Genomic DNA, 70,639 nt, shown 5'->3' with positions numbered 1-70,639 from the left:
CTGTATTTGTTCACTCTGAGCACCAACGCCGTGATTGTCTCCACCATCGTGCTAGACCGAGCCCTTCATACGCCCATGTACTTCTTCCTTTCTGTCCTGTCCTGTTCTGAGACCTGCTACACCTTCGTCATTGTGCCCAAGATGCTGGTTGACTTGCTGGCTCGGAAGAAGAGCATCTCCTTCCTCGGCTGCGCCATCCAAATGTTCACCTTCCTCTTCCTCGGCTGTTCTCACTCCTTCCTGCTGGCAGCCATGGGCTATGATCGCTACGTGGCCATTTGCCACCCGCTGCGCTACACGGTGCTCATGGGACACAGGGCCTGTGTGGGGCTAGTAGCTGCCGCGTGTGTCTGCGGCTTCGCTGTGGCACAGATAATCACATCGCTGGTGTTTCGTCTACCCTTCCGCTCTTCCAATCAGCTCCACCACTTTTTCTGTGACATCTCTCCTGTTCTCCAGCTGGCATCTCACCACCCCCACGCCACTCAGATCACCATCTTCCTGCTTTGTGCGCTGGTCCTGGTTATCCCTCTCTTGTTGATCCTGGTATCATACATTCACATTATTTCTGCCATCCTCCAGTTCCCTTCCACGCTGGGCAGGTACAAAGCGTTTTCTACCTGTGCCTCTCACCTCATTGTTGTCATAGTGCACTACGGGTGTGCTTCTTTTATCTACCTAAGGCCCAAGTCCAGCTATTCTTCCAGCCAGGATGCGCTGATATCAGTGTCCTACACCATCCTAACTCCGTTATTCAATCCAGTCATCTACAGCTTAAGAAACAAAGAGTTCAAAACAGCTCTTCATAGGGTAATAGGAAGAACAGTTACCCTAAGACAATGTTGATCTGTGGAAGGCGTTATATTTCTCAAATATCTGAGAATAACGGTGGACTCAGAGGGAAATTCTCAACGTGGAAATAACCAAGCAATTGAGCATCATCGTCAGAAATAGAGAATTTTCCCCTCATTTCCACTATAAAATCCAGAAACGCATAATTTCTTGCCTTCATAACATGAATTATTGTGCACTAAAGACTATTACGTGAATCTATCCCTGCGCTAGAGAGCCAGTGTTGTGACTAATCTCAACTGTCAATTCAAATAGGATCCAGAAGCAGCTAAGATACAGGCTTCAGACAGATGCATGAAATCATCTCCAGAAGAGACTAGCTAAGGAGAGACTTTCCCTCAGAGTGAGCAGAGCCTTTCAACATGTAGCCTGGATGTGGACGTAAAGAGGTCTGAGGCAAAAGGCGTGGTTTGCTGCCCGCCTTCTCACACTCCATCTACGAATGCTGTTTTTGTTGTTATTGCGGCCACGGCCACCATCCTTTGATGACTTCTTTGGAATCCCAACACGGACAGAAGACAAGTGGATCTCCAGGAACCTTCCAGGCCTTTAGCACAAACTTTCTGAACGCTGAGAAATCAACTGCATGGAATGAGCATCTACAGGGCTCTCGGCACCTGCAGCGTGTGAACGGCCACCACTGACTACCCAGGCAGTCCCCGACCATGCGGGTCACACTACTGGTTCCGGTCCTCCAGACAACCCTGTCTAATGCACCTAGGAAGCTCTCTCTTCAAGGTCGTGCTCCTTCTGAATAATTTCTGAATTCTATTATTTCAATATAATTAAGTTACAATTTTACTGAACTAATTGGGCAACTACCGTTACAAAATTTGGTGTATATGATACAGCCAATTAATGCTCTCATGAAAAAGTCAGAAAACATCTACCTTAGTGTTGCTTTTTTAATTCTTTTTAAGTATTTATTCAGATATACTGTACACCTATCTTATTCAACATTCACTATGTAGAAAACTCTGTGCGAAGAGTCACCAGTGTCTGAACTTCATGGGACTCAGGAGTCTACATGTGTTTGGACCCGGAACTAGAGAGAGCTGTTTGTCTCTTTATGAAAGAAACAAACACTGCAATCCAGTTGCCTGTTCGTGGTTCTTCCTAGGATCTGCCTCTGAATGATGGTTTCTGAATTCATTTTTTCTTCCTGTTTTGCTTTTCTTCCACAAATCACTTCTTCAATGATAAAGACTGGCAACATAGCTCTTCCAGGAACTGAAAAAAGAGAAAAAGAAGAGAGCACTCCCATCCAGAAACCTGCCTGTTTTAGGGAGTAAAGCCTGCCCACTAAGAATACCAGCCCACTTCATTTCTTCCAAAGCTTTAAAGCTTACACATTATGGGGATAGGGCTTAAAGAAAAATAAATACTAAAGCAAACCCGACTTAGTTTATGTGGCAACTCAATTACTTTATTCATTTGTCTGGCAATTGCCTCGGTCTTCTGGCCTATCAAGTTGTCTCATGAAAAGGAAACGGACATATAAACTCTAATATGAATCATTTAATATGTCAATTGTTTATGCCTGTACTGCATGATCTTTCTTTAAAATGTTGCTCCATGAATACCCTAAAGCAGCCTTGGGAAGTATGCATCTTATAGATGATAAACTAATACTAAGAGAACTAAAATGATTTCCCTACTGACACATAGAACTGGTGTTGGATGTACACTTGATGCTAAACAGCACCCTCCTATGACCCTTCATCCCACTGACTGCTCTCATTAACAGAGGGCAGAACACATAAGTATTTGTCTTAGTCAGGGTTTCTATTCCTGCACAAACATCATGACCAAGAAGCAAGTTGGAGAGGAAAGTGTTTGTTCTGCTTACAATTCCACATAGCTGTTCATCACCAAAGAAAGTCAGGACAGGAACTCAAGCAGGTCAGGAAGCAGGAGCTGATGCAGAGGCCATGGAGGGATGTTTCTTACTGACTTGCTTCCCCTGGCTTGCTCAGCCTGCTCTCTTATAGAACCCAAGAATACCAGCCCAAAGGTGGTACCACCCACAAGGGGCCCTCCCCCCTTGATCACTAATTGAGAAAATGCCCCACAGCTGGATCTCATGGAGGCACTTCCCCAACTGAAGCTCCTTGCTCAGTGATCTCCAGCCTGTGTCAAGTTGACACATAAAACCAACCAGTACAATTGACCCCTTGTCAACTTGACACACAAACACATCACTATTAAACCTCAACTCTTACTTTCTTATTCATCCCCAAGATCTAAATAACTTGAAAAGTCCCACAGTCTTTACATATTAAAAGTTCAATCCCTTTAAAATGTCCAATATCTTTTAACATACAAAGTCTTTTAAAAATTCAAAGTCTCTTAACTGTGGGCTCCACCAAAATACTTTCTTACTTCAAGAGGGAAAAACATCAGGGCACAGTCACAATCAAAAGCAAGATCAAACTCTAACCTTCCAATGTCTGGGATCCAACTCATATTCTGGGCTCCTCCAAGGTCACTTCTCCAGCTCTGCCCTTTGTAGCACACACCTTGTCTTCTAGGCTCCAGGTGTCTGTACTCCACTGCTGCTGCTGTTTTTGGTGGTCATCGCATGGTACTGGCATTGCCAAAACACTGCTGTCATCCACCGTAACTAGGCTTCACCAATGGCCTCTCATAGGCACTTTTCACAGTGCCAAACCTCAACTCCTTTGCATGACCCTTCCAGCCATGGGTCATCAATTGCAACTGAGGCTGCACCTTCACCAATGGCCTTCTGCAGCCTCTCACAGTGCCAGGACTCAGCTGTTCTTCATGACTCCTTCATGCCCTCAAAACCAGTACCATCTGAGTGACTCTTACACATTACTAAGTCCAGCCACAGCACAATCCCTGGAACACAGCCTGTGCTCTCAGAAAACACTTCCCAGAAGATTTCACCTCAATGATGCTGGTCTCTTCTTAATCACCGTTAATTTCTTAGCTTCAGCTAACCAGCATCAATAGTACCAGTAACACAAAAGTTCGCTTTAGTGGTTCTGGCATCTTGTTAATCACAGCTAACCAAAACCACAGAATCTTCACAATCAAAACATGGCCCTGATAAGAGTCTTTAATCTTCCCTTTGAGATTTCTCAAGCCAGGTTTCCATCATCTACACTGGTCTCAACATGCCACAGAACTCAACACCAAATGGATCTTCTAGCCCAAAGTTCCAAAGTCCCTTCACAATCCTCCCCAAAACATGGTCAGGTTGTCACTGGAATACCCCACTCTTGGTACCAATTTGTCTTAGTCAGAGTTTCTTTCTTTCTTTTTTTGAGAGACAGGGTTTCTCTGTGTAGCCCTGGCTGTCCTGAAATTCACTCTGTAGACCAGGCTGGACTTGAACTCAGAAATACACCTGCCTCTGCCTCCCAGAGTGCTGGGATTACAGGCATGCACCACCACTTCCCAGCTTAGACAGGGTTTCTGTTCCTGCACAAACATCATGACCAAGAAGCAAGTTGGGGAGGAAAGGGTTTATTGAGCTTACACTTCCATATAGTTGTTCATCACCAAAGGAAGTCAGGACTGAAACTCAAGCAGGTCAGGAAGCAGGAGCTGATGCAGAAACTATGGAGGAATGTTCCTTACTGGCTTGCTTCCCCTGGTTTGCTCAGCCTGCTCTCTTATAGAACCCAAGACTACCAGCCCAGGGATGGCACCTCCCTCCCACCCTTGATCACTACACCTTTGATCACTAATTGAGAAAATGCCCCACAGCTGAATCTCATGGAGGCACTTCCCCAACTGAAGCTCCTTGCTCAGTGATAACTCCAGCCTGTGTCAAGTTGGCGCACAAAACCAGCCAGTACAGTATCCAACCTTAACTGTAAAAGACAAGTTCCCTGACATCTGTAGAAAATGCATCAGCCTTTGGTAAATATCTTTAAAATCTTGTTCTTTTCCAAGGATGGTGGACACTGCTGATTTGGAGTCAGATACAGAGGACTAACAAGCAGAAGGATTATTGTGTGTTGAAAAGTCATGAGTATAAGGATCAGCAAGGTGGCTCAGTGGGCAAAGGGGTAAGCGGCCAAGCCTGAACCCCTGAGCCTGATCCCTAGAAGAAGCATGGTAGAAGGGGAAATCATCATTTGACCTCCACATGCATGTGCACACCAACATACATGTACACACATACACACACAATTGATAAATAATATAAAATCTTAAAACAGAAAATGAACAGTGACACCTCAAACTCAAACAAAAAAGTCATGAACATTAGGTTGCATTTCCAGGCATTTGATTCTTCTTATGTTTTCATATGACTAAAGAGTTAATATACCTATGTCACTTAAATTAAAACTGAATGTCTCGGTCATTACACACACACACACACAAACACACACATACACATACACACACAAACACACACAAACACACACACACCACACACACACCTTGATAACTTTATCTCTAAATTGTAAATATGACTTGAAAAGTGAAACAACCCTGAGATTTGAAGTTTATTTTTGGAGAGACCAAAATCCTGCAGGCCCTCTGCCTAGGCTATAAATTCCCCTGAATTTACTGAGATACCAGCCTAAAGTTTCAGGCATAAACTCAACTAATAATAATAATGTGTGGAATTATGGTGACACAGAGAGAAGGGGACTAGGAAGGAAGGAAGCTATGCTCCCAACAGCTAATATGCTATCACTGCTGAAGAAGGCAGGACAACAGACTCCATGGAAAACAGCCTAATGGCCCACCAACACAGTACATGTTTCCTAAAAGACATTCTGGAAAAGACAATAATTAAACTGATGTCACACAATAACACATCCAAGAGATACCTACATCAATAATACCAAAGGCAATAGTCTGGGCTTACTTCAGGCAAAAATGTTACATGAACTACTTCAATTTTTTTTTTTACTTTAGCACTGAGTAGTGAGCACAAAATTCCAGTACCAGACCTGGTTTCCCTCTTGTTAAGCATAAGACCAATTGGAGAGCTGTTGGTTACTGCTAAGCTGTGTGTACCACTACCTCACCCTTGGGGTTATTGGGCCCTGTTGGTCATTGATGTGGTTCATAGTCACAGCTGGGGAGTACTGTTGTTTGTTTCCCTCCTTCGAACCATGAAAGCTGGTCCTCAGGGAGGAGGTATTCAGGTCAGCTCCAGCTCTGGGCCTGTTTGTAAGGACTAACCGTCCCTCTGTGGGAGGTAACCAGGGGCAGCAGCTATAGGCTGTGTGTTGTAGGGGTCTCTTGAGCAACCCTGGCCAACAATTCAAAACAGGGTTTCTCATGCCTGGTATTTGGGGGTGTTTGAATAGTTTTATGTCACCTTGACACAAGTTAAATCCATCTGAGAGAACTTCTATTAAGAGAGGGCCTCCACAAGAACAGGCTGTAGACAGGCCTATAAGGCATTTTCTTAGTTAGTGACTGATTGATTGATTGTGGAAAGCAATCAGTTGTGGAATGGTAGGTGGTGACAGCCCTGGTAGTCCTGGGTTCAATTAAAAAGACTGAGCAAGCCATAAAGAGCAAGCCAGTAAGCAGGACCAACTCCACGCTTCTGAACCAGCTCCTGAGACCAGGTTACTGCCATGCTTAAGTTCCTGTGCTGACTTCCTCAATGATGAGCAGTGATGTAGAAGCATAGGTCAAATAAACCCTTTCCTCCCCAACTCGCCTTTAAATCATGGTGTTTCATCACCCTAACTAATCACACACCTATAATCCTTCTGTCTGTAATACAGACACACCCTAGTAGATACCTTTAATCCCAAGCAATGAAGATAAAGTTAGGTTGTAGAAGCAAGCAGCCATATTTGAAAGTGACATCTAATTGAGGGGTAGACAAAGTGATGAATCAGGGAAAGATTTGACAGAATGAGTCAGAGATCGGACATGCCTGCTGCGTGTAGCTTTCACTACCCTTCCTTAACTCCAGGAACGGGCTGTGCCGCCAGCCTCCACCCAGTTCGCCTTGAATCCTGACACAATTGCTGGGCTCTGAAAAGGGAACCTTTGTCAATACTCTTATCTCCAACCTCCCACCTACCCTAACTTTAGTTGCTTAGTTGAATCTAGTCCCTGCTAAACATCCCTGACCACCTGCCGATAGGAGTGGTCTGTGTGGTTCCTCCATTTCAAGATCTCACATGGCTGGTCAACAGGTCTTCATCAGAAGCATGGCAAACTCTGTCTCTCTCTTCCTCACTGCCGCGGTGGCCCCAATGAGAGATGTAAAACAAAATTTTACAGACTGAGGCGAAAAATGTCTCTTGGGACTTTTCGGAACACCCCTATTTAGAAGCCAAACATCTCACTTGGCAATTTACTATACTTGTAAGCTTTCTTCCTTCCTAGTAGCCGGGACTAAGAAAAGCTGAGCAAAGTAAGATGTAAAAGAATCCATCTTGTAGCCAAAAAATTCTGCAACGCTTTGCTCCAATTGTTTATGTAATTACATTTACCTCCTAACAGGATATATATGTAGTATGGCTCCAAATATGGTAGAAAAGGCATTAATAGCAGTAGAATTTTCCAGGAATCCTAAAATCACAGGTTCCTTTTGTTATTCAACCCTCATACTATGTCCTTGCAGGAGTGGATTAGGGCATAGGCTTGGCTTAGAAGATATTTACATTCGAGGAACTTCATACAATGTCCTTGCCTAACAGGGGGGTGTTGGGCAAATTAGAAAGAATTTACATTTGAATTGGTGCATAGTTCAAAGCTACCTCCCCAACCCCAGAGGCCAGGCTTTCTGTCTTTTGAATAGCTAATTTGCAACTGAATTGGATACCTCAGGGTCATCTGCAGACAAGTTAATCCTGTTCTACCTTTAACTCTTGACCTTGTTTGTTAAACAGACAATCTGTCCCCACCCAGGCTCACCAGGATAGAAAGATCCTACATCTCTTAAAGACACTTGCAGACCCCACCTAGGGAGCCTTTGGCCAAAACAACCTTCTTAACTTATCCAGTTTATACTTACTACTCACAGAGACTCCCCGGTTAGTTCACCGGTCTGGGACTAGGGGCTGCAGTTGGGAGCTAATCGCCAGGCTCCTAGGGCGGCCCAGACTTGGCACAGAGAAGAATGCAGCAGGCGGACTAGGCAGAGGTGCTCTTGGGAGGACAGCGCAGGCCAGGCAGCTTTCCAAGCTCTGCAATGCTGCCATCCTCACCTGGGAGGCTAGGAGCAGGAGCTGTCCTTCCCTAGCTCCCAGGCTAGCGCGACAGTGGGGCCACGATGAAGAAGCAGTTTAACCGCATGCGCCAATTGGCCAACCAGACGATGGGCAAACAGCTTGTACTGCCCGAGAAAACTGAAGCTTGGACAGATGAATGTGATGCTTAATTTGAGATGTTAGCTTGATTGGACCAGGGGATACCCAAAATAACACACTCAGATCCAAAAACCACCTCAGCGTCTGTATGTCATTTCACCGAACCTGTGCCTTCCTGGACCAAAGAATCCTGGTTATCCCGCGGCTGAGTTTTGGTCTGTGGCACCTTGCTACACTTCTCCTCTTGCCCCTAGGGACCTGAAAGTTCTACCTATACCTTCGGCTCAGCAATTGGCCCATGGCATCTTTACTGCCACATAAAGAACGAATTGGGTAACAGGACCTTAGCATCAGAACCACTTCATCTCTCACAGAAGCAGACAGGAAAGAGCGGTAACTTAGGCACTGCCCAGAGAAAGAGGCAACAGTTTTACCAGGACTGTATTATAGATACAGGTTGCAGATGAAGACAGACCGAGTCAGAGCATGAGGAACTCAAACATAGGAACAGATTGCCAAAGTTAATTTGAGGCCAACCAGACCAATTCATGTCAGAGGCCAAGAGAAGCTAGTTTGAATGAATCGGTTTGGAGCAGAATTTTGGGCCAGGATAGCTGAGTGGTAATAGCCAGTCAGAATTCAGAAAGAACTAGAAATGGTGAGCTTATTCAGTAGTAAACCTCCAAGATGACAATTACATCCAGAAAGTAAATGTTACAGTTACAAAAGACAGTTTCCAAATGTCTGCTAATGAAATAATTTAAATATCTAAATCACTGGTAAATAAATGAAAAAAACAATGCCTCCAAAACTAGATTTTGTAATGGGTTTCCTCTTCCAGAAAACACCTCTGGCAGATGATGCTTGCAGCGGAGAGCTAGGAGGACCAGGACTAAGAGGTCACAGCAACTTCCACAGAGGATTTGGCAGCAGTCTCAGGAGCCTCAGTCAATGTCAAGGCTGTGGCCATGGTTGAAGTCACAGGGCTGGTGGAGGGAAAGCCAAAGACAGGTGTAACTTTAATTTTTCAAACCGTATTTTAATGATGAGTCTTAAAGGCTTTAACCTCCCTTTGTAGCCCACCACCCACCAGAGATAGTGGGAAAGAAAAGATATGGGGGAAAGTAGACCTGTTTAGAAAGGTTTTTTTGGAGCAATTCCAGTCTGGGTTGTCTGGAAATCAGGGGTTCCGTTCACAGGTTAGCAGGCAGCAGCTCGATCCACTCAATCCACTCACAAACACTTCACAGATACACAGCAATCCAGTTCAGTAGAGTCAGGTTAGCAATGGCAGTGACACAACCTAGCAGAGACAGCCAGGCATCGGCCTCAGCTGAGTCAGCAGGAGGGACCAACAGGAACACCAGTTCTCAGCTGTGACTCTCTCAGGGAAACAAAGACGTGAGACCCACCCACATTGTACCAGCAAGACAAGCTCTGTCTCCTTCACTCCATGGAGTCCTATTTACACTCTCCAAATATCATGCGTCCTCCACGTGCCTTACCACACCGCAGGTCTTACTTCAGCACGTGCATCCAATCAGCCCAAGTCCACGGAAGAGGCAAGAAGCTGCAGCACGCCACCAGAAGTTTTTGCTGTATTTCTCTCTATGGAGTCCCAACAAATGCAGCTCAGCTACACAGTGTAAGGCAGACCAATACATGCATGCTGTTAGCAAAGAATCCTTCATCATGTGTCCTTTCACGTGTTTGTTTAACAGAAAATTCTCTCTCCTGTGTCTGCTTCAGTGAAACATTCCTTCTCAAGTCTGCCTTAGCCTTTCACACCTGTGTCCACTTTTTTTTAAAGATTTATTTTATTTATATGTGTAACTGCCCACAGTTACATTGAACGGGTTACCTGGAAGGGAGGCTGAGGATGTATGGGAAGGCGTGGAGAGAAGAATGAGACCAAGACAACAGTTGGCTGATCAAGGTCCCAAGGTTTAATGGAGGACCCAGAATTTAAAGTTTCAGGTGAGAGTCCCCTCCCCAAAATTCCAAGGTTTGTTGAGGAGAACTGGTCTGAACGCACAGCGGGAGTTGGCTCCACTGCTCAGGCGGCTGGGTGGGTCACCTGCTTAATTCAGGGATTTGTAGATCTGGAGAAACAATAGACTTCACCTTGGTCCAAGCACTCCACTCTAGATGGGGAGAATTATGGCTAACACAGGTCTAGAATTCCTGCTCAAGGGCTTGGAGAGGAAGGCACAATTCCTCCCTTTTGATTTATTAAAAATTGACTGGACTGGGGCAAAAGATTTTCTTATGCTCCACATTCCTGTCTGAGAATTATGGTGGCTGGTGGCCCCGCCTGTCTTGGGTCAGAATTCTAGACTTTCTCTTACCCGTCTTTGGAAAAGCATGTGCAGCTTGTTTGTGTTTATTTGCACAAACACGGCCTTTGGCATTTATTATAAAGAAACACGGCCTATAGGCACAAGTTCCTGTCTTAGGTTGATAAAAGGTCATAGAATTTCATTCACCGGTCTCTGGTTTGCAGGCCTTCATAGCACACCTTTTTCTCAATATTAGACCAAAGCCACATGGACCTAAACAATCAGGAAAATTGTCATGGTGAGTCCCTGAGCCAGGTGAGCCTGGGTGAAAACACCCAGCTTGCTTAAAAAGGTCAGAAGTTAGAAGCAAAACAGGATTAACTTGTCCCAAGGTATCCAATTCAGTTGCAAATTAGCAACTACCAGACACAAAACCTGGGTCCCAGTGTGGGGGAAGTGGCTTTGAGAATCAACAGAGAGACTGCTTTTTGTTGTTGTTGTTGTTGTTGTTGTTTTGTTTCTTGTTTTTTTCATGTAAGCGCCAGATAAGCCGGCTGATAAAGTGTTTTAGCCATCCTTAGTGACTGAAATCATACTTACTAGAAGATCCAGGATCTGTGTCCACTTGACAAACCAATCTTTCTGGCAGCCATAGCGCTGTGTCTTCTTTTTGTGAAAACACACAAACAGAACCTCTCCCCATATTAAAACAGGGTCAGGACCATTCCATGTATTAGTTAAAGGGTCCTGGCATATGAGCTGGAAGTGACTGGATGACAGTGGTGATCCGCTGCAGACTGACCTTTAGCATCAGTTTGCAAAAAAATTCAAAACAAATAAGACAAAAGCAAGATGTGCCCTTGGTGATCTTGGAGGGTATAACTCCCCCTGTGTTGTCTTTTAAAGCTAATTTTTCAGAGTGCGATGTGCATGCTCAACAACTCCTTGGCGCATTGGGTTATAAGGAATTCCAGTTTTATTGTCAATCCCAAATTCTTTACAAAATGATATAAAGTTGTTGTCAGTATAAGCTGGGCCATTATCTGTCTTAATGACTTTAGGTAATCCCATAGTATTAAAGACTTGTAAACAATGATCAATTAAATTTCTAGAGGCCTCTCCTGTATGCAGAGAAGCAAAAAGGAATCCTGAACAAGTATCAATGCAAACATGGATATATTTTAATTTTCCAAATAAAGCATAGTGAGTTACATCCATTTGCCAAATACGATTAGGCAGAAAACCCCATGGGTTAACCTCTACATGAGGAACTAGAAATAATGTAAGACAGTTAGGCCATTGTTTCACAATCTTGCTTGCTTGCTCCTTAGTGACCTTATGTCCAAGCCTTAAGGTATGGCTAGAAAGATGAAACTTATTATGATCACTTCTAACCAACACAACAGGATCTGAAACTAAGGCCTCTCCTATTATTAATGCAATCATTGCCTGTAGCTAAAGATCCAGGAAGACCAGAATGAGCTCGTATATAGCCAATATAAAAGGGATGTTTTTTCTAGCAAGATTGATGTTTTGCAATTGTGGAAACAAAGATCCTGCTGGCATATTAAAATTAAATGTGCCACAAGTTTTCAACAGAGGAATAGATCTGGCAACATACAAACTACCAGTAAAAAAGATTAAAAGTATTAGCCGGGTGGTGGCGGTGCACACCTTTAATCCCAGCACTTGGGAGGCAGAGGGAGGCAGATTTCTGAGTTCGAGGCCAGCCTGGTCTACAGAGTGAGTTCCAGGACAGCCAGACCTACACAGAGAAAACCTGTCTCAAAAAAAGAAAAAAAAAAGTATTATCTACAGATTGAAAAACATTTAGTACTGTTGTCAGTTCTGCTAACCCGGCTGAGAGCCCAGAGGTCTCTATTAACACCTGTTGATTATTCATAAGATATCCAGCTATTCCTTTAGAGGAGCCATCCATGAAAATCAAAAGAGAATTATGCAGCAGCTGTAAAGAAGTCTTATTAGGAAATACAACCTTATGTACATTTAAACATTTTATCAGCCTATTTTGAGGATAATGATTGTCTATAGTTCTTTAAATTTTATTTGAGCAAGCAAGCAATCCGCACTATGCTGCTTCAGTCAAGCATCTTGACCTACGTTAAAAGGCTGAATAATGATATCTGGTTCTTTGCCAAAATAAGTCAGCGCCTGCTTCTTTCCATGTATAATCATCTGGGCTACTGCCTCATAATATGGCAGGATATTACGTTTAGGAGACACCCTCGAATGAATCCACATAAGAGGAGCCCTTTGCCATAATAATCTTATAGGTATATGAGTCATATTAAAATCAATAAAAGGCAAAGAATAATCTATATAGGCAACAAATTGTTTTTCAGTAGCTCTTTCTACTTGCTGTAAAACCAGCAGCCCTTCTGAGGTTAAAGATCTAGGGAAGGTAGGATCAGCACTCCGTTTTAGAATATCAAATGAAGGTCATAATTTTCCCGTAGTAAGCTTTAAATAGGGGCAAAGTCAATTAATGTCACCTAACAACTTTTGAAAATCACTTAAGCTTTTAAACTGTCTCTGAGAATAGTTATCTTATGGGGGGAAATGGCTGGATCTGTAAGTCTGAAGCCCAAATAATTATAAGGATCCTGAGTTTGCACCTTTTCTGGAGCTATTTGCAGTCCTTTATCAGCTAATTCCTGTTGTAAATCTCTATAACATAAAAGCAAGTCCTGAGGATCTTTTCCTGCTATTAAGACATTATCTGTGTAATGAAAAAGGTATATCTCTAGCCATTGCTGTCTTTCAGACTGAATGGCCTGTGCCACAAACTTTTGACATAAGGTGGGACTGTCAGCCATGCCCTGAGGAAGAACTGTCCATTGGTATCTTTTCATAGGTTCCATGAAGTTAACAGAAGGAACACTGAAAGTGAATCTTTCACAATCCTCAGGGTGCAAAGGAATAGTAAAGAAACAATTTTTCAATCTACCACTGTTTTATAATATCCTCTAGGAATAGCCACTGGAGATGGAGGCCCAGGTTGTAAAGCTCCCATAGGTACCATGGTTTCATTAACCTTTTTTAGATCTTGTAACAATCTCCATTTACCAGATTGCTTTCTTGATAACAAATATTGGAGTATCCCATGGTGATTGAGATTATCTTAGGTGTCCTGCCTCTAGTTGCTCCTGCACTAACAAAGAGGAGGCTTCTATTTTTTCTTTAGATAAAGACCACTGATCAACCCATACTGAATTATCATTAAGCACTGAATTTTATCAGCATGGAATGTGGGCAAGAGAGTGGCCATTATGGAAAATGCCCCAAACCTCTAGTGTCAGAGTGAGCTTAGGACTTTGAAACCTTTTAATGTCTTGTCCTTCTTTTCCTAGCCCCTGACCAGGCAAAAAATCCTTGATCTAGCATTTGCTTAGCCACTACCTCATTAGGACTACACATTATAAGACCCATCTGTGACAAGAGATCTCTTCCCCAAAGAGTAACAGGCAAATTTGACATAACATAAGGCTGAATTTGTCCTGAATTGCCTTCTTTATCTTTCTAGGTTAGATGTTTAGTGCTTTGCTTGTGGTTATTGGCAAAAACAATCCCTTGGAGTTGAGTGAGCATTTCTGACAAGGGCCAAGTTGAAGGCCAATCTTGTCCTCTAATAATTGTCACATCAGCTCCAGTATCTATCAGTCTTTCAAAGTTTTTCCCTCAATTGTTAATTTAAGGTTAGGTCTCCTACTGGTAATAGATTGAACCCAATGCACATCAGAGGAACCAAAGCCACTCTGTCCTCTTTTACTCTTAACGAATCTGGAAGGTAGCAGATGCAAGGGAACTAAGATAAGTTGAGCAATTCTTTGGTTAGCAGGCACAGTTATAATACCATGAGGGGAAGTAGCCATAATTTTAATTTCTCCCTCATAATCATTATCTATGACACCTGGATAAATCTGTAGTCTTTTAACAATGGTACTGCTTTGTCCTAGAAGCAATTCCCAAGTTTTTGCAGGCAAAGGTCCAAAAACCCCTGTAGGCAAGGTCTGAACTCCCATTTCTGGAGTTAATACTGCATAGGAGGTGGAACAGATGTCCAACTCTGCACTTCCTGGGTTTGCCCTGATAAGTTCAACAATGTATTTCCCTGGCCTGGCAGCAGCTTCATGGCCCCATAAGGTGCTTGCTGTGGGTGCCTGGGGGCCTGAGGCTGCCCCTCTGCCCGTTTCCCGACAGAGGACAGCCCTGAATATCTGTCTTAGATTTGCAGTCCCTGGCCCAGTGATTACCTTTCCTGCATTGAGGACAAACTCCTGGGGCATAACCTGATTGCCCACTTAGGGCACTTCTGTTCCTAGGACAAACATTTTTATAATGACCCAAACCTCCACATTTAAAACATGCTTTATTTCCTTGTCTCTGTGAGAGTATCGCTTGCACAGTGGTTCCTTGCAAAGCTGCAGTCATGGCTAGACCTTGATTTACGAAGGCCCAAACTCTGCAAAAAGATGAATATACCCAGCTACTTCTGTCTGTCGTTTGTAACATGTAATGGTGGCACGACAAGCTGCATTAGCAATCTCATAAGCCAATTGTGTGACAAACAGATATCCTGCTTGAGAATCTCCAAAAATTCTATTAGCTGATTTCAGTAGCCTATCCACAAAATCCTGAAAAAGTTCATCAGGTGCCTGTGTAATGCTAGCTAAACTTCCACTGAGATCCCCTTTAGTCAGTAATTGATTCCAAGTGCGGAGGGCAGCCATTGCAACCTGCGCATACACTCCCACAGGAAACCCAATCTGATTAGCATTGCCTTCATATTGACCTTCTCCTAGTAGCACGTTAGTATCCCAATCTAGATTACCTGCCTGAGCATTCATCACAGCAGTTCCCTTACTAACTTCACGCCATTCAGAACTCCAAAGCAAAAAATCTCCTGACAAAGTAGCCTTGTGTAGAGTCTTCCAATCTAGTGGGGTTAAATTTGACTCCATCGCAGTATCCAACAAAGTTTGTGTAAACGGAGTCATAGGGCCATACTGTGCCACAGCTGTTTTATTTCTTTTATCTTTATCTTTATCTTTCTTTACTTTGAACTCAAGGGTCTGATATTGTCTAACTCTATCGTTCTGCTGGTCCATGATCTCAGTGGCAGGGAAGGCCAGTGCGTCAGATATATCCTGTCCTTTCCAGTGAGCCTGACTCACCGCTCTTTCTAGCGGTGATTGGTGTATCTCAGAATCACTGCTCCTTCCTGCACTTGATTCCCTTTTTAGCTCCTGTAGCTCATTAGTCAATTTCTGCAACTTCATTTCAAACTCCAATTTACATAGTTTCATATCCATCTGGGTATCATCTCCTACAGCAGAGGCCATGGGCACAGCAGACGATGCAGTAGGAGGCCAATTCTCACCATAATATTTGGCAGCTCCTTTGAATGAGCTTCCTCCTCTAATGTTAACTCATCAGTGTATCTCTGTATATTTCTAATTTAGGGTTGAGAGGACGCTTTTCTGAGAAAGTCCTCTCTGGCAGGCTTCCTTCTTGAGATTCCTCAAGGTCTCCCTGGGTGCCTGTGAGGTCTCTTCATCAATAGCATCTTTTATAAGTGTATATAGGCAGAGGGTAGTATTATCTGCCTGGGTGGCTCTTAGCGCTTTTCCATTTTTTTCCCAGATTCTCTTACCTAAAGTTCTTTTTTGCAACAAGAATCTATCTGATATAAAAGGTCTTCTAACATTTTTTTTTTGTTTGTTTTTTTGAGACAGGGTTTCTCTGTGTAGTCCTGGCTGTTCTGGAACTCACTCTGTAGACCAGGCTGGCCTCGAACTCAGAAATCTGCCTGCCTCTGCCTCCCAAGTGCTGGGATTACAGGCATGAGCCACCACACCTGGCAGATCTTCTATTGTTCTTCAAACCTTACTCCCCTTGCCTGAAGCAGCTCTTGAAGGCTGCAGACAAATGCCTGTTTAGAAGTTTCCTGTCCCATTGTCCACTGTTAACCCCTCAGTGAGCTCAGTATGGGGTCCATGCTGTCCCACCTAGCCCATATGCCTCTGCACCTACAACAGCAGCTTCAGAAAGATGAAATTTAAGACTAGCACTAGTATTTAGTGCTGTGGTTGCTCACCGTGCAGAATACCTTCTTTTTCCTTTTTCTGCGAAGCTCCAAAGACAGGGGAACCTCAGGAGTCCTTCCCGTGTCCAGCCCCAAGTCCGGGCACAGTTACATGGAAGGGAAGCTGGGGATGTATGGGAAGGTGGTAGGAGAAGAATGAGACCAAGACAACAGTTGCTGATCAAGGTCCCAAGGTTTAATGGAGGACTCAGAATTTAAAGTTTCCGGTGAGAACTCCACCCCCAAATTCCAAGGTCTGTTCAGGAGAACTGATATGACTGTTCAACAGTCGTTGGCTCCACTGCTCAGGCGGCTGGATGGGTCACCTGCTTAATTCAGGGATTTGTAGATCTGGGGAAACAATGAACTTCACCTGGTGTGAGCACTCCACCCTGGGGGGAGGGGAATATGGCTAACGCAGATCTGGAATTCCCACTCAAGGGCTGGAAGGGGAAGGCACATATATGAGTACACTGTAGTTGTTTCCAGGTACACCAGAAGAGGGAATCAGATACCTTTACAGATGGTTGTGAGCCACCATGTAGTTGCTGGAACTTGAACTCAGGACCTGTGGAAGAGCAGTCAGTGCTCTTAGCCACTGAGCCATCTCTCCACTTTAATAAAACATTCTTTCACATGTTTCTCCCAGCAAAACACTATCTGCCTGACTTTCCAAAGAACCCTTAAGTTTTCACTTCAGACAAGGAGTGTGTGTTCATTGCTTATGGTTAAAAGTGTGGAAGACAAGGTAATTGATTCCCATCACTAAGCTGGGCCGCCTGCTTAAGGACGTGAAGATCAAGTCCCTGCAGATCTACCTGTTCCCATTAATTTCCTGGGCACATCTCTAAAAGATGAGGTTCTGAAGACCCTGCCAGTGCAGAAGCAAACTCAGGCTGGACAGAAGACCAGATTCAAGTCTTTTGTCACTACTGGGGACTACAATGGCCATGCTGACCTTGGTGTTAAATGTTCCAAGCAGGCAACCACTGCCATCGAGGGGCCATGTGGGCCCAGCTCTCCATCGTCCCCGTGCAGACAGACGACCAGGGGAGCAAGACTGACACGCCCACACTGTTCCAGGCAAGGTGACAGGTCTGTGGCTCGGAGCTGGTGCGTCTCATCCCTGCCCCCCAGAGGCACTGTCATTCTCTGCTCCTGTTCCCAGAAGCTCTGGCGATGGCTGCAGCGTATTGATGACTGCCACACATCAGCCAGGGGCTGCACTGCCACCCTGGGCAACTTTGCCAAGGCCACCTTTGATACCATCTCCAAGACTTGCAGCTTCCTGACTCCCAACCTCTAACAAGAAACTGTGTTCACCAAGTCTCCTTATCAGGAATTCACTGACCATCTTGTGAAAACCCACACCAGAGTCTCTCTTCAGAGGACCCAGGCTCAAGATGTGGCTACCACATAAGGATTTTTATACAAGAAAAATAAAGTAAATTAAATCTGTTTTAAAAAAAAAAAAAAGATGTTGTAGTGGGGCAGTAGTGGCGGCGCACGCCTGTAATCCCAGCACTCTGGGAGGCAGAGGCAGGCGGATTTCTGAGTTCGAAGCCAGCCTGGTCTACAGAGTGAGTTCCAGGACAGACAGGGATATACAGAGAAACCCTGTCTTGGAAAAAAAAATCCAAAAAACAAACAAACAAAAAGATGTTGTAATGGTATTTTAGATTATAGTTTTCTGGATTTTTGTTACAGAGAAAACTCATCTTATAAAGATGTTTACTAGGTGCTGGAGAAATGATTCGGTGGGTGGGTGCTGCTCTTTCAGTGGATCAGGGTTTAGTTTCGGACACCCATACTGATAATGACACCACCTGTTCTCCAGCTCCAGGCAACATAACATCCTCCTCTGTCACATCCGCCTCAAGTCTCTGTGGGCATCTGCAGTCATGCCACAATACCCACACAAGTAAGTGATAAACAGGAAAATCACCATGCAGGAAGCTAGCTAATTCCCAAGGGATGGTGGGGCTTGGGCTCCACAAATGGCTGCTCTTAGAACGGTGCTCAAGGTCCCCCAAAACATCTGCACCCAAGCAGATGTTGTTGTGCAATGATTATGTCCTTTACAGTCTATGAGAAATGGTGACTGTCATAGGTGTCCAGATGGCCATGACATGTGAACAGCAGCACAAAGAGAACCTGTACCATTATTGAGGCAGAGGGTGACGGTTAGCCCTGATGTCTGACCTGTGTGCTCCAAGACTTAGTACTCAAATTAAATCTATATCTGATTGAGATTTATGCCTTAATGGCTTGCTGTGACCCTCATGGTTCTTGGGGACCTCCTGGTGTGAAAAGGCCCTGATGTTTGAAGCACAAATTTTATGACAGGGCATAACAATTTGTTGCATTATTTATTGGTTACGTTTTAATATCCTGACTAATGATATCTTTTCATCCAGAATTCCCTCAGGTAATGATCCGGTGAGCTTTTAGCTCCACATTATTTTCCCACGGCTACTTTATAAAAGTTGAGACATTTTAAAGACATTAATCTTCAGATGTGAGAACATCTCCTAGAATAAATGCAGAAATGAGGAAAGTAAAGAGGGCCCACATTGGGATAGGACGGCAATAAAGACTCTGGGACTTTTAAAAATAATTTTATTTGGGGGAATCATAAAGGAATTACATCATTTCCCCCTCCTTCTCTTCCTTCCAAACCTTGCCAAATACTCACATCCCATTCTCTTTCAAATTCAAGAGCTCTTTTTCTTTAATGGGTGATACACACACACACACACACACACACACTCTTAAAAATACACATAGAGCCTGATCGGTGTGTGCAGTGTTGCTTGTATATCATTTTCAGTGCTGATCCTTTGGTGTTGGGTAACTGGTTAGTGTACTCTCCCCTGGGGTAGACTAGTGCCTCCTGTTTCAGCAGATATATAACTTTGTTTTGCATTTGGCTTGTTCAGAAGTCTTTTATTTCTTTGTTGAAGTTAGAGAATTTGGGTTTGCCTGGCTGGAGGGCTCTGAAAAGAACTCCTTTGGGGGTGTGGTGTGGAGCTCTGTGCCTGTTACCAGTGACATCCTGTTCGGATATTCATCATTTTCTATTATGGACATACCACTTTTGTATACAGCACACAAAAAGAAAAGGCTAAACTGATGTAGAATTATGGCATTTCTGATACTTTGACCACAAAGTTAATCAAACAAGTAAAAGTATGTGCCCTATCATTCAGGCCTTATGTCCTAGAGCAGATTGTTAGGAAGCCATTTAACAGTGAGCACACAGAATACAGGAGGTGTCATATGGGAAACCCTACTAATACCCAGGCCAAATGTGTCATGAGCAAGCATGTCCTACTTTAAGCTGTGAAAACAGCTGATGCTTAGCTGCTACCAGATCCTTCTAAACCCAATGTTTGTGTCCCCAAAGAAACATATTCTAAAACCATTGAATAAGTGCAAGGCACAGTAACAATATTAACACATAATGTATTATATTATGGAAATTATTCATCTCCTGTAAATATTATTTCACATATTTCTTTATTTCTTTAACAAGTCTCTGATCTCTTAGCCTACCATGTGTGTATTTTCTCAACCCTAAATCTCTATGTCTATCACTCACATTGTATTAGAGTAAATCTTCTATCTGATAGGAGAAATCTTAAATATTTATTCAAATGTCTATGTGCTGTTATTTTCTGGTATGTTGTTGGCTGCTATACTAAAAATTCAGCTAGGAAAGCCATGTGATGGCAGCACTTGAAACAAGCAGTCAGTTCTGGGAATTGGTTGTGTGGATATGCAGGCTTTGAAGAACAAGAAAGAGTTATGTGCTTACATTAAAGGATTCCCTGCAATGCTTACACTTGCAGTGTGGAAATGATAGTTAGAGACTCATAGTTCAAAGGAAAGACTCTGGAGATCTAGCACTAGAAGATTCCCACAGGGGGAAAGAGTTTGGAAGTTGACCAAGCTGATTAAATGATAATGGGGTACACCCAGTGGGGTCAGGAATGGGCCGCCATTGCCCAGAAGAATGGGGTGGCTGTGGCTTTTACCTCTGAGGAGATGCAGCCCGGCTGTGTTGGTACAAACACAGATCTCACTTCAGAGGAATTAAATAGTTTGTCCTGGAGCAACTACAACTTATCATAATCCAGGAATACAAATTTAGAAATACCAAATATACAATGTCCACAGAATTTAAACATCAAGACAATAAACAACCCAGAAAAAATGAGCTATGGAGAAGAACATAAAGTCCTCAAAAGGAGAAAGACAAATGGCTAATAACCTCTTTTTAAAGTGTTCAACATCTTTAGCCATTAGGAAAACTCAAGCTAAAATTAGTATATACTAAGATTTGATCTTAGTTAATCAGACTACTCGTCCCTGTGAATACCATGGTAACATACAGGGTGGATCTGAGGACATGACAGTTCCTACACACAGTTGGGGAGAAATGTGCACTAGTGTAGACGCCTTGGAAATCAATCTTTGAGTTTCCCCAACAGCTAGAAATAGAACTGCCACATGACCATATATGACTCCTGGCACATATAGGAAGCACTTTAGATTGAACTAAGAAAAAAATATTTTTAAGAGATATTGAAGGGCTTCTCCTCTGCTACATCCAATCTGCCCACCTGGCCAGATCTCCTACATCCTTAAGAGTCTAGCCTAGTCTCCCTGACCCTCCCCTATCCACCCCTTCTCCCAAACCCATATGTACCTCAGATCCCACACCAAATGCCCCAACCTAGTTTGCATACCCAATCAATGACTAGCTACCTGCCACTACCCACAAGTCCCTTCTGAAGCACATCAAACCCTTCACCCAGTCAGATATCCCATGTTATTCTCAAGGATCTAGCCTTGTGAGACTTACCATCCACATTTTCTCCCCAACCTACCAGATCTAGCCTGGGACTCATATCCAGTGTTGCAACCTTGTCTTGTCATTCTTGCAACCTACCTTTTGCCAAGACCATCCTCTCCCTCCTCCTAACCATTAGGCCAATGCCATGACACATCTGACCTGCCCACCTAGCCAGGTCCACTCCATACTCCATACAAGGAGGTACATCCTGTATATCAGCCCTGTCCCCTCTGTCCGCCTGACTTCATGCCACCCAAGCTAATTCCAACCACTAGGCCTAACACACCCTCACATCCTCATTTCTGTCTCAACCAGCTCCACCTATATTAGAGTGAGAACAAAAATAGCCCCATGCCCAGATCCCATCACAATAATATGATACCAACAACATGAAAGATCAAGTCAGTATCTTCTTCTAAAATCCACCAGTCACTCTGAAAATAGAAAATTTTCACAGTGAGCATTTCCTAGTTGAACCCCAAGACAAAAAATGAAAAAGAATAATTATATACTTCATAAAAAAGTTTAAGGAGGGTTGGGGATTTAGCTCAGTGGTAGAGTGCTTGCCTAGCAAGTACAAAATCCTGGGTTCAGTCCTCAGCTTTGGAAAAAAGAGAAAAAGAACTTCTATTTTAAAAAAATCAAAAAAGTTTAAGGAGTTTTTTAAAAAGACCAAAAAAAAATCTGTATGGAATTAAGGAGAAAGAGATTAAGGGGAATAAACACCAGAGTGATGCCCACAAAAACACAAGCATTCGGCAGACAGACATGACAAAGACAAGCCTTGAGAACAAAATTCAATAAGGAGATAGAAATACTGAAGAGGACTCAAGTTCAAGTGAAGATGTAATCTAAAGATGTTGCCGCCAGCGGCCACATACGAACCGGATTACCTGGAAGAGAATTCTGAGGTTAATGGGAAGGGGGCGAAAGAGAAATGAGTCAAGAGGACAGTTGCCCATAGAGACCGACTTTACTATCATTAAGCCAATATTTATAATCTTAGGAAAAACCACCCTGCCCCCCAAATAGCCGAGAGTTCATAGATCTTCTTCTCAGCAGGTTGTCTGCTTTCAGTCACGCAGTTTTCTGTTGGTCTCCGGGTGGAGCTGCTCTGAGGTGAAATCGGCTGTATTGTTATCTTGAATAGGCCGGAGATAACGGGGGGGGGGGGGGGGGGGGGGGGGGAGAAGGGTGGAGGCTGTAGGCCAGGAATGCCGCAGCTTGAATAGGCCTGAGATAACGCCTGGGGAAGGGTGGGGGTTGGAAGGTCACAGCTAAATGCTGTGGGGGGAAAGGACATAAAGACCTGATAGCTCAACTCTAAAACCCAAAGGAAAGCCTTATGGGTAGAAGAAATCAAGCTGAAGATTGAATATCATGACTCAAGTATAAAGTAGAGCATATAGACCAAATAGGTAAGTAATATCAAAAAAATGTAATGAAATGAATATATAGGAACTGCAGGACATTGTGAAAAAAAAGACAAAGACAAACATTCAAATTATTGTCATAAAATAAGAATTATCCCAAGCCAATGACATAGACCAGATCTTCAATAAGATCATAGAAAAAACTTCCTCAAACTAAGACACACCACATCAATACAAAAAGCACACAGAGCACCAACTAGACAAGACTAGAAAAAAAATCCCCATGGCATACACAGTAAAAACAGTAAGTATACATAACACATAAAGTGAATGGAAATTTAAAAAAAAAAAAGACACATGGAAGGAAAATCCACCTAAAAAATAACTGACTTTTCAGTGGAAACTTTAAAATCCAGAAGACACTGGAGCAGTGAATTCCACGGCCTAAAGATCACATAGAACACCACACCCAGAAAAACTCCTACCATAATTGAAAGAGAAGGAAAAGTGTTCCATGCTATAAACAGTCTTAAAAAGTCAAAAAAAAAAAAAATCACACCTGAAGGAACACAGCAAGCAGGATTTCAAGCAGAAGAGAGAATTATGCACAGCAGAAACCATGGAAAGAAATACAAAGCTATGGCCATTAAAACACAAAGTGCTCCTGTGAACACAATCACTGAACACTGAACAGAATCAGTGACATGATGACTACGATCAGCACAGATATTCCTATCATAACACTAAATATCAATGGCCTCGATGCTCCAATCAAAAAGCTCAGGTTCACTGAATAGATCAGGGAACAACATTCATCTCACTGTTGTCTACAAGAGACACATCCTAGCTTTACATAGAGGCACCTCCTTGAGATCAAATGACTGACAACAATACTCCAGTCAAATGGACCTGGAAGCAAGAACACACCATTAATCTAATATCTGAAAAAAAAAAATAGGCTTTGAACTAAAACTAATCAGGAGAGATAGGAAACAGTTCTAGTCAGGAAAACAGTTAACCGAGAAGACATTACTCTCTAAACATGTGCACAAAACACTTAAGTACTTCATTTCATTAAAAAAAAAAAATCTACTACAAGATTTAAAGACACAGATCAATATCAAGCCATTTATTGATTTCAATAAGTCACTCTCTCCAATGGTTATGTCATCTGCATGAAAAATAAACAGGTAAACATCAAAAACAATTGGCATCATATTTGAAATAGATTCAAAGGAAATCTATGGAGCATTATACCCAAACACCAAAAACTGTACATTCTTCTTGACAAGAAGCTTTTCTAAAAAAGACTACATTCCAGAATATGTTGTATTCTGTAGCTACTGCAAACTGGGTTCCTGGAACAGAAGCTGAGGGATGGATGGGGGAAGCGGTGAAAAGAATGAGGGCCAGGGGAGTTTACCGATCGAGGTCCAAACTTTAATGGAGGTCAGACCATGTAACAGTTTGGGCAAGCCCCTCCCCACAGACTCTAGGCTGAGTTCCCGGGAAGTTGTCTGGTGGTTCTTGGCTCCACTGCTCAGGCAGCTGGGTGGGTCACCTGCTTAATTCAGGAATTCATAGACCTGGAGGAACAATGAACTTCACCTTCACTCTGAGCTCTCCACCCTCAGCACAGGAATCCCTGCTCAACAAAGGCTGGGAGAGGAAGTTCACCTTGATCAATGTTGAGTTCCTACCAAGTGGCATGACACCCCGTTATGGCTCTCTACAGGAATACAAAACAAATCTTTAAAAATTGAAAAGATAGGCAGGGAAAGATGGCTCAGAGGTTAAGAGCACTGGCTGTTCAGAAGTCCTGAGTTTAATTCCCAGCAACCACATGATGGTTCATATCCATCTATCATGAGATCAGGAACCCTCTTCTGGCTGTGCAGGCAGAACATTGTACACCTAATAAATAAACAAATCTAAAAATTTTTGTTCTAATTTGAAAAGATTGAAATTACTCCTTGTATCCTATCTGTCCACAATGCAATAAAACTTAAAATTGGCCAGGTGATAGTGGTGCACGCCTTTGATCCTAGCACTTGGGAGGCAGAGGCAGGCGGATTTCTGAGTTCGAGGCCAGCCTGGTCTACAGAGTGAGTTCCAGGACAGCCAGGGCTACACAGAGAAACCTTGTTTCAGGGGAAAAAAAAACCTTAAAATTTACAGCAAACAAATCTCTAGTAAATACACAAACACACAGAGATTAAATAACTCATTACTGGATGATGAATGAGTCAAAGAAAAAAATAAATAAATAAACCTTCCTGGAACTAAATGAAAATAAGAACACAGTACAATAGAACCCCTGGGATGCCATGGAAAGCCAACACTACCAGGGGAATTTACAATTCTAAGTGCAAGAAATAATTGTCTTATGATACAATACAAAAATTTAGGAAAACAAAAACAAACCAAATTGAAACCTAGTTGAGGGGAAGAAATCATGAAAATCAGAGTAGAAATTAACGGGATAGAAACAATACAAAGGGGGTTGGAGAGATGGCTCAGCAGGTAAGAGCACTGACTGCTCTTCCAAAGGTCATGAGTTCAAATCCCAGCATTCACATGGTGGCTCACAACCATTCATAAAGAGATCTGTGTACTTACATATAATAAATAAATATTTTTTAAAAAAAAGAAACAATACAAAGAATTGTCTAATCTAAGAGTTTGTTCTTAGAAAAGAAATTGAAAGACCCTTGATTCAACTAACCAAAAGAGAGAGAGAGAGGACCCAAACTAACAGACTCATGTAGGCTTCGATTTTTCAAGACCTGCTTCATTTAGGGTTCTTAAATGCTTCAACCTTGTAGGGGAGAAAAAACGTTAATAGGAAAAGGAGGTTGTGGACCTGTTTAAAAGTAATTCTTTGACGTGAATTCACTCTTCATTGTCAGAATGCCAATAGTCCAGTTCAATAGCAAATACCAAACATGGATCAATAGTGCTGACTCGATCCAGCAGAAACAGCAAGGCTCCACAGAATCTACATAACAAGCAGAAGTGCCCAGAATCAGACAGATTATCACAAGAAGTTCTTTGACACATTTCTCTCTATGAAGTGAAGACCAACAAAGATCAGCAAAGACCCGCCGGGCAGTGGTGGTGCATGCCTTTAATCCAAGCACTTGGGAGGCAGAGGCAGGCAGATTTCTGAGTTCGAGGCCAGCCTGTTCTACAGAGTGAGTTCCAGGACAGTCAGGGCTACACAGAGAAACCCTGTCTCAAAAAACCAAAAAAAAAAAAAAAAAAAAGATCAGCAAAGACCAGAAAAGGAAAACCAGTGAAGACCAGTAAAGACCTGAAGCTTGCAGCATAGCAATGGGGTTCTATTTACATTCTTTTTAAACATCACATGACCTCTCACAAGATAGCTTCCAGAAGAACATCACATGACACAACTGAGTTGTTAAAGAAACCAGAAATTTCCACTTCATATCCCCCTTTATTTAAAAAAAAAAAAAAAAAACAACCAAAAAAACCTTTTTCTCTAACATTAACTGTAAGTCCTGAAGAGCCTTGCTTGAGAAGACCCCCTCTCAAGGAGAAACAGAGGCAGCAATCGATGCAAAAGGCGAGAGGTTTAATGAACCGACGAGTCAGGGTCGTCCTACCCACGAAGGAGAGGCGACTCTGGTGGGACATTACAGGCAGTTTTTGTATTTTTTATAGGCACAGGTTACATCAGTCAAGATGCAGTTTAAACCCATAAGCTAACATCTATTGACTATTGATTTTTAGATCTGCCTGGGATTTTCCAGAGGTCAGGTGGTTATCAGTTAACACATTCTGTGAGGATTCTTACTCAGGAATGTCCCAGGGGTGGAAAACAGAATTTGGCCTATCTTTGACACCAGGCAGGAGCTGGAAGCTGTAAAGAAGGTGTGTGGCTAAAAGGGTTCTTAGGTTATCTTAACTAAGGCAATTACAAAGACTCTGAATTCTTTCCCATGTTGGTCAGATAATTCTTGTGATTGATCATCAGGGCTAGCCCTTTTGAAGTTGATTTGCATGCATTTCTTGGAGATATCAGCAGCTGCAACAGTCTGTGGGAGGGAATTACCTGGCTATTTGCTTTGTGAAGACATTCATGTCTCGGATAATAATCTCAGATCTAATCTTTATAAGTTTTGTTGGTAACCATTTTTTTTCATTCCCTGTAGATACATAGGCATAATGATACCCCACTTTAAAACTATTTCAGGTTTCCATTTTAATGTCAGCACCCCCTCATGGCATCCTTAGCTGGCCTAGTTCTTCAGCTGTTTTGATAGCCAGCTGGTGTCTGTCAACTGCTACTGTTCCTTTTTCACCCCAATATTAAGAAAATTTAGAGTTAACAAAGCATGATTTAGTAAAAACCTGGGGGGGGGCGTTATTCTTCCTTTTTGTTTAATAAGAATCTCTTTTAAGGAAGAATTGGCACTTTCTAAAATTTCTTGTCCTATGGAATTGTGCAGTATACCAGTAATATGCTTTATATTGTAATACGCAAAGAATTGCTTCGTCTTGTTGAATACATATGCAGGAGGATTGTCAGTTTAAATTTGTGCAGATATCCCCATAGTTGCCATTATTTCCAATAACTGTGTTATTACACATTCAGCCTTTTCAGAACTTAAAGCAGCTGCCCATTGAAACCCTGAATATATATCAAGTATCGGTGGTATGATATATGCCTGCAGCCATCTAGGAGAAGCTAAAAACTAGCAGATGATCTTCCTGAGTTGGTTCTACCACGGATTAAGATCTATAACTGATTTGCTCCTGTAGGCAAGTCTGAGAATTTCATTTTACGAAAGATGCCTGCTATTAATATGCTTTTCCTGTTATTATTAAATACATATAACAACCACTAGGTATTAACCCACCCTTTTGAGCAGATCTCTGCAGAACAACAAAGGTATACTGTCTTGTATTGATGCTATATGGAGAAATAGATGACTTCTTAATTCTTAATGATGATCCTATAAGAATTCCTAAAATTATATTAGTAGCCATGAAGGTCTTTTATAATAGGAATGCTATTTATTAAGCTCTTTCTGGCTAGACAGTGGCGGTGCACGCCTATAATCCCAGCACTCTGGAAGGCAGAGGCAGGCAGATTTCTGAGTTTGAGGCCAGCCTGGTTTACAGAGTGAGTTCCAGGACAGCTAGGGCTACACAGAGAAACCCTGTCTTGAAAAAAACCAAATCCAAAAAACTAAAAGAAAGAAAAAAAAGTTCTTTCTGATGTCAAAACTGCAATAAGAACTCTGAAATTCTTCAAGTGTCACAAGTTAGTTGCTTCTGAAATAACAAGCAGGCATCTGCAACTTAAGAGCACAGGCCAAGAGGTTGTAAAACAATTAGCCAAAGGTCATAAAAGAGAGAACTGATGATTTACTTATAGGTATAAGGACAGAAGATAAAACATTGATGGCGTTTATCTATACAAAGCTCCACTAATAACTTAGTCAGAAAAGTTATGATTTTATGAACCTGTAAAAACTGGTGACAGATAATGAATGTTTAGCCAGATAATTACTCTTAATGAATATGCATGTAAACATTCTCTATTGTAAACTTCTTATTTAATTTATGTTTGAACCTCTAGTGAATTTTTGTAAAAAAAAAAAAAAATAATAGACTAGGAAAGATCACACTGGGGGGTATAACACTGGAGAGATAGCATTGGGAGTAAGGCCTTGGGAACAAGAACATTGCTACATCAGGGCAGGAGGGGAGAACAGGATCAGAAGGAGGATGCAGAGTGGAATAATTTAGAAATTATAAGGTAACTTAAAATATTAAGGGCGCAATGTGCAGAATGCAGAGGAAAGGGGAAAAAGAAGAAGCTGCAGAGAGGGGAGGAGCAGGCAGGCTTCTCCTTACCATGACACAGAACACACATTTTCTTAACAGCCAGGCAGGCTTACTCTTATTCTTCTTACGGACGTGGTTTTAATTCAGATAGCAATAAGGGTAGAGGCTCTGTCATTCTCTATGCAATAAAGATTGGAGCTCATTTTTCATCCTGAACAAGTGAATTCTTTCTACATTGGCACTTGGTCTTTTGCTCCATATGCAAATGTAAGTATAGATGTATGCGTGTACATATGCAATTATGGGATAGCATGAAAACTTGGCCCAGATTGTTCAAATGGAGATTTATGAATTTGTAATCATGAATCTGTATATGAATTTATGTGAGTTTAATTCATATGTGCTTGCATAAAAGTTTTTCCTTCTGCAAGCAAGATTCTCTTCTCCTGGTCAATAGACTTTTTTTTGTTTTGTTGTTTTGTTTTGTTTTTTAATGTTTTTATTTTCTGTATTCTTTGTTTACATTCCAAATGATTTCCCCTTTCCTGGATCCCCCCTCCCCATATGTCCCATAAACCTTCTTCTCTCCATCCCTTCTCCAATCACCTCCCTCCTTTTTCTCTGTCCTTATATTTCCTTCCAATGCTAGATCAATCCTTTCCAGGATCAGGACCCTCTCCATACTTCTTCATGGGAGTCATTTGTTATACAATTTGTGCCTTGGGTATTCAGGGCTTCTGGGCTAATTAATATCCACTTATCAGAGACTGCATTCCATGTGTATTCTTTTGTGATTGGATTACCTCACTTAGGATGATATTTTCCAGATCAAATCATTTGCCTAAAAATTTTGTGAATTCATTGTTTCTAATTGCTGAGTAGTATTCCATTGTGTAAATATACAACATTTTCTGAATCCATTCCTCCTTTGAGGGGCATCTGGGTTCTTTTAGACGTTTTTTGCTCCAAACTTCCCCCTAGCCTGACAAGTGAGAGGCATTTGGACAAGAGGGAGAAGGCTCTGGCAATTAATCCTTTACTTAATCCCCTGCTGGGTTTTTTTAAATCCCCTGCTGTTTTATGATGAAGTGCTAAATGCCTGAGGCTGCAGTTTCTGGACCAAAAGGAACTCAGGCAGGTTAGCTACAGTAGCAAAGTGACTTAGACTTAAAATAGGTAAATGTTTTATTACTAAACAGCAACCCTAAATATCTTACCCCTGACACTCTTCCTTACCTTCAAGAGACAACCAAGAAGAAAGGAGAATAATGGGGCATTACCCCCAGCGCACACACACACACATACACACACACACACACACACACACACACATATATATATATATATATATATATATACACACACAATTACATACACACACACACACACACACACACACACACATATATATATATATATATATATATATATATATATATATATACACACACAATTATTTTCCAAATTCTGCAAAATGAAAAACACCCATCTACCAGATGTCATCTCTTTTGGTGACCCTGGGGTCACTCTCAGCAGGTAAGAGAGTTTGGTTGTATAGAGAACACATAGAACATTTTTTTATTATTTCATTGGCTTGTTGTTAAGTGACAGAAAAAATTTTCCTTAAACCTTTCCTGTTAATATAATGTTTCTCATGAAACTTTGAAGCTTCTAATACATTTCCTATTAGTAATTGGTAAATCTCCTCATCTCCTTGAACTAAGGAACCTGAGAAACCTGTATGAGATCGAATATGAGTAATATATAATGGATGGTTTCTATTTCTGATGACCTGTTATAACTGTACAAATAACAAAGTTAATTACGAGTTATCAAGTACAAATTCAGCAGTCTATATATGCAAAATGACTCTTTCTGCATGTAAAGAATCTGTAATTATATTAGCAGATTCAGGATAACACAATAATACCATAAGGACTGCATACAACTCTAAGTTTTAAACTGAAGTATATGGACTTTTAATCATCTTGCTTATTTTGTCTGACTTATAACCTGCCATTCCCATCTTGTTTGCAACTGTGTTGACTGTTGGTGCCTCTGGAATTAGTGTTCTTTAATATATATATATATTAAAGACATATACATATATATGGAAGACATATACATATATATGTATATGTGTATATATATATACATAATATATATATATACACATATACATATATATGGAAGAATCCAATTCATTCTTTTTATAAACTGTATACATCTGCTTTTCAGATATTTGTTATTAATTTCTCCCAAGTAGTTACTACAAGCTCCTTGCCAATGTTCATTGATCACAACCTCAGCATTAGGTACTACAATTTCAGCCGGATCTCTTCCTAACAATTGGTGTAATCTTATTCCACCTTTTATAATTGATTCAGAAATCTTTTCCATTTTTTACTTTATGAGCTAAGGAAATCCATTCCATAATACTATCTTCCCTTTGCACAATGAGCCCAGTAGGAGAACGAGTTGAAGGTAAAATGAGCAAAAATACAATCAGGTTCAGGGTCAATTCTATCCACATTAGCATCTTGCAGTCTTTGTTCTACAAGAGTTAACTCTTTCTGCTTCAACTGTTAGGCATCTTGGACTGTTTAAATTTGAAAATCCTTGTAAAGTTTGAAACAACGTAACTCATATGTACTTAATCCAATTGTAGGCCTCAGCCAGTTTATATCTCCCACTAACTTTTGAAAATCCTTAAGAGTTTGCAATTGGTCCCTAGGGATCTGTACCTCTTATGGTCAAATTTGTTGACTGATTTTATAACCCAAATAACTAAGTGAATCTCCTCTTTGTATTTTTTCTAGAGCAATCTGTAAGCCCAAGCATGGCAGAATCTTTATGTTTCCTTAAACATTTCCTCTAAAATGTCTAGAATCAGCCAACAAGATGTCATCCAAGTAATGATAAATGATAGATTGGGGAAATTGCCAATTAATTATTTCTAATGGTTGTTGCACAAAATATTGACATAAAGTTTGATTATTTAACATTCCCTTTCAATGGTGTAGCTTTAATTTTTTTCAAAGCCTACTTTTAATGATGTTTCTTAACCTCCCTTCTAGCCCACCAGAGGTAGTGGAAAAGAAAGGTTATTAGGTTATGGGAAAAGTGGACCTGTTTAGAAATGGTTCTTTGGAGCAAATCCCATCTGTGTTGTCAGGGAATCAGCAGTTTAGTTCATAAGTCAGCAGCAGCAGCTCAATCCACTCACAAACACCTCATGGATATACCAGCAGTCCAGTTAAGTAGTGTCAGGATAGCTGCAGTGGTAGCATGGCCTAGCAGGAACAGCCAGGCCCCTGTCGAATTGACACAAGTCAGCAAGAGGGAACAGGGCCAACAGGAATACTGGAAGAAGTTATTTGCTGTGCCTTTCTCAACAAAGTGAAGATTAGCAAGAAACGGGTAACCAAGAAGCATTGCAGAGCTAGCTCTTCTAGCAAGCAAGCCAAGCCTCCATCACTGTCCATTGAGTCCTATTTATATTCCCTCCAGACATCATGTGTCCCCCACAGTCTTGCCTCACCACGTGAGTCTGACTCAGCAAAACTCCACAGAAGTTTGTCTCAGCTGACGTCACTCTGCCAATCGGCTCAAGTCCATGGAAACCCAAGACGCCGGAACATACCACCAGAAAATTTTTGGTGTGTTTCTCTCTATGGAGACCCAACAAATGGAGCTCAACTACACAATGCAAGGTGGACAAAGACATGCATGTCATTAGCGAAGAATCCTTCATCACATGTCCTTTCATGTTCTTGCTTTAGCAAAACATCCTTTCACCCGTGTCTGCTTCAGGAAAACACCCCTTCACATGTTTACCCAGCAAAACACCATCTAACACAATTGACTTTCCAAAGAACCGTTAAGTTTCCACTTTACAATGGTATCTTTGTATTGGACCACTGTTGTTCAGAGTGGGTACTGAGAAAGCAAAGCAAACCTGTCCCTTTTCACAATGCAAGGATATTGTGAAAAAGTAGTATTCCAAATCAATTATTATTATTATAGGCCATGATCTAGGTAACAAAAGGTAAAAGAAGTAAAGCACCCATTGGTTGAATTACTTTGTTAACTTCTCTTAATTCTTGTTGAATTACTTTGTTAACTTCTCTTAAATCCATTATCATCCTCCACTTTCCTGATTTTTTTTTTTTACAACACAGGGGAATGCCATGGGCTGGTAGACTCTTCTATCTGCTGATCCTCCAGCTGCTCCCAGCTGTTCAAGGGCCTGCAATTTTTCTTTCGTTACAGGTCACTGCTCTTACCACACAGGTCTGTTTGATAACCATTTTAGGGGCAAAGCTGTTGGTATGCCAGCAGTGCCCCTTTTATAGATGTGGAAACTCAGTCCCTGTGATGTCCTATTTTTTGACCTTGGGCACAGCTTTTTCTCGACCATTGTTCTTGACCACCTGTATCAATACCTCCCCCAGGAGTATATACTCTATCACCTCTTATTTCCTCATTTGCTGTCCCTAGAATTGCAGGAATATTAACTTGGTTACCCATTGTTGTAAAAGATCCCTTCCTCATAGTTTATAGTTATATCAGTCACATAAGGTCTCAACTTCCCTGTTTGCCCTTCTGTTCCCACACAGTTAATCCATTGATCATTTTGTCTTATTTATGATAATTTACCAATTCCGATAGACTGTGTGTAAGCCTTCTGTAGCTATCAATCCGGATTCCAAGACTTCGGGGAAAGAATACTAATGTTCTATATCCACCAACCCTTCCGTTTCAGCACCATTCATTTGTATCATTAATTTGGGTCTCTGATCATTAACCACTGTTTTCCAGAATGTATGTTTTCCAGTACTCCCAAAAGCCCCTGTCCTTTCTACTGGAGCAATCTTGCCCTTGGAAGATTCATGGAAAGGAAGGAAATAACAACATTCAAACAATTCTATTCCCTGCTTCCATTTTCATCTTTTTTTCACATATGCAATGATTTGTATTTCTTCCTTGCTATCACTCTCTACTACTATACCTGGATGCACAATGAATCCTTGAGAAGTTAATCCACTTCTTCCCAAGATTATTCCCACTGTCCCTGAAGAGAAAGGATCATGAGCACCAGTGAGTAACTTAGAACATTCAACTTTTAGGGATAGTGTAAGAGGCATATCTGTGGCCAGATCCAAAACTGCACTCCCTTCTATAGCACGTATAAGATCAGAAAAACGTTTAAGGGCTTGTATTTTATTTTCTGGCACTTGTTCCTGGGTAACTGAAAAAGCTAGTGGAAATGGTTTGCCTTTCCTCGGTTTCATTAAGATGCGGCAGTGTAGTCTGTCTATCTTGAGTCTCAAGTGACAAGGGTCCACGTATACCTTGGGGATGGCCAGCAGACTTTGGGCATGCTCAGTAGGAGGGAACTCATGTCTGGTACTGTAGACCTAGCCCCCTACCTGTGGAGGAGATTTCCTAAACTAGTATACTTTTAAAGGCATTCTACATATCCTAATACACTGAAATAAAATAAGCCCTCGCCCCTTGGCAATGCCTGCCTTGCAGCAGACAAGAAACCATTACAGACATCTGTATCGAGAGAACATCTGACCATGGGATGCCCAATCTAAACCAATACATCTACCATGCAACCTGTACACATAAGGCTCAGGGAACATTGTGGAAGAGATGGACAAAAGACCGTAAGAGCCAGAGCACCAGGAATGTGCTGTGTGATCGTGTCTTCTGCACACGACAGGGAAGCTGCCCACAGGAGACCTGCACAACCACATTAGTTGGTACCTGGTAAAGGGAACTCTCACAAGGCCTTCCTCAGATGAAGAACTACAGGCAATTAACAGCAGGTGAGCGTGGAAGAATCAGAACACGCCAGAGTGGGCAGAGAAAAGCCCGCGCGGCCTCAACCGTACACAAGGAACTAAGAAATCTGAGTGCAGGAGAGGGGCTCTTCCCTTGGGAAGAGCTCACAGTCAGCCCTGAAAACAGACATATACGTAACATTATACAGGCTGAGCAGGATATATTTAGAAATATATATATATATGCAATAATTAATTTTTATTTTTTAAAGATTTATTTAATGTATATGAGTACACTGTAGCTGTACAGATGGTTGTGAGCCTTCATGTGGTGGCTGGGAATTGAACTCAGGACCTCTGCTCACTCAGGTCAGCCCCACTTGCTCCGGTTAACCTTGCTAGTTCAGTCCCTGCTTGCTCTGGCCCAAAGATTTATTTTATTATTATATGTAAGTACACTGTAGTTGTCTTTAGACATGCCAGAAGAGGGTGTCAGATCTCAATAAGGATGGTTGTGAGCTACCATGTGGTTGCTAGGATTTGAACTCAGTACCTTCAGGAGAGCAGTCAGTGCTCTTACCCGCTGAGCCATCTCACCAGCCCGAGACTATTAATTTGAAAGACAGTATGGAAGGGTATATGAGAAGGTTTAGCAGGAGAAAAGGAAGGGAAAATGTAATTATAAGCTCAGAAATTAAAAAGCTGGGTGGTGGTGGTGCACCCCTTTAATCCCAGCACTTGGGAGGCAGAGACAGGTGGATTTCTGAGTTCGAGGCCTGCCTGGTCTACAGAGTGAGTTCCAGGACAGCCAGAGCTACACAAAGAAACCCTGTCTCTCTGTAGAAAGAAAGAGAGAAAGAAAGAAAGAAAGAAAGAAAGAAAGAAAGAAAGAAAGAAAGAAAGAAAGAAAGAAAGAAAGAAAGAAAGAAAGAAAGAAAGAAAGAAGGAAGGAGGGGGAGGGAGGGAGGGAGGGAGGGAAGAAGGGAGGGAGGAAGAACAAACTAACCAAAAAAGAAAGGAAGGGAGAACATAAATATACAAAAAGATAGTGTGTGTGTGTGTGTGTGTGTGTGTGTGTGTGTGTGTGTGTGTGAGAGAGAGAGAGAGAGAGAGAGAGAGAAAGACTGAGATTCAGAGACTGGGGGAATAGACAGACAGAGACTGAGTGTATATAACAGAAATAAACAAAGAAACAGTGTGTGTGACATGCTCAGAGAGACAGGGTATGAATGAGTATGTGTGGGGCACAGGAAGTGCATTACAAAACAGAGAAACAGTGTATGTGACAGAGACAGAGAACGAGACTCGGGGCATGTGTGAGAGACACTGAAAAAGACAGAGGTTTGTGTATCGGACACAGAGACAGACACATGAATTGTGAATGCACATGTGTGTACACATGAGACACAGAGTATATATGTTACACAGAGACAGAGTGACGGCACATCACAGAGACACAGACAAGAAAGAGGGACAGGGAGGGAGAAGGCGTGTATGCGCTAAAGCTCCGCCCAGTGAAGAAGAGGCTCTCCTCCTGCCGCCTTCAGATCCAGATCCAGAGCTGTCAGCTCCTTCCCCAGCACCGTGTCTCCTGCAGGCCGCCATGCTTCCCACCATGATAATGGACTGAACCTCTGAGACTCTAAACCAACCCCAGTGAAATGTTTTGCTTCTTCACAGCAATAAAACCCTAACTAAGACACTCAGTTGTTTTTTTTTTTTAAGATTTATTTATTTTATGTATTGAGTACACCATTGCTCTCTTCAGACACACCAGAAGAGGGCATCAGATCCCATTACAGATGGTTGTGAGCCACCATGAGGTTGCTGGGAATTGAACTCAGGACCTCTGGAAGAGCAGTCAGTGCTCTTAACCACTGAGCCATCTCTCCAGCCCGACACTCAGTTTTAAAGTACTGTCTGGCAAACAGAAGAGCCTATGTTTGATCTCAAGAAGCCATTCTGTGCTACCTGGATTTTATGGTAACTTGACATAGGTTAGAGTCATTGTGGGAGAGAGAAGTTCAATTGAGAAAACACACCAGATTGGCCTAAGGCAAGTCTGGAGTCCATTTTCTTATTTAGTGACTGATAGGGAAAAACAGAACTCACTATGTGTGGTGTCAGCCCTGAGGTGGTGGCCACCGTACTAAAAGAAAACAGTCCGAGAAAGCCAGTAAGCAGCACTCCTCAGTGACCTCTGTGTCAGGTTTTTGCCCCGTCTGTGCTCCGGTCCTGACTTCCCTAGATGGTGCATTACAAACTGAAATAAAACACTTACCCCCCACACACACACAAATTGCTTCTGGGGGGCGGGGCGGGGGCTCTGAACAGAGACACTTCCCTGGTTGAGGACTTCCCTTTAGTCTGAGTCAAATGAGCTACCCTGGATGAGAGGAGAGAGCAACCCAAGAGAGAACACATTCTAACAGACTTGGGAGCAAGGAAATGAGTGATTCCTTCAGAAACTCTGGGAAGATCCCGGAACAAGAGCTTTTAAGACCAACAGGTTGACTCCACCCACTCTGGTCAGGATTTGGCACTAGGATGGGCTACGGTGGTAAAGCACTCATTTACCATGTTCTAGCCAGGATCACAAAGGTATTGATTTTAGAAGAAAAACGACTGGGAGGAGGGCTCAGTCATTACTGTGATTGCTTTACAAACATAAAGAACTAAATTCAGTCCCCAAACCCCATTAAAGAAAAATCCTGGTGTGGCGGCACATGCTTGTAATTCCAGAATCACAGATAGGGAGCCCGGTTGAACAGCCAGATAGGGAGCCTCAGGGACAGCCAGCCTCACCTAGTCGAAGCGTTCAAAGCCCCTGGGAGACGATGTCTCAAACAAGTGCCAGAGTAGTGACCCCAGAAATTGACCTCTGACCACCAAATGCACTCATACATATACACACCTACACACGTTCATGCACACCGACAAACCTAGGAAAAGTGTTTGGACGTTGGAGAGTTGGAAGTGGTAGTGTATATCCGTGGGAGAGCACTTATCTACCATGTGCTAGGCCTTAGGGTCTATCCCAACAAACACACACACACACACACACACACACACACACACACAAAAAAAAAAAAAAAAAAAAAAAAAATTAAGAAAAACTGGAGGAGGAAAAGGAACGTGGAAGATGGTTTGGTCTGTAAAATGCCTGCCATGCGAAGAGTGTCCACAGAACCCACGGAAACAGCAGGCTTGGTGACACACATTTGTAATCCTAGCATTGGGCAGAGCATTGATCCGGAAGGCCGCAGCTCTCCCCCCCCCCATCTCTCCCTCCCCCCACACCCCTCCCTCCCCCCACATCCTCCCCCCCACCCCTCCCAGCTCCCTGGCCAGCCTGGCCTTCTAGCCAACCCGCGCTCACCGCACCCGCCCTGTCTCCTCCACACCGCCAGAGGGCGCCAGCGGGTCAGGAAGTCTTCCGTCGTTCATCTCTATGATCCCCGCCGCGGGCTAGATGACCCGGAAGACACTGAAGGGGCAGTGCTTCCAGGTGGGAGTGAGGTGACCTCGGCTGCTAAAGAAGGGTAAGGCCGGGTAGCCATGGGGGCGCACCTGGCCCGGCGCTATCTGTGGGATGCCTCGGTGGAGCCTGACCCCGAGAAGATGCCCAGCTTCCCGCCGGACTACGGCTTTCCGGAGCGCAAGGAGCGAGGTGAGTTCAGTGCGCAGGCGCGACCGTAGTTCCCGCGGAACTCGGCTGCGGGTTTGCCCAGGGTCGGGTCGGGAGGGCGCCTGACCTCCTTGAGTGTGAAGGCTGTGCAGGGATGGCTGGAGGAGCAAAAGGCTGGGACAAGACAGCAGAGAACGGGAAGACGAGACCGCCCCGGTGCACTTCGGCCTGGGCGCAGCGCTGAGCCTAGGACCGTGGTCTTTGCATCTCCATACGGTGTCACTAGCATTTGGTTATGTACAGTAATACAAGGTCGGAGGATGGAGCGGCCATGCGGTGCACTTGTCCTGTCTAGTGTGATGGTGCTGGGGGTGGAAGCCCAAGCCGGTGTGTACTCACACGGTTCTCGTTCTTCCTGTGTAGGAAGATCACAGAGTGACAGCTCTGGACACAGTCCTAGTTTGGCACTTGATGCCCCAGGGTAGCAGAGAGCCACTGGCACTGCCTTCAGAGAGCCCACTGGACAAAGCCGCGTGTCCAGGAAGATCTGGGAAGCAGATTTAAGAGTGTGGAATTAAGGGCTAAAAGAGGCGTGTTGCTGAGACTGATAACTAGCATGATGAACTGATGTCCCAGAGAGTGACAGAGCCCCACCTGTAAGCAGGGGAAGACACAAATTACCTGCTTTACCAAAAGCCTGGGGTGTAGGCTAAAAGATGGCTCGGTCAGTACTGAACCTACAGTCCATTTATCCACCTGGCACCCTGGGTTACTCCGTCATATTGAACCTTCAGCACTCCCTGGCCTTTTCTCTTGCTTGGCTAAACCCAAAACCCTGGTAAAACCCAGCTAGTTTCCTCACGGGACCCCTTCTTATTTTGGAGTCAGACTAGTCCAGTACTTTTCCCCTTTGGCCTCTGGAGCACAGAAATCACAGGCGCAGTGTGCACAGGGATGCCGGCCTGCGTGTCACAGGCGCAGTGTGCACAGGGATGCCGGCCTGCGTGTCACAGGCGCAGTGTGCACAGGGATGCCGGCCTGCGTGTCACAGGCGCAGTGTGCACAGGGATGCCGGCCTGCGTGTCACAGGCGCAGTGTGCACAGGGATGCCGGCCTGCGTGTCACAGGCGCAGTGTGCACAGGGATGCCGGCCTGCGTGTCACAGGCCCAGTGTGCACAGGGATGCCGGCCTGCGTGTCACAGGCCCAGTGTGCACAGGGATGCCGGCCTGCGTGTCACAGGCCCAGTGTGCACAGGGATGCCGGCCTGCGTGTCACAGGCGCAGTGTGCACAGGGATGCTGGCCTGCGTGTCACAGGCGCAGTGTGCACAGGGATGCCGGCCTGCGTGTCACAGGCGCAGTGTGCACAGGGATGCTAGCCTTATTTCTGTAGTTCTTTACTACATCTTAGGCAAGCTCTTGTGTAAAAGCAGGAGCAGCTTTGGCTCCCACACCCATGCATCCTGAAACTCCTTCCAAATGACTCGTCCCTGACCCAGCAGAGTTCCCATTCCAGATGAACAGCCCCCATATCCTCCACCCACCTTCTACAATGAAAGGACTCCACTCCAGAATCTCTCTCGTTGGGCTCCTGTCAGTAGACTGATAGACTGCCTATCAGTGGTTTTGAAACGCCCCAGCCGGGACATCACGAATTCCTGGGATACATAGCAATCCTGCCTCAAAAACAAGGGTAGAATCCCATTGTGGCCCCACCTTCCCAGCTAACCCCTTCGCTGAAGGGCTTCTCTCAGAATCTTCCCGTGACGGACTGTGACTGACAGACAGACCGCTGCTCCCAGCCCCGCCCCGCCCCGCCCCAGCGCCGCCCTTCATCCCTCCCGTCTGCCTCGCTCACTTCCATTTCACTGGGCCCTCTTCCTGATTCCTCCTCAGCTCCCCGAGGGATGCCTTGAAGCCCAGGCCGCCTCTTCCGCCCTGGAGGCAGCTCACAACTGCCTGGAGAAACCTCTGCCGCCCGTTTCTCTCCCAAGCCTTAACCTTGAACTTAAGAACGCCATTGCTGGCTTCTGTTGTCTGCGGTTCAGGGCTTTATTAGTGGTGTGTGTGAGCATGCGTGTGCGTGTGTCGGCCAAAAGTCAGTCAGTGTATTCCTCAGATCACACCTCCCTTCCTCCCCGAGGAACCACCACCCTCCGCTGACACCTTAGGGTTTCACTCTAGCGCAGGCTGGCCAGCCTGGGTTTTATTTTCTTTTTACGACAGGATCTTGCTGTGTAGCACAGGCTAGCCTCAAACTTAAAACCTCTTACCTAAGGCTCCTGAGTGCTGAGATTGCTGGCTGTGCCCGGCTGCCTTCAGTGTCTGTCAAGTCTTTAGTCTCAGCTCTGCCCTCCCCTTAGGCACACTGTCCTCACCTTCCTAGTCGCTGTAAAGGTCGGTCCTGCCTTACCCCGTGGAGGCGGGAAAGGTGCCTGCTGCCTAGAGGCTCCCGCACCCTTCACCCTGAAACTCTCTTGCTCCAGGCTTCTGCCCTGCTCACCCCTCGGCTCTCCGTGGCCCCCTTCCCAGCACTTCCTGACCCTGGTTTTGGTTGGGTTTTGTTTGCCCCCTGCAGTCAGTAAGGCTGCCAGCCACTCAGCGACATTGTGTGTGGCCTGCTGTGTCCCTCTGAAGATGGAGACCAGCTATCTATGTGCCTGGCTGCCCGCTACAGTCCTGCAGCTTAGCAGGCGGCCGTGTGCTGACGGCTTGGTGCTGGCCTCTTGTGAACTTGAGAGGCCGGAGCTTGAGTTGCTAACCTGAGCTCCGGGGTGAGGAGCTCCGGCAGAGCCTGCCTGCCTGTGAAGCGAGCCCTGGGCCTGCAGTACAGAGGGAGGACCAAGTCGGCGTCCTGCGCCTACGGGGACCACCGCAGTCAGAAGTGCGGTGAGGGCTGTGGGGCAGCAGGGGGCGCTGCTGGGCTGGGGGACCCAGAGTGCAGCAGAAGGCAGAGAATCCATCAGGGTGACACGCAGCCCTGCTGAGGCACGTCTGGGCACCAGGTTAGCAGCCCAAAGAGGGGACAAGGACCTGAGACCATCTGAGAAAGGACGGTAGTGGGAAGCAGAATGGGAGGCAGCGCCCTGCAGAGGAAGGCCAGGAGGTGACTGGGGCCCGAGAGGAAGGCCAGGAGGTGATTGGGGCCCCAGAGGAAGGCCAGGAGGTGACTGGGGCCCCAGAGGAAGGCCAGGAGGTGATTGGAGCCCGAGAGGAAGGCCAGGAGGTGATTGGGGCCCCAGAGGAAGGCCAGGAGGTGATTGGAGCCCGAGAGGAAGGCCAGGAGGTGATTGGGGCCCCAGAGGAAGGCCAGGAGGTGATTGGAGCCCCAGAGGAAGGCCAGGAGGTGATTGGGGCCCCAGAGGAAGGCCAGGAGGTGATTGGGGCCCCAGAGGAAGGCCAGGAGGTGATTGGGGCCCCAGAGGAAGGCCAGGAGGTGATTGGGGCCCCAGAGGAAGGCCAGGAGGTGACTGGGGCCCGAGAGGAAGGCCAGGAGGTGATTGGGGCCCCAGAGGAAGGCCAGGAGGTGATTGGGGCCCCAGAGGAAGGCCAGGAGGTGACTGGGGCCCCAGAGGAAGGCCAGGAGGTGATTGGAGCCCTGAAGATTGTTTTTGTTGTTAATGTGTCTGAGGTGACATTTGGACATACGGGTTTAGGTGCCAGATAAGGGCAGAGCGAGAGCACTGGGCCCTGGGGTGGAGCTGCAGGCGGAGGTTGCCGGCTGCCCACGCCCAGTTTTTGCAGGATTGGTACATGCTGAGCCACCCCGCTAGCCAGCTTGTTTGGTTTGGTTTTCAAGGCAGGGTTTCCGTGTTGTCCTTGCTGTCCTTTAGACCAGACTGGCCTTGAACTTGGAGATCTGCCTGCCTCTGCCTCCCAAGTGCTGAGGTCACAGGGGCACCACAGCACCTGCAGTGGAGTATGTTTTAATGCCGTGAAACAGGACGGAGGCCACCCAGCGAGGCCAGGCATGTGGCTGAGGGGCAAACTGGGCACAGGCTGCGGGGTTTCTCTTCCTAGCCCCTCCGAAGGGTCAGGCTTGTCCGCGATGGGTCACCTACCCAAGGCTTACCACGCACCTGCTACACCGGGTGGCCTTTATGTCAACACCTGACTCCATACGTTGACGGCCGCAAAGTCCTCTAAGCTCGTGGTGGACTGGCCTAGTTTGTGGAAGCACATGCCACGCTGATCACCCCGGCACCCATAATGGTGCTCTGAAGACACTTGTGTTACCACGGCTCCGTTGGCTTAGCTGACAGCCTGGTGCCTTCCATGCTGGGACTGGCATCTTTCTGCCGTGGGGGAGCAAAGACTGAGGCCCCAGTACCCACTGAAAAGCTGAAATTCAGATCCCGATGGCTCGGGCTGGGGAAGGGGCTGAGCTTTCTCAAGACAGCATTTGTCGATGAAGGGACATGAGGGTTCTTTTTGCTGGTGTTGACATAAAGGCCACCATGTAGCGGGTGCGCGGTAAGCCTCGGGTAGGTGACCCATCGCGGGCAAGCCTGACCCTTCAGGCTAGGAAGAGAAACTCCGCAGCCTGTGCCCACTATGCCCTTGCTGTCAGGGTGTGGCCATTATCCAAACGGGTTCTGTGTGTGCTGTGTGCACCGTGCACCAGCTGGGGGCTGCAGTGCTGAGCCTCACTGCTCCCCACAGTCATGGTGGCCACACAGCAGGAGATGAACGACGCCCGGCTGACACTGCAGCAACGTGACTACTGCGCCCACTACCTCATCCGGCTGCTGAAGTGCAAGCGAGACAGCTTCCCCAACTTCCTGGCCTGCAAGCACGAGCAGCATGACTGGGACTACTGCGAGCACCAGGAGTGAGCCTGCCCTGCCCTGCCCGCCCCGCGGCCCCCCTTAGCGTGGCCACCCATACCGCACCACAGCTACCCACACACCACAGCCGCCCACACCGCACTGCGGCCTCCCTCACCACAGCCTCCACACTGCAGCCACCTACACCACACCAGGGCCTCCCACACGGCAGCCACCCACACGGGCATGGGAAGAGGCTGGAACCACCTAGGACAGGGGCCAAGCCAGAAGTCCTGGGGGAGGCCTCACCCCTAGCAAGGGCTTCCTGGTGGCTGGAATGGAATCGAGCCAGAGCCTGTGGCACTGAGACCCTCTGTGTTCTGCCCACAGCTATGTGAAGCGCATGAAGGAGTTTGAACGCGAGCGGCGACTTCTCCAAAGGAAGAAGCGGAGGGAACTGAAGGAAGCACTGGTGGCCCAAGGCCAGGGAGATGGAGAGGTGGGCCCCGAGGTGGCCCTGTAGGTGGCCCTGTAGGATCACCCGCCAGCCTGTGGACCTAGCAGTGAAATAAAAGCGTTGGGTCACCTGCCTAAACTTCATCTGTGCTATTTCAAGGATGGGAAGGAACGGGGGTCCCAGTACCCCTAAAGAACACGAAGCCAGCTGGGTTAAGCAGGTTTTATTGTTACTGCTGGACAGCCATGGACAGCCACTCGAGGACAGGGGGCAGTGGTGGGGTATCACCGGGCTGAGCCCGCCAGGGCCTGCTCAGAGCAGGAAGGGGATAATGGGCATGCGCAGGGGCGGGTAGTCGCGGAACTCCTTCAGGTAGCTGCGGTGCTTGCCCTTGGCCCAGATGGTCATCTGGGTGAAGCCCACCAGCGAGAAGAGGGCCACTGTGGGCAGAACGGGGCATCAGAATGAGGCTGCCTGGCTGGCAGGACAGCGGCCGCGCCGCCGCGCAGAGACAAGAGACTCACCTGGGACACACTGAGTCAAGATGGCAAAGCCAATCCAGGAGCCCACCTGCAGACAGCAAGGCAGGGGAGGGCAGAGGGAAGGCCAGCGTCACATACAGCCCGAGGACGGCCACGGCCAGGCTGTCTGACTCCCCACAACCCACCCCTGCACGGCAGCCCTGGGAGGACAAAGGCAGTCCCTCACCTCGTAAGTGTAGTTGGGACAGGACACCAACAGAAACAGCCAGGTGAAGGGGTTCTTGGTGGGGTATGGGATCTTCCTGGTTTTCGACCCTGGCATGGAGGAGAGTAAGTCAGACCCCTGCCCCAGCTCGCTCGCCCCTGCCCCACCCCCGGCCCCGCCCCGGTCGGCCGCTCACCGGCAGGCCGCAGGTCCCGAAGAGCCATGTGGATGGAGAAGTTGCCCATCTGGCAGATCTATAAAGGAGGAAAGGGTCAGCCCACAGCGCGTGGCCACACCCCGCCCGGCCGCCACACCGCACCACGCTTGGTTGCTGCCCAGCCTCTTTACCACAAACACGGCCAGTGCCAGCTTAACCTGCTGAACTCCATAGGCTGTAGAAAGAGCAGAAAGGAGAGCCCATAAGGCCCCTCATGGAGGGCTCACTCGGGCAAGGGCACTGTCTGGGCCCACTTACTCGGGGGTGTGTAGAGAGGGTGGTTGATGTAATAAGCCATCCACGCAGCGAAGCCCCAATAGTAGGTGCAGTTCTGGAAGAAGAACAGATGAGTTAGCCTGGGGGCGGGGCGGGGCGGGGCGGGCAGGACAAGCAGAGTAGGGTGCTCACTTTGAAGATGTTCCGCAAAGGCATGGTTCCGTGGGAGAATCGGTGCACGAAGAGAGTCTCCAGCAGGCGCTTGATGTAGTGGAACGAGTGGCACATGCAGGCGAGGCTGGTGGGGCAGGCGACTCAGCCAGGGCCAAGCCAGCTCCCGCCCCACCCGCTCCCCCACCCCTCCACCCCCCACCCGCCTTCCTCCCGGCCCACTCACTGCACCACCGTATGCCGACTGGACGTAAAGTCGTATTTGCGGCCATAAATGAAGGGCACCCGGAAGTAGAAGAGCAGGTAGATGAAAAGCGGCCCGGCGTACTCCGTCAGGAAGACCTGGGAGTGCCCAGAGACCAGGTGAGTCGCCCCAGGGAGGCCGAAGGCAGAGGCCAGGGAAGGAAGGGGTCAGAGCTCACCGTCACCCAGCTGATCTGGGCCCCGAGGTCCCGGAAGTAGAGCGTGGCTGTGGTGCCCACGGGAAGCTTCTGCAAGACATCTTCGTCTCTCAGGGACTTCCCCTCTACAGAGATAAGTCGGAATTTGGTTACCGCCCTGGTTTCCGGACCCCGAGAGCCCAAGGGGTAGGCTGATGGGCAGCTGTACTCACTGGGGTCCAGGCGGAGGGACTGGCGGGCAGGATACCACTGCGGGTCTGCCAGGAGAAGGTCAGGGGTTGCAGCACCTTATCTGGCAAGGCTCAGCCTACCCACGCCCCAAACTTGGCCTGCCTCTAAAGGCTTCCGGACCTCTAGGACCCCCGGCTCCTCCCACCCTGTGCAGGACACACAGGATAGGCAGCAACAGATTTTTTTTTCCCCTTTGGCTAGCACAAGAACATTCCTGCTGGTGACCACACAGGGGCAGCCTGCCCAGTCAGCCGGGCCTCACTCACTGTCCAGCGTGCGGAGAGGCTACAAGCCGATGAGGAGGAGGCATGCGGAGGCATGCGGGCCCAGGTCACATCCAGAGGGGAGGCAGGAGTGGGGGTAGATGTGTCAGGAGCGGGGGGCGGGGGGGGGGCAGGGGACAGGGGGACGGGTGTGTCAGGAGCAGGAATAGGTGTGTCGGGAGACTCACGTGTCTTGGTGAAAAGGGTCTTGATTTCAGAAATGGTGGCCTGAGGCTCTACCTAAAGGAAAATAGGGTGTCAGTTCTGAGGGAGCGGATGGGATGGGGGAGGGGCCAGGTACAGGCGGGTCAGGATCAAGCTGGTGACTTCATGGGTCCATCCACCCTCCACCTCCTTCAGAGACACAGAAGCCCTCCCAGGCTGCTTTGTCCCATACCAGGCTGCCAGCTTCCAGCGCCGCACAGGGGCCACGGCTGCTCACGCTAGCGGAGAATGTGGCCACCCTTTAATGCAGTTCCTCAGGGTGTGCTGACCCCAACCATAACATTATTTCATTGCTACCTCATACCTGTAATTTGCTGTTATGAGTTGTAATGTAAATATCTGATATGCAGGATATCTGACAGGCGACCCCAGTGGGGTCTGGGCTGAGAACCACTGCTCTAGATGAAGACAATGCCTCTTGCATGCCCTCTGAAGGACAGGGAGGGCCACGGATGCCTGCATAGCCAGCCCTCGGGGAGCTAGCGATGAGGAACAGGGGCCCGGCCTGGCCGTCCTGGCACCTCACCCCAGGGACGAGGTCCTACCTTGTCCAGGAAGCACAGCTTCTCCCTTGTCTTCGCATCCCGAATCTCCACCTCAAAGAAGAGAACAGCCTTTTTATGCTTCTTGGCTGCCTTGTGGGGTACAGGCATGGGGAGACCATCGAGGCCCTGGTGGGCCTCTTTGGCCGCCATGGTCAAGCTAAGATCCATGCCACCGCCGGCTCTGCCCTCCGGCTCTGCCTTCCAGGCTGTGGTGCCCACTGCCAGCCGCCAGCCCCCACCTCCGACCTCTCCTCACAGCGCCGCTGTGCGCTGGGCTGGGCAGCATGATCAAATTCTGCCTCGGTGCTGGAAGGGAGCCTGTGTCCCACCAGGCCCGGCCAGCTCCAACGCCAGATGTAACCCGAGTGCCACCAGGGCCTGGCCCGGCTAAATATAAAACCATCTCAGGCCGAGTCCCCCCCAGAGGAGCCACAGTTCTCCCCTGAGGGCTAGCTACCCTCATGCAGGTGGTTAGGTGGGCACAGGCCCTCAAAAGTGCCAGGGACAAGAAGCTCCCCCAGAGAAGGAAAAGGCCCACAGTCCCAGCAGGTGTGGCTAACCCTGCGCACACTGCCTGACAGGCTACTGAGCCTGGGGAAGTGCCAGCTATTTGGAGAATCTGCGAGACAGATCATCCATTTCCACTTCTGAGCTGTAAGGGACACTGGATTATTTCCCTTGTGCATTTGTGTTCCCAGGGAGGTGACAAATTCCAGAGGTATTGGTCCTCCGCACCCCAGGCCCTCCACCGCCCTCTCCGCCTCACTTCTCAGTTCCTACCACATCAGCCAACACAATGTGCTCACCCACGGGAACTTCCGAAGCCCAACACACACCCTGCCTGCACCCCTGGGGTCCCCAGCCCCACCCAGAGGAGAAAGCGCAGGCTGGGGCTGGAAAGTACGCACAGGGGCAGAGTGAGGCGGCGGGAGCCCAGGATCCGATCCATCTGGCCCAGAAGGTCAGAGAAGGCTACTGGCCTGACGCCCACCACTGCCCGCCATGCTAAGGGCTCTGTGGAGAACTGCCACCTCTTATCCCAAAGAAGGGGCATCACAGGCCAACAAAGCTGGCCGCTGCCACCTGCATGCACCCAACAGCAGAGTCACGGCACTGCTAGGGGTTCCTGAGAGGACACGGGTAGACCAACATGGTACTGGTACATGGTAAGTATATGTGTGTGTGTGCGTGTGAGTGCGTGTGCGTGCGTGTGTGTGTGTGTGTGTGTGTGTGTGTGTGTGTGCGCGCACTGCTACTGGGACCCCGCTAGAGGAATGAGGGAGTGAGCACATGAGGGGAGCTAGCAGGGGCGAGGTGGCACACAGGGCTCCAGGCCCTGGATATATTAATAGTCACTGGGCCCCACGAGCACTGCCCACATGCTCGGGTCCATGTGAATCACGGGAGGGCGGCAGTGTGCACCGGGAGAGAAGGCCATGGAGTTCCTGCTGAACCACTCAACAGCTTAAAATACAACCAGCCCCTCTCCCTACTGGGCCAGCTGCCGGGGAGGGCTGAAACCCTAGCCTCTCCCCCAGCTGGGGCTCTGCAAGCAGGCCAGGAGCCTCGGGGCACCAACTGCCTCCGAGTGGGCAGGAGCGCGGCATGGAGAGGGCCATGGTGAGGAGCAATCCCAAGGCACAAGCAGAGGCGCTGCCTGAGGCAGAGGTGAGTTCCGGGCCTCCCACGGCCTTCAAGCCAGCAAGCATCCCCAGGCAGGGGCCTAAAAGGGCCCAGTGGGCCAGAGGCCGCTCTTGCAACCCCCTGAGCCTCTAGAATTATTTCAAAATCAAGATCAAAGGAATGTTAAGTGTAGCAAGATGGCTGGCTAGGTGAACGAAACCAGACTTTCAGGCTTAGAGTGCACAGGACCAGACCGGGACAGACGGAAAGCGGCCCCCAGGAAACCCCGGGGGAGCGGGGTGGGGGTGGGGAGACGCTAAAAGGCACATGCTCTTTGTGGGTAAGGCAAAGGTGCCAGCCAGAGAGGTGGGGGTGCACGCCGAAAGGTAACGAAACCCACTAGGCTGTGTACTCTTTTGGGAGGAGGGTATCAGACAGGGTCTGTCTTTAAATTCTGAAACACTCCTGTCTCAGTTTCCCAAGTCCTGAGCAAGCACAGCTGTCTGCAACATGCAGATGCGCTATGCACTTTAGACCCAGGAACTGCACTGCAAAAGGGCTGGCTTCAGGGAGTCTATATAGAGCTCTCACTCCACCGAGTTACAGCCCAGCCCAACCAGTGACAGACAGGCCTTACAGAGTCCATGAAAGAGAAAGACAGGCAGCTCCAGGGAACAGGCTAAGGAGAGCGAGGGGGCTCACTGCGCACTCCTCAGCCACTGCCACCCAGCCCTGCCCTGTACCTATCCCACACACCCCAGCCGCACGGAAGCCAGCCTGGAGTCCAACCAGGAGGGGTGCCTGGGGGGGGGGGTGGCACAGATGGCTATGGACTGGTGCCCCAGCCAGGATGAACCCAGAAGAGGCAGCCAGCAGCCTCTGCTCGCCCTGTGGCACAACTTAGCTAGGGAGGGACCCCTCCAGTGAGACAGATGTCTGTTTCTGTAAGGGTGGCCCGGGAGGGGTATCCTGAGTGGGGGGGGGAGGGAATCGGGTGGACCTGCTGTTGAGAGCACAATAGACAGGGGTCACAGAGGCGCACAAGGGCAGGAGCCTGGCACGGCACATGGACTGCTCCTGCGATGACAGTCCCACTAGTCTGTGAAGAATTCTCACCCAGAGGTTGAGATAACAAGGCCTGGCGGCAGCTAACAACAACCAATAGCAGCCCAAGGTCAAGGGCAGCATAGCAGTCTAAGAACGGAGCCCACCCCAGGGCTGGGTGGGGTGCTGGCCTTGGTTATGGCAGACCAAGGCTGGCACACCAGAGAGCGCGCCTGTTCCTTGTTCCAAGACACAAAGGTAGCACTTTTGAGGTTGTCCCAGCCTGGCAGGGCAGCAGAACGACAGAGACGCACGCCCGCCCCGTGTGACTGTTACACAGGAGGCTCACGCCTCCTGCCTCAGGTTCCTGGGCACCTCATCACAGCACCAGTGAAAGCAGTAACCCTCCCCTCCAGCAGGGTGGCATACACCTGTGGTCCCGGCAATCAGCAAATGGACACAGGATCAGGTCTAGGACAACGCTAGCAACATACAAGTTTGAGGCCAGCCTGAGCTACATGAGACCCTGTCTCAAGATAAAAGAAAAAGAATGCAGGTAATCTACTTACTGCTGATCCACTGGCCCTCAGGGAGACCTTGTGCCACCCTGGGCCTGGCTGTTTAACACCCACGTGGCCCGGGGAGAGCCCAGTTCAGTATCCCCCCTGGGACCAGGATCTGGCCATGTGGTGTAAGGCTGCGGCTCCCTTGGAAGCTTCCGAGCACACACTGCACTCCAGGCCCCCTGGCCCTACAGCCCTGCACCCATACTGAGGAGAGAAGGGATTCGCTCACCAGGCTCCAGCCCCAGAGAAACTGGGGGTCTCTCAGTGGTGACCCAGAGCTGACAGGTTCTGAAGGCACAGTGATGTTAGCACACATTCCCTGGACACTAAATTGTTAAAAGGCCTATCTGTGTGGCTCCTGACAGGCGCACCACCTCCTCGGCTGCAAGGGGACAGACTCCCCAACTGCAGCCTCCCATGCTCACTGCAGGAATTAGATAGCACAAGGCAGGAAGACAACCACTTGGGCATTCAGACAGCGCCCATCCAGCGTAAACGCTGAGCAGGGAGCCAGGGATGGTGGCTCGCGCCTGGAATCCCAGCTCTGGGAGGTGAAGGAAGGCGGGAGGATCGGAAAATGGGAGGCCCACCTTGTCCTGGCCTTGGCTACATACTAAGACTTTGTCTCGGGGAAAGAGGAAAAGCGCAAAGATACCATACGACTGACTGACTGACTGACTGACTGACTGACTGACTGACTGACTATGGGAGAAGAGCAGTCACAGATGTGCCAGGAGCCAGCCAGGCCCCTCTGTCCTATAACCTTGACTGCATCTGTGCAGGGACCCAAGGTCGGAGGGCTGACAGGATCGTGCCCCACCCAGCTGGTGGCAGTGAGCCTGATCACCAGCAACAGGGGACCACGTGGGAGGACAGGGAAAGGGGCGATGACAGCCAACAGAGGCCGCAATACTTTCCATTGTCCCCCTGTGCCAAAAGGCTTGGAAGCAGGGCCTGCAGAGACAGTCCTAACTGGTGGGCGAGCACACAGCTGGGGTGCAGGATGGGACCAGCAGAAGCCCTCCCCTTCCCTCACTCTTCCCCTTGGCAGCAGAGACCTGGGGAGCCACCACCTGCCGCCTCCCCACTCTCGCTGCCTCAGGCATGGGAACAAACAAGCCCTTCTCTCAATCCAAGCCTCGGTCAAGGGAGCAGGGGCAAAGGGAAGGACAAACAGAAGCAACCTGTATTGTCACCAAGAGCTGAGGGACACCCAGATGGGCCAGAGCAGCAGCTGGGCGTGGCAGCCCAGGCCAGCAATCCTACCCCTCGGGGAGCAGCGCAAGGAATACCCAAAGTTCAAGCCCAGTCAGGCTGCATAGCTCAGGCTAGTCAGAAAGACCAGATCTCAAAAACAATTGATAAAGCTGAAAATAAGATAAAGGGGTGAAGATGTCCCTGAGAGAGCTGTCCAGCAACGGCCCTTCACCTCCAGGGAAGAAGGTCCAGGCGGAGGCAACAGCTACCAAACCAGGTCCTAGCAGGGTGCCAGCATGCCTGGGGAGCAGGGAGGGGGACGCGGCTGAGCAGGCCGTGGGCCAGGGAGAGCCTGGGCTTTTGCCTGGGCTCAGATGGGAGTCACAAAGGGTTTCTGAGCAGGGAAGGGACACGTGTTCATTCGCGAGTTCACAGGTGGCAGTGCTGGTGAGACAGTCTGACTCTGACAGCGTGAGGCAGAGGCTAGGAGACCAGGACAGGGAGGGACAAGAGAGGAGGAACAATGGCTGGACTCTAGACAGACAGAGTGGACGCAGCAGAGCCCAAACAGCCTGAGCCTAGAAATGAAATGACGGAGCGAGTCTGATGAGCCAGGAAGGAAGGAAGGGAGGGAGGGAGGGAGGGAGGGAGGGAAGGAGGGAGGGAAGGACGAGGGAAGGAGGAGCAGCCCCATCGAGGCCAGGCTGGAAGAGTCCGAGGCACAGGACTCAGGCTGCATGCGCCTCTTCACAAATGTGGGAGCCCTGTGCTCCCAGCCCTCTGCCTGCAAGCAAGACCATGGCTGCAGAGGTTGTGCCACAGGCTAGCTCAGTACCTCCAAGCTACCAAGCCATGGTTGCAGAGGTCGTGCCACAGGCTAGCCCGGTGCCTCCAGGCAGCTTTTCAGGTCAGCCGCACCTAGAATTCTGGTATTCAACCCTGGGGCCTGCCCAGTGACTCCGGGTAGGGACGCTGGCCAACAGTGTCAACCCGCCCAGCTTCATAGGTAATCGCCCTGTGTCGGCCCCACACAGCCAGAACTGTCGGTGTCTTAGTTCTCTACTGCTGTGATAGGACACCATGGCCAAGGCTTTCTTATAAAAGAAAGCATTCCATTTGAGGCCCATGGTTCCGGAGGGTTAGAATCCATGACCATCATGGCATGGGCACAGGGCGTGGCAGCAGGCGGGCGTGGCAGCGGAAACAGTATCTCTCACATCTTGAGACACAACCCCAAGGCAGAGGAAGTTAGCTGGGAATGATGTGGACTTTAGAAGCCTCAAAACCCACTCCCAGTGACACACCCTCCAACAAGGCCACACCTCCTGATCCTTCCCAAACAGTTCTACTGTGTGGGACCAACAGCTAAGGAGCAGGTATTTAAACACGTAAGTCCATGGGACCACTGTTATTCACACCACAACAGGCTTCGAGTTCATGCCCAGATGAGGAAGCGAGGGCCACAGGCTGAGGCACCTGGGAGTGAATGCCTGAGGCAGGGGGTCAGGCATGAGTCCACAGGGGTGCAGAGAACAAGACACCATCCCTCAGGCTCTCGGCCCTGGCACAGGTCCCCGGACTGGACAGCCTAGCCTAGCACAGCACAGCCGCACAGTCCTATCTCGACGTGGCAGGGCAGCGTGCTGCAGGCGAAGAGTCCAAGAACCTCCCTGGCCCTTCAGTCAGCTGCTGCAAGCACTCCTGAGGCAGAAGCAGAAGGGCGTGCACATTCTTCTTGGGGACATTGCTGAGCCCAGAAGGCAGAGACCTGGCCCACCCACTGGCCCAAGCACAGTGCAGGCAGCTTCCCAGTTAGAAGCAGCCTCCCGCGTCATCTGAGACTCCAGCCCCATGGCTCTGGCCCCCATTCTCTTTTACTTTCCAGAAATACCCAGTAACCCTAATAATGCCGTGACAGCTTATGACCTCCGTCTGCGGCCAGGAAGCCAGCAGACTGCACCTGCTCTAGCCCACATCTGTCCTTCTCCAGTGGCCCTGGCATCTGACTTCATTTCTCCGGGGGCACCGGGGGCACCAGGGGCAAGGAGCAGGTCTTTTGCTAGCCAGCCTCTCTAGGAGCAGTCATGGGAACAGGCTACCCCGGGCAGGAACAGCACAGACACTGACCACCTATACTTGGCCTGTGACCAAGTGACTTCGGGCTCCTGTTCCTGTTACACCGCGACAGAAGCCGGAGTCTGAACACCATGTTCACAGGCTCTGAACCCAGGCCCGGCACCAAGTGCAGAGGCCAGAACAGTGAAGGGGGAGGGGAGAGGAAGAGTAGGGAGGGGAAGGAAGTGGGGGGGAATAGGGAGGGGAGAAGGACAGGAACAGAAGGGAGGAGGGGGAAGAGATGGGGAAGGACCAGGCTGGAGAGAGAGATAGCTCAACATGTAGATGCTTCCCACCAAGCCTGATGCGGAAGGCCTATCCCCAGGACTCCCACGGTGAAGGAAACCAGATTCCTGTGGCACATCCTCATAGATCTGTATGAGTCTGACGCCAGCCTCATCTGTGGAGTAAGTTCCAGGCCAGCAGGGCTACACAGTGAGCTCCTGTCTCAGGACGCAACAAAAAGCTGCACTGACCTCCAGCACCATAGAGGATTAAAGAAACATAACAAAACTGGGGTATGGGTTAATGGCAGAGCATCTGACTAGTATATGAGGCTCTGTTACAAAGAAAGGGACACCTAAGATCCAATTATCCTGAAGGACACACACACACACACAGTGAGAGGCTACAGCACATCTTATTTTAAAGGACCAGTCTCCAATTTCAAATACATGCAGAATGTATCACCTCCACAGCGCTGGTGGACGCCACAGAGGGACCAAGGGCTGAGCCGTTTCTTGACCCCAGAACCCTATGTAGCCACCTCTGCTAGCCCAGCCTGGAATGGCAGGCCACACCCAAGACCCCTCCCAAATCCAGAGACGCCAAGGCAGGATGGAGCACCAACTCCACGTTTCCCTGTGGGGGTGAAGGCCACCGCCACCATCCGCCTGGAAAAGCAGCGGTGTCTCCAAGCTGAGCAGGCGAGATACGGCCCTCTGAGCACTTAGCCTTGTCCTGGGGTTCGAGACGGTGCCCCCCATCCTGACATGGTCCATCCATGGTTCTTAACTTAGTAACTCCCCTGCCCTCCTTCCCTGACCCAAGGTCCGAAAGGCAAAGGGGAATGCCCATGGGACTCTAACCCGGGCTGCATGCGGATCCGCGATGACCGTCAACAGCTAAGCATGCTGGTGCCAATGACGAGGCTCAGGACACCGCATGCAAAGCTCACCTGGGCTATATAGCGAAATATACTGTCTCAAAGACAGAACTAACGGACGGCTACAGCGCCACCCAGTGGACTGGCAGGAAGAACCCCATCCTGGCTGCCAACAGGAGACACTCTAACCGTTGACCAGCGCAACTCCAAAGTTCCCACAGATAAGATGCAGACCTGGCTAAGCATGCCCTGAACTCAATTCCTTCCGCCACACAATAACAAACAAAATTTTAAAATGTTAAGTAGTCTTCCTGGTGGCTGGGCTGTATCTCAGAGGGTGCTTAGTATGTACAAGGCCAAAGAGTTCATCCTCAGCAAAAATAAAACACTCGCCAGGACCAGCCAGCCAGCCACCTCCAAGCACTGCTACCACACTGGCATGAGCCCCCACCCCAGGTCCTCACCTAGTAACCCCCTGCCCTCCTACCGTGCCCTGAGGGTGTGGGTAGACACCGCGCACGTATGCTCTGCCGCTCTCTCCAGGCTGCTGGAGTGAGCATTACCCTACTTACTGACGATAACTGCGCTGGGCAGTCTCGAGCCAGGACAAGGCTCCCAGGGCTGAACCTCGCCTGCTTCTGCTCCTCGGGATGGATGGGTTCTTTCTGGGAGCTGCACCCTCAGCACCTCTGCCTCCTCCAGGGCTGCGCCTGTCCTGTTCAGGGGTCCTCCCGCCTGCTGCCCGCTTGCAATCAGGGATCTAATTCAAGCCTCTCTCCAATTCTGGGCAGGAAGACTCGGGCAAGCCAGGAAGCTTAAGGAAGCCAGAGCCCCTAACCTCGAGGATGAACGAGAGGCTGGTCGGCCACGGTCCGGTTACACCCACCCCTGAGCCCAGCCACGCCAGCAGGCAGGTGAGTCTCCGCATGTGCTCTGCCAGGCAGCCCGCTAGGGTCCTCATGCACAGCTCACTCTTAAGGTTCCGCCTTTCCCAATAATCCCTGTTGACTGTGGAAAGCAAGCACATTCCAGACACTAGAAATCTGGAGATCCAGCCATATTAGAAAAAACCTCTTTGCAGGAGCTTCCTGAGCATGTGTAAGGTCAGGTTTCAACCCCCAGCATAAAGGAAGGGCAGCAAGAGAAAGGATTCAATAGGTCTACATAATATGAGAAGGTGGCGTAACATCACAAAACATTGCATGGAGCTGGGCGTGGTGGCACACGCCTGTAATCCCAGCACTTTGGGAGGCAGAGGCAGGCGGATTTCTGAGTTCGAGGCCAGCCTGGTCTACAGAGTGAGTTCCAGGACAGCCAGGGCTGCACAGAGAAACCCTGTCTCAAAAAAACCGAAAATTCAAAAAACAAACAAACAAACCATTGCATGGAACAGACATGGGTGTGTGGCACGGGCAGTTTTCCATACAAAGTGGTCAAGAAAGCCCTCCCTAGCTGTACTTCACAAGGCAAGAGAGATGGATCTGCGAGTACGAGGCTAGCCTGACTACATGACTGTCCGGCTAGCCAGGCTACAGAGTGCTTAGTGAAATCCTGTCAGGAGAAGGAGGGTGAGGATGAAGCTCCCTAAAGGGACTTGCAACCAAGTCCCAGGAGAGTAAAGGCACTGAAGGCGGCCATCTTCACGGGGAGAACAGCTGTGCAAAAGGCCTGAGGTAAAGATGCTCCCAGATGTGTGCTCTGGAGTCATACGATGAGAGGACGAAAGGAGACTCGAGGTGACATGGCAGACAGTCCCAAGGGCTGGTGAGCAGAGGGAGCTCTGGAGAGAGGAGCGTTAGGCCTGACTTGAGTTAGCGCTGCTTGTTTTGTTGTGACTGCTGTCACAGGGTCTCACTGTACAGTCCTGCCTGACCTGGGACTCACTCCATGTCTGTAGTGGTCTCTGCCTCCTGGGTGCCGGGGTTAACGGCATGCACCATCCTCCCCAGCTGTGGCCTGAGTTCCTAAGGGCTCCTTTTGAGGGAATTAGTAGTCTGGAAGCAGAAGCCTGCCGGAGGCTGTGGAAATAATTCCCTCCAAACAGCAATGGCAGCACACAGAGCTGTACTGGTAGGTACACTGCAAAGGTCAGGTCAAAACCCGTTAAACACCTACATGGAAGACAGTCACCCCAGCACTGAGAGGTCGAAACAGGAAGATCTCAAGGTCAGGCCAGCCTGAGCTACACAGCAAAAACTTTATCTCAAAAATAAAGCTACACCTGGATCTGGATGGGGTTCAGGGTGTGGCCCTCAGTGGTAGGGTTTTGCCTAGAAGACATAAGGCCCTGGATTCCATTCACAGCATCAAAATAATAAATAAATAAATTATATTTTTTAAATACACACAGTTTATTATCGCTATCTCCTGCTCAAGGAATGATAGGAATCATCTCTACTGTGCTAAAAATTTTATTGACGATGATGGGATTCTATTAATCTATAACATCAGAACAGTAAGTTAATAACAAATATCATTTATCTTTTAAATTACAGTAAGAAAGGTAGGAACGAGCAGGGTGTGGGCACTTGGGGGTGGGGGGGCAGGGAAGCAGCAGTACCGGCTCCTAGAGGAGTTGCTGGCTGCCGGGACAGCAGGTGCAGCAGGTGCAGCAGGTGCAGCAGGTGACAGGGGTCTGTCTCCACCTGCTGCACAGCACAGCTGAAGGCCGGCTGACCCTGTGACCAAATGGAGACTTCGTGTGAGTGAGACAGGATCTGCCACATGCAGGCCTGCCTCCCCTCAGGCCCGGTCCCTGCCTCTGCTGTGCTGAGATAACAGGGTGTTACCACCATACCAGGCTCTTCCACCCCAATTCCACAGACCAGACTCCTGAGCTATCTGCAGAGCGACAGGAACTGTTCACACAGAGGCTGGTGTATAACCTGCTATTCCACCATCTGGCAGGTTGAGGCAGGACCGCCAGGTCAGCCTAAGCTACACAGAGACCAGACCTCAAAGAAAAACTAAGAGGCTGTTATGTACAAAGACCTGAATTTAAGCCCAGAGGGAAAATGCCAGGAGTTTAATCCCAGCCACAGGGAAGGTGCAGTAAGACTTTCATGAATGAGGCTAGCCTGGGCTTCACAGTGAGATGCTTAAAAAACAAAACAAAACAAAACAAACAAACAAAAAAAAACTAAAAAGAAAGATGGATGGATGGATGGCTATTATCATCCAGCCATGGTGGGCAATCTAGACTCAAGTCCCAGCCCCACAGGCAGCCTGCGGGACTCAGGCAAGTCTTCAAGCCAGTGTTTAGTTGCTTCCCAACTTAACACTAAAACCTGAAGTGGACAGGGATGGCTCAGCAGTTAAGAGTGATTGCTGCAGGGCAGTGGTGGCACACGCCTTTAATCCCAGCACTCTGGGAGGCAGAGGCAGGCGGATTTCTGAGTTCGAGGCCAGTCTGGTCTACAGAGTGAGTCCAGGAAAGCCAGGGCTATACAGAGAAACCCTGTCTCAGAAAAAACAAAAACAAAAAAACAAAACAGAGTGCTTGCTGTGAGCCAGGTGTGACACGCAGGAGGCAAAGCAGGCTGATCTCTGTGAGTTCGAGGCCAGCTTGAACTACAAAGCCAGTTCCAGGACAGCCAGGGTCACACTGAAAAACCCTGTCTCAAAAACAAACAAACAAACAAACAACCTTGCTGCTTCTGCAGGGTTCCATGCCCACTGCTCAAGTCAGGCAGCTCCCAGTGCCCTGTCCTGTGATTCCAACTCCAGGGGAGCCAAGCACTGGGAAAAGAAAGAAAGAGAAATAGAGAGATGAATAGATGGACAGACAGACAGATAAGAGAGCAGGCGGTCGGGTAAACACCAGAGTACTAAATCAAGGCTCAACTGTCTTTACAAGAGACAGGAAACAAGGTAGGTTGTGCTGTTAGTACAGGCCCCATACTCAAGCCAGACACCCAACCCTGGGCCACACCCTCTAAGACCAGAAGATGGTATCCTCTCTTCTCTGGTGGGCTTCTAAGGAGCTGGGTTACGTGGCTGCCAATAGAGCTTGCCCTGGATTTGCTCTGTAGTTCAATGGCCAGAAGCAGACTCTCACACCATCAATAGATCTATCTGCAAGCTCTGAGATCAGCTGGAAACCAGAAGGGAACCAGACCACCACACACACAGACAGGCAGAGACACACGCACAAGCGTGCATACGTGCTCGCTCTCTCTCTCTCTCTCTCTCTCTCTCTCTCTCTCTCTCTCTCATTCTCCCTCCTCCCTCCCCCCTCCCACGCCCCTCCAGAGAGAGAACAAGACCACAGAGAGAGAAAACAAAGGGAAAGGCTCTACAACATGACACCATCTGGGCTGACACTGCGTGGCTCGGCGGCACTGCTAACCTAGCAAAGCCAGGGTTCCACCTTCAGCACCAAATGAAGTCTGCACAGTGGTGCGCAGGTATTGGCGGGAGCATCAGAAGAACTTCAAGGTCGCCCCTGGCTTCTAAAGGAATTCAAAGCTAGCTTGGGCTACATCAAAGCCTATGTCCAAGGGTGTGTGGATGTAGCAGACATAATCTCAGCACTCAGAAGCCTAAGACAAAAGATCCCAAGTTCAAGGGCATGAACTAGAAAGATCCCAACTTCAAAAAACTTTTTAAAAAAAATTAAAACATCTATAATGAACATGGACACATTTTTTCCTTGTCCGTATTCCTTGACATTTCAGAAGACTTGTATACTCTTTATGCAGAGATCACACGAGCAGCCTGGTGGTGGTAGAGCAAGCTTTTAATCCCAGCACTTAGGAGGCCGGAGATGGTGGAGTTCAGAGCCAGCCTGGTCTACAGAGTGAGTTTCAAGAATGCCAGCCCTGGTTATACAGAGAAACCCTGTCTGGAAAAACCAAAACCACAACAGCTTTAGAAGGGACCTGAGGATGCTTGTTTTCCTTCATCCTCAGGGGTGCTAGGACCAACCCCCCAAAGTACCACTGACAAAGAAATGCTTCTGCTAAGGATTCGGATACTCTGTTCTGAAAGCAACCAATAAAGTAACCTTCCCCCACCCCCTCCTGACCAGAGCCCCATCCACGCTCGCACTCTCTCTCTCTCTCTCTTCTCTTCTCTTCTCTCTCTCTCTCTCTCTCTCTCTCTCTCTCTCTTCTCTTCTCTTCTCTTCTCTTCTCTCTCTCTTCTCTTCTCTCTCTCTCTCTCTCTCAAGCGCAAGCGAGGCTGGAAGAGGCTGAAAGTAAGGAGCAGTGGCCCTGTGCCTTTCCAAATGCAATGGTTCCGTGAGGGCCCCTGAGGACTTAAAACAGACTGCCCGAGGACAGTTACACATCAGACAAGATCAACAGGTAGGAGAATTTCATCATCCCCCGGCATAAAGTCCACAGGTCCTCAAGGAAGCTACAGAATCGTGGCCACCTAGCCAGCTGTCTAACACGGCACTCCCTTCCACAAGGCAGGCTGGGTCGCAGGCAGTGTCTGCTGTCTCAGCAGGGCTCAGAGTGAGGACTAGGTCAGGGATGAGGACAATCCCATATCTGGGCCAGTGTGCCGTGGAGAAGCTGGCCAGCAGCCACCCATCTGACAGGGAATGGACGCTCGACAGCACATGAAGAGCTCAAAGCCTAGCGCTAGTGGTCACCCGGGCAGCACACAGGCACACGGCTTTCTCAAAGGTATGAAGGGCCAAGGAAAACAAAATGGCGGCGCACATGGCGGCGCACACCCTTAATCCCAGCACTCAGCAGGCAGAGGCAGGAGGATCTCTGTGACTTGGAGGCCAGCCTGCTGGGGTTTCACAGAGAATTCCAGGCCAATAAGGGCTTCACAGTGCGACCCTGTCTCAAAAAGATTAAAAAAAATAATAATAAAAATAAAAAAGCAAGACCCAGATGGGTGGCGGGGGCGGCCACACTGCACTAGCACTCTGCAGGCAGAGAAGGGCATTTCTGTGAGTTTGAGGTTAACCTGGTCTACACAGTGAATTCCTGGCCAGCCAAGGCTATGACAGTTTTTATTAATGGGGGAGGAAAAAAAGGGTTGAGACTGGAGAGATGACTCCATGATTGAGAACAGGTACCACTTAATCAATAGTTGATTTGGATCCCAGCACCTGTGGCAGGTGGCTCACAAAGCCCTGGAACTCCAGCTCCAAGGGATCGGATGGCCTCTTCCAGCACCCAGACACACATGTGCATATAACACTCATACAGACACGTGTACACAAACACACATAAATCAAGTAAGCTTTTTAAAACTTTTTTATATTAAAGTATCAAATGTTTAGTCCTGGAGAGAAAATGGAGGTGACTTTTGTGAGCTCGAGGCCAGCCTAGTCTACTGTAGACCCAGTTCCGGAACAGCCAGGGCTACACAGAGAACCCTGTCTCGAAACATGGCCCCTCCAAAAAAACAGAAAAAAGAAAAAGAAAAAAAAGAAAGAAAAAAACACAAAAAAGGGTTAGCAGAGGGCTCAGCAATACAGGCACTCTAGTCACACCGGCAACCTTAGTCGTCCAGTCCCAGCTGATCCGACCCCTCTACTGCCTCCACAGATACCAAACATACGTGTGGAATACATACAGACATGTAGGCAACACACACACACACACACACAGTAAAAGGATGGGGTACAGCTGGATGGTAGAACCTTATGGCTGTTCCAGCCCGAGTTTGCTCCCCAACATCACAAAGTGGGGAGCCACAGGCAGGCTACACTCCCGGCAGCAGACAGGGATGCAGATCTGCCTTTACCTGATGATTTAGAACTGAGAACTCAGCTACAGCCAGGCAGAGTGCCCAGTGCCTCAGCCTCCCTGGCAGCCCCAGAGACTGCCATCCTTATCCGGCCTGAGAGAAGTCAAAATGGTAAAGTGGCCCCAAAGGCCACGTCCTGCACAGTCACATGTCCAGCCCTTCCTCGGTACATAATCACCAGAGCTTGCCTGGCTTCTGCCACTTGCCAGCCATGGACGTGAGATTTTACGGTCCTGTGCCTCTGCTTCCCCATGTGTCAAGTGGATAGGAACCATACCTACTTCACATAGAAGGCTAGACCACAGGCATGGGTGGCAGACAACTGGAGATGGAAGGCTAGACCACAGGCATGGGTGGCAGACAACTGGAGATGGAGAACAGTGAAAGAATATGCTCATCCCCAGCAACAAAGAAAAGCAGCAAGCCAGGCACAGTGGTGCCGGCCTTTAATTGCAGTACTCAGGAGGCAGACAGAGTTCTGCGAGTTCAAAGCCAGCCTGGTCTATACAGTGAGTTCCAGCTAGCCAAGGCTGCAGAGTGAGACCTTGTCTAGTATAAATAAATAAATAAATAAATAAATAAATAAATAAATAAATAAATAAATGGGAGGGGGACACCATAGAGAAACTAAAGGCACTGAGCGCACGTCTTTATTGTGATGGTGACAGCCAGCTACACTCTCGTAGCTGAGGTAAGTGCCCAGCTGCTAAAACAGTCTCATCTGTCACTATCAATAGCACAAGGAAGGTGTTAAGACCTGAACTTGACCAAACAGCCTTCCCACCCAGCCAGACCTGCCCGTCAAAGGCCAGGGCGCCCAACTGAAGCCAACAACGTTATCAGAACTAGAAGTCTCTCTCTGGGCCAGCCCCACGCACTGGCCAGTCTGTCCAGGCCACTCCCTCCTGTCTCCACTTGGGAGTCAGTGGCACTCTGTGGGCCTCTAAGTGGCCGCTAGTGGAAGTGACCTAACCCGTGCACATCCGGACCATCGGCCCAGCTTCTCCAGGGTCCTCCAGTCTCTGCCTGAGTCCTCTGCGCTCAGCGAATGCACCCGACGTTCACCAGAGCACCAGAGCTCGGGAGGGCCAACCCTGCGACACCGACACGTGCCATCAGGAGCAGTGGCTGAGGGAGCTGACTGCAGCTCCAGCCTCTCCGGGTGGGACATCCCTGAAAACAAACTGCGAGTCAACACACACTCCTGCAAACCCATTGTGACGTTGCAGGATGTGAAGTCCAGAGAGGTTAAAAGCATTGCCCATGAGGGCTAGCCAAAGACTTAGTGAGTTCAGTTGGGCACGGTGGTGCAAGCCTTTAATCCCAGCACTTGTAGGACAGAGACAGGTGGAATCTGAGTTCAAGGCCAGCCTTGTCTACAGAGCAAGTTCTAGGACAGCTAGGATTACACAGAGAACCCCTGTCTCAACAAATGAACCAAAAAAAAAAAGGAAAAGAAAAGAATACTACTGGCTGTTTGGAGCACAGGATGCTCTTCCAGAGCACCCGAGTTCAACTCCCACAACCGGCTTGTCACCCACAACTGTGACTCCAACCACAGGGGATCTGATGACTTCTTCTGGCTTCCAAAGGTGTCAGACACTCAGATGGTGCACAGACATACGCATGCAGGCAAAACACCCATACCTATACATAAAATACAATAAAAATAAAAGAATGTGCCATGGGCTCTGCCCCTGCCAGTGGCAGAGAAGGATCCACTCCAGATCTGCCCACGAGGCCTGCAAACCTTGCTGTCTTCCTAGGACAGAGAATCAGTACAAATCCAGCTAATGAAAGTCAGGCACTGGGGCAGGAGAGAAGGCTCAGTGGTTAAGAGCACTGACTGCTCTTCCGAAGGTCCTGAGTTCAATTCCCAGCAGCCACATGGTGGCTCACAACCATTTGTAATGAGATCTGACGCCCTCTTCTGGAGTGTCTGAAGACAGCTACAGTATACTTACATATAATAAATAAATACATCTTTAAAATAAAAAAAAATAAAAAAAAAAGAAAGTCAGGCGCTGGCCTTGGGTACACCCGTCAGTCAGGGTCAGTTCCCTTCTGCACAGTACAGTGTCAGGCAGGGCTCAGATCGCTGCCCGTGCTGTGCGGCTTAAGGATTCTGCAGAGAAATGTACCAACGGAGCCACTACCTGCCCAGGCCACAAGCCACATCCACGGTCCTTCTGAGGCACGCCCAGTCAGGAGAGATGAGAAAGGTTCGGAGCAGCCAAACGCAGTGGCGCACACATGCACCAGCACACAAAAGAAATCTAAAAAGAAGGCCAGGTGTGGGCATTCACGACTTTAATCCTAGCACTTGAAAGGCGGGAGCAGGGCAGATCTCTCTTGAGTTCCAGGACAGGGCTCCCTAAAAGTTTTCTCAAAACAAAACTAAGGCCAGGTGGTGGTGGCGGCGCACGCCTTTAATCCCAGCACTTGGGAGGCAGAGGCAGGTGGATTTCTGAGTTCGAGGCCAGCCTGGGCTACAGAGTGAGTTCCAGGATAGCCAGGGCTATACAGAGAAACCGTGTCTTGAAAAAAACCAAAAAAAAAAAAAAAAAAAAAAACCCAGAAAACAAAACAACAAAAAAAACCCAAACCTAACCTAAAAGTGCCACACCCAGCCCTCTCCTGCATCAATTGCCTTGATGCGTGATCACGCCTCATCTTGAACCTTCACAGTCCTTTCACAACCCAGGTTTTGTTCCAAGGAGCGAGCATGGACAGGCTGAGAGAGTCAAACCACCTTCAGCAAGCAACCAAGCCAGAATTCAGTCTGAGGCCCGACTCAGTGCCTGCACACAGGTCTATTTTTCTCCTCACCTATCACCTGTTTTCCGCCTCTAAGCAATTGCCTCATAGCACCAACGGTGATGACACATGCCAGTAATGCCAGTAATCAAGGCTGTGGCAGGAAGAACCCAGATCCATCTGCGTATGGTACACAGTGAGACCCTGTCTAAAAATCCAAGGCGGGCTGAGCCCGGGAGCACACGCCGTTGATCCCATCACTCCAGAGGCAGAGCCAGGGCACCTGAGTTTGAAGCTAGCCTGGTCTCAGCAGCCAGATTCCACGTCAGCCAGACCTACAAAGTGAGACCCTTCAACCATAACAACAAAAACCGGGGTGCTGGAGTGGCAAGCTCGGCAGTTTAGAGGCGCTTACTGAGTCTGGATCCCAGAACCCAGATAACACCTCGCGCCTGTAATCCCACGTGGTGATGGACTGCCAGCCTCCGGCCTAGCCCAGGGTCAGGTTCCTGCTTCAAAACTTGGGCCAAAAATGATTAGGTGCATGACCCCCTCTTCTGGGCCCTGAGCAAGTTCACGGGTCACATACACCAAACACACACAAATAGTGATGGTGACAATAACCATAATTTTTTTGTTTTTGTTTTTCCAGATAGGATTTCTCTGTGTAGCCCTGGCTGTCCTGGAACTCACTCTGTAGACCAGGCTGGCCTCGAACTCAGAAATCCGCCTGCCTCTGCCTCCCAGAGTGCTGGGATTACAGGCTTGCGCCACCACCACCCGGCTGATAATAACCATAATTTTTTAATCAAGGCCTAGAGATGCAGCTTAGTGACAAGAGGGTGCGCTCGGCACATGTAAGACAGGTCCTGGGCTCCAATGCCTAACAGTAATGTTTTTAAATCTCTCTTGACCAAAACTGCTTTCAGAATTTTCATACTAAGTCCTCGGAGAAAGCAAGCCAGGCAGGAACTTGCCTGAGGTGAGGTACTAAATTGGTGCAGAATGATCTCCAAGGTAGGCCCCAAACCGCCACCTTTACAGCCTGCGTGATCATTCTCACCATCCCGTGAGCTTAAGGCCAGCCGAGGCTAGAGGCTCTCTCTCCATGGGCTGACCCTCCAGAGATTTACAGGCGGATTTACAAGGCACCATATCTGTCTCAGGCTACCACAGGCATGCAGACAACCACAGGCATGCTCTCTGAGTATCGTCTCCAATGGCAAAAACACTAATAAAAAAAAAAAAAATAACAAAATAAAAAACCGGGCCCAGGATAAGCTGCTTTCACACCAACCCTGCTGACTGATTTATAACGACGCCAAGGCCAACCTGTTCTAGAAGCTTCGCCCCCACGAGGCCTAGGCCGCCAAAGAGATTCTCCTTCCTGATAAATGAGTAATGAACTGTGCTGATACGCAGCTTACCAAAAGCCACAATCTGTACTCCAGGTGGGATCCACTGTGCCTTGGATCTTCCCTATGACAGTGACGGACCATGAGGACATAGGTCCTGGCCTTTTCTGAGGGAGCCTTTCTTTACGGTTATCTGCCTGCATGGACGCTATGTGTACTTAACTTATGCAATGCTCACAGGGCAGAAAAGGGTGCTAGAGCCCTGGAACTGGGTTGCAGATGGGTTAGACAGAATGTCAGTGAGGTAGGAATTGAATCTGGGTCTTCTAGACCCATCTCTGCAGCCCCTGAACACCAAGTCTGGGGGCGCAGCTTTGGGGCCAGGGTGCTGGATTAGCCCGTGGGGGACCCTGGGTTCCAGTCCAGCACCACAATATCCAAAAAGCTAATTCTACTTCATAATCTCTGAGGTGTCTTCCTATGGGCAAAGTCTTTCTCTTTCTTAAAATTCAGTGTATTCTAGAAATTGGTTCTCTCCTGCCACCGTATGTGGTTCAGGGATCAGATTCAGGTGGATCTACCTGGCGAGCTACCTCACTGTCTCCAGGGCTTGAGACATGGGGAGGTTTCCCAGGAGACTGGGGTGCCTGGGGGCAAAGGATAGACTCAGTCCTTCAAAGGTATCTATTATTTTGTTTTTTAAATTAATTTTTCAGCCTGCTGAGGTAACACACATCTTTAAACCCAGCACTTAGGGCCCTGAGTTCAAGGCCAGACTCAGACTAGTCTACAAGGCAAGTTCCAGGCCACTCAGGCTCAGGCAGAGCTGCAGAGGCCTTTAATCCCAGTACTTGGGAGACAGATGCAGGCAGACTTCTGAGTTCGAGGCCAGCCTGGTCTACAGAGTGAGTTCCAGGACAGCCAGGACTATACAGAAAAACCCTGTCTCAAAAAAAACAAAAAAAAAAACAAAACAAAAAAAAAAAAAAAAACAAAAAAACAAAAAACAAAAAGAAAAATTACATTTTATTTATCATTGAATGCACATTGGTGTGTGCATGTGGGAATTCTTTCCTTTCACCCAGTGAGTTCCAGGAACTAAACGGAACTACATGCAAGTCTTCAGGTGCAGCAGCAGCAGACACCTTTACCTACTGAGCCACCCTAGCAGGGTGGGCTAGAGTTCACAACTTAGCTAGGCAAGGATGACTCTGAACTTCTAATCCCAAGTACTGGGATCAAAAGCATGAACCGCCATGCCTGGCTTTATCTAGGACTGGGGCTGGAACTGAGGGTCTCCTACATGCAAGCCTAACAGTCCAGATGTGGACAGCTGACACTTTTCCCCAAGACCTCAACTACGAAAGCATCTCTTCCATTTTTGTTGGTCTGAACCAAGAGCTTCTGCAAACTGGGCTAGAAGGCAGGAGATGCTCCTACCCCAAAACCATGGCCTCAGTGGGTACTAGACAAATGTCAACAGAGAATAACAAAAAAAAAAAAAATGAAATAACTTTTCACCAAGGTCACATTGACTCTTTATTTTTTCCCCATTTATTTATTTATTCATCCACTTCACATACCCATTACAGCCCCCTGTCTCCTCCCAGCCCCCCTCACATAGCTTCCCCCTCCCCCTACCCTTCTCCTCTGATAAAGGAGAGGCCCCTGGGTACCAACCCACTCCAGACCTCACTGCAGGACCAGGAGCATCCTCTCCCGCTGAGGCCCAGACAAGGCAGCCCAGTCAGGGAAGCAGGATCCGCAGGCAGGCATCAGGCAGGGACTTGGTCCCCCTCCAGTTGTTGGTCCTTGAAGACCAAGCTGCACATCTGCTACATCTGTGTGGAGGGCCCAGGTCCCGCCTTTGTTTGCTCTCTGGCTGGTGGTTCAGTCTCTGGGAGCCCTCAAGGGTCCAGTCTCTGTTGGTCTTCCTGTGGGATCCTCTCTGGGTTCCTCAAGCTTTGTCTTTTATTTTTTGTCTGTTTCATTTAGTTTGGATTTTTGAGACAGGAGGCCCAGACTGGCATCAAGCTCCCTATGTAGTTGAAGATAACCTTGAACTCCTGGTCCTTCGGCCTCCATGTCCCACGACCTGGAACAGGCATGTGCCAGCTTGCTGGGTTTTCTTCAGTGCCAGGGATCCGACCCAGGGCTTCAGACACATTAGCAAAGTGTTCTACCAAATGAGCTCCATCCTCAGAGCTTTGTGTGTACACACACACACACACACACACACACAAGCTGAACAGCTGACGGGGGGGACTACCATGGCCCATCTAGGCTCTGGGAGAAAGGAGGCACTTCAGTAAATGAGAGCCCGTTTTTTTCCAGGCCAAACCCTGAGCCTCAGGCTGTGTTCACGCCTTGAAGCAAAGCACCTACCCACCTGGCCTGATTTTCCACTAGCAAATGAAAATGACTGACTACAAACTCCATCCTCCACTGGCACTTCTCAGCCTGAACATGGCTTTTCCCCCAGGGCAAGAGAGGGGGTAAGAAACGGAAAACACCCCAGGGGAAAAAAGCCTCCCCTAGAAAACAAAAAGTTGAACAGGGCTGTAAGGATTGCAGAGTCCATCTCCTGGTTCTCTGACATCAGGTTAGAAAAGACTGAGGATTTCTAGATTCGTTTCTAAGGCCCTGGAAAACTACCAACAATAATCACAATATAGAAGATGAATAGCAATATTAGTATTCACCTTGCGATAAAACAGGATTATCTCCTATGTATTGGAGGTTCCTAAAGCCAATTTCCAGAGACAAGTGGTGGTTGCCAGGGGAGGGGCTGGGGGAGTAGGAAACTGGGAGATACTATACAAAGCTGTACAGTTTCAGTCTTACAAGATCAACACGTTTGAGAGTTCTTGCCTAGCAGGGGAAAGCCCTGACTTCCAAGTCTAGCACTACAAACTGAGGGGAGCAGGCAGGGAAGAAAAAAAAAAAAAAACCTAACCTAAGGTTAGGCTTAGGCAGGCAAATTTCACCACAAATTTAAAATCTGAGGGGAGAAATACAAACAACTCTCAGCTTGCCTGCTTTCATTTACAGAACTGCGCTGCTGGTAGTTAGGATCTATGCCTTTGAAAAGAAATCTGCATTTCCTCTCTGTTCTGCAATTACTAACAGGGATCTTTCGAGAACTCACTTGACATCTCTGACTTTCACCTACATCTACATCGTAAGAAATTAAGAATCCCACCGCAGCAGGACTATGAGTTTGAGGGCAGATAACAAAATCTCAGTAATACGGTAGTTAGCCCTTACTAATGTGTTCTTACTATGAATGTGAGCGATGAGTTACTGTTTTATGATAACTACTTAAAGGTCAACAACAACGAAATTAGTATCATCAGTTAGGAAGAGAAGAGCATCAGAAGCCTTGGTTTTAAGTGGAAAGGTGACCCAAGATACAGTCAGAAGACCTGAGCTTCCAGAATGGTCTTGCGCATTTGGATTTCTTCCCCGGCGGTCACCGGCTGGCGTGACCCTGGAACCAACTCCCTCGCCGCCCAGGCATATGTGGCGAGGTGGGTGCGAAGGTCGGAAGAGGAAGGTCGGAAGAGGCAGACCGGCTGAGCCCCTCCTGAGCCCAGGGCGCTGACACCGCGCAAGGTTTGTGCAAGAGAAACGCTCGCGCCAAAAACAAGTGCTCTGCGCCGCACTCCTGAACCCCTGCCACTCAGGCCACCGAGGATGCTGCATGGAAGCTGCAAGCTTCTCCTAGGCCCTGCAAGACCCTAAGAAAAGGCAGCCCCCAAACAACCGGGGTGGCAGGTTTATAATAAACCTCCCCCCGCACATGCGCAATGAGATTACACTGCGCCTGCGCCATGGCGGAGAGCCGGACCCTAAAAAAAGGTCCCGAGGCCCTGCAGGACACTGCGGTCTCCGGTGGCCATGGCCCAGGACCCCACGCTGCTTACCTCGTAGTGCTTCATGGTTCTTCCACAGGATGGCACCTGCACTCCTGCAGCTGAGTGACCGCCCTGCCGCACCAACCACCACCCAACCAACACACACACAGGGAGCAGCACTCCAGGGCTCCGGCTCCGCCCCTCTCTATGCGTGCGTCCCTCCTGCCAATCAGCGTGGGATGCACCCACAGCTCGCGCCACACGACTGACCAATCAGCTTTCGAGATTCAACGTTCGCAGCCGCCCCCCCCTTCCCCTCCTTGGCAGGCAAGATTAAAACCCGGCCACCTACCAATCAAAAGGGAGCCTCGGCGCCGCGCGCCCTTTGGCTCCGCCCATTGCAGCATTGCGGTGCAAATCCAGCGACGTCTGGCTGAAAGGTCGCTGCGGCAAAACTAGAACAAAGCGCTGCGTGGCCCGGAGGGTAATGCTTGGGGTGGATTTGTAAATGTAAAGAGGCTCATCTAAGAGATAAGACCTCAGATTTCACCACCAAGACCCTTGAAAGGACTCCAAATATCCCGAGTGGAGAAAGAAAAAGAAAGCCTGCACCGCCTTTTCTGCAGGTGCCTAAAACAGCCCCTGTCAGTTGAGCTGACCCTAGAAGCAAAACCACCTTTGTCTCTGCCTGCGTTATCATATATGTAGCTACTGAGCCCTTGAAATATACTGGAAAAAAATGACAGGTGCCGCCATACATCAAAGAAGAGTGCGGAGAAAGATGACATTGTGGATGAAGGCACTTGCTGCCCTACCCGGTGAGCTAAATTCAATCCCAGGGATCCACATAATGTAAGGCCAGGACAGATTCTACCAAGTTATCTTCTGACCTCCAACAGGCACCACGGCACATGTGCAATCACACACATATACATGTGCATACACGTGTGCACAAACATTCATAAATAAATATGAAATGTTAAAAGCATAGTGTAGCCAGATGTGATGGCACACACCCTTAGTCCCAGTAAACAGGAGGCCAGCAAATGTCTGTAAATCCCAGCCTTGGTCTACCAGGGAGTCCCAGGTCAGTCTACTTAAAGAGGCCCTGGCTAGGTGGGGGGCTGGGGGAATAAATAAGTAAACGAATAAGTAAATAAAAGAGTATATAGTTCAAGGCTGGCTGTGATCACTTGGCACAGCACCAGCTTACACACACAAGGTCAAGAAGGAAAACTTGCAACCTTTCTGGTAAAAGACAAAAATGACAGTATGTTAAAAAATATTATTAAAATTAAGTTCCCTGGTGATTTTTGTTGTGGTTCTAGAGACCGAACACGGGCCCCCGTGCCATGCTGCAGCTCTTGGGGGTTGAGGGTGGTGTTTTGTTTCTTTATTTGATTGACTGATTGACTGATTGTTTGATTTTGATTTGGTTTGGTTTGGTGTCAGTGTTCTGAATTATGAGGGTCAATCAAAGAGAGTCACTCAAGGATGAGTTAAGACCCTGTTGGCAGCAGGAAGTCCCAGCCTCTACAGACTGAATCTCAAACAGGCCTGCAAAAGCATAGTTATTGTTACACAAAAGGTGGTTTGGGGGTAAAACAAGCCCCTAACATAACCTATATGTTTCCTGAAGGAAAACTTCACGGCCCTGCAACTTGAGTTCTTACTGTGCACTGTCTACAGCACTCACTAAATCCAGCCATTCCAGATGTGTCAGGACTGTCCTGTGACCAAAATCATGCTAAGGTAAAAAGCTCCTTCAGAAAAACAACGCATGGATGCTAGGAGACAACCACTGGTCCCTCAAAGATTTCAAAGTCTAAGCACTTCTAGAAAAGAACTATCCATTCTGATGTCTACCCTGGACACAGTGGAAAATAACTATTCTAATGTTTACCCTAGATATGATTCTGCTACAATTCCTACTATGGTTTGGTTTTTTTACTTTTTTGTTATTATGTTTCAGTGTGTGTGTCTGTGTGTGTATATTTATGCAAATGTGTGTGCACCTGTGTGGGAAAGAAGACTTACTGAAGTCTTTCCTATTCTTCCTTCTTATGGGCTTTAACGAGTGTTGTGTAGACATTCTCTAAGATCCTGTCTGTACTGGCTGGTTTTGTGTGTCAATTTGACACGGGCTGGTGTTAT

At 48.0% G+C, this 70,639-nt stretch overlaps 3 protein-coding genes, 1 long non-coding RNA gene and 1 pseudogene across 7 annotated transcripts in view; 4 read left to right on the top strand and 1 right to left on the bottom strand.

The window, feature by feature from the left end:
- The window catches only part of LOC127672063 (olfactory receptor 10K2-like), a 945-nt gene extending 99 nt beyond the window's left edge, over positions 1 to 846 (top strand). The window contains exon 1 of the mRNA XM_052167274.1: positions 1 to 846. This exon is cut by the window's left edge and continues 99 nt beyond it. Coding sequence (XP_052023234.1) covers positions 1 to 846 — 846 coding nt within the window.
- A 16,417-nt stretch (positions 847 to 17,263) lies between these two features.
- LOC127671587 (40S ribosomal protein S2-like) lies at positions 17,264 to 17,925 on the top strand (annotated as a pseudogene).
- Positions 17,926 to 37,814: 19,889 nt separating this feature from the next.
- On the top strand, positions 37,815 to 43,334 carry Ndufb7 (NADH:ubiquinone oxidoreductase subunit B7). Its single transcript, XM_052166253.1, has 3 exons — positions 37,815 to 38,015; positions 42,636 to 42,804; positions 43,130 to 43,334. The coding sequence occupies exons 1-3, from the start codon at positions 37,904 to 37,906 to the stop codon at positions 43,260 to 43,262; spliced, it is 414 nt and encodes a 137-aa protein (XP_052022213.1). The 5' UTR covers positions 37,815 to 37,903; the 3' UTR covers positions 43,263 to 43,334.
- Positions 38,022 to 42,049, top strand: LOC127671485 (uncharacterized). Its single transcript, XR_007974766.1, has 3 exons — positions 38,022 to 41,169; positions 41,200 to 41,229; positions 41,260 to 42,049. It is a non-coding gene; the product is annotated as an uncharacterized LOC127671485 (long non-coding RNA).
- Positions 43,335 to 43,404: 70 nt separating the features above from the next.
- Tecr (trans-2,3-enoyl-CoA reductase) lies at positions 43,405 to 68,693 on the bottom strand. 4 transcript variants are annotated; one of them, XM_052166251.1, is made up of 13 exons: positions 68,555 to 68,693; positions 46,153 to 46,203; positions 45,571 to 45,622; positions 45,101 to 45,145; positions 44,910 to 45,013; positions 44,714 to 44,829; positions 44,509 to 44,614; positions 44,359 to 44,431; positions 44,232 to 44,275; positions 44,080 to 44,137; positions 43,905 to 43,993; positions 43,721 to 43,766; positions 43,405 to 43,636 (listed from the first exon to the last, which is right to left on the bottom strand). In XM_052166251.1, exons 1-13 carry the CDS (start codon positions 68,567 to 68,569, stop codon positions 43,509 to 43,511), a joined length of 927 nt encoding a protein of 308 aa, XP_052022211.1. In that variant the 5' UTR covers positions 68,570 to 68,693; the 3' UTR covers positions 43,405 to 43,508. The 4 variants fall into 4 exon arrangements, with proteins under 4 accessions (XP_052022211.1, XP_052022209.1, XP_052022208.1 ...); XM_052166249.1 differs by lacking the exon at positions 68,555 to 68,693 and adding an exon at positions 49,615 to 49,745; XM_052166248.1 differs by lacking the exon at positions 68,555 to 68,693 and having other exon boundaries at positions 46,153 to 46,335.
- Positions 68,694 to 70,639: the final 1,946 nt, after the last annotated feature.

This window comes from Apodemus sylvaticus, chromosome 21 (assembly GCF_947179515.1).
Source record: "Apodemus sylvaticus chromosome 21, mApoSyl1.1, whole genome shotgun sequence".
NCBI lineage: Eukaryota > Metazoa > Chordata > Mammalia > Rodentia > Muridae > Apodemus > Apodemus sylvaticus.
The sequence above is the reverse complement of the archived record's forward strand: the minus strand, read 5'-3'. Positions and strand labels throughout refer to the sequence as shown.

Coding starts and splice junctions, on each gene's coding strand:
- Ndufb7 (XM_052166253.1), top strand. CDS start 37,904: ATGGGGGCGCACCTGGCCCGGCGCTATCTGTGGGATGCCTCGGTGGAG. Junction 38,016..42,635: donor TCCGGAGCGCAAGGAGCGAG/GTGAGTTCAGTG, acceptor TGCTCCCCACAG/TCATGGTGGCCACACAGCAG. Junction 42,805..43,129: donor GACTACTGCGAGCACCAGGA/GTGAGCCTGCCC, acceptor TTCTGCCCACAG/CTATGTGAAGCGCATGAAGG.
- Tecr (XM_052166248.1), bottom strand. CDS start 46,320: ATGGATCTTAGCTTGACCATGGCGGCCAAAGAGGCCCACCAGGGCCTC. Junction 44,830..44,909: donor CCCAGATCAGCTGGGTGACG/GTGAGCTCTGAC, acceptor GGGCACTCCCAG/GTCTTCCTGACGGAGTACGC. Junction 44,615..44,713: donor AGTCGGCATACGGTGGTGCA/GTGAGTGGGCCG, acceptor CTGCCCCACCAG/CCTCGCCTGCATGTGCCACT.